The following is a 69,738-nucleotide window of genomic DNA, read 5'->3' on the forward strand; positions in this document are numbered from 1 at the left end:
CAACTCACTGTAGACAATAGCTACCAGGGTTGGCTGAAAAGATTCTTGTGCTAGTCATAGATCACAAGGAATCTTTCTGACTCTGTGTGCTCATGGAGGATCATGAATTTTCTCTGTTCCTACTGTATCATGTACATATTTATGTCCTGTCCTTTGCCTCACAACCCTCTTCTTCAACTCAAGGCAGCTACTCCTCACCCCCCTCATCCTCACACCCAATTTTAAGCCCAGACTCCCCATCCCCTCTCACAAGCTCCTCTAATTGGGACACAGATCCCAATTGCATGTTGGCTGATGTCTCACCTAAAGCTCGAGTGAGGCGTTCCTCTCCTGTGAAGGAGATGGCCACGTCCTGGTCACTGTCCTCAGCCTGGTCCTGGTCCTCAGCCCAAAGTTCGCCTTGGTCCTTGGCTACAAGCTGGTCTTGCTCTGGAAGCTGGTCAGCTGTCTCTTGGAGTGTCTGAGCCTGGGCCTGGAGGGTCAAGAGGAGAAGGGCAGCGAAGAGAGTGAGGGTCCTCATGGCTGAGGGTCTCCCGGAGCTCAGGGTCAAGTGAGAGGACAGGAGAGAGTGGTGTTCAGGGCTCAGTCAGCCTGTACTTATAGGTCAGAGGGGAGGAGAATCAGAGACACACGGCTCAGGAGAGGAGCTGTTCCTTTAACTGGCTTGGGGCCAAGGCCACCGTCACCCTCAAAGCCCCTTTGATGCTCCTGTTCCTGCCCCTCCATCATAGCACGTGTCCATGTGCTGAGTGTCTACAATTGTTTCAAGTAGATAACGATGATAAGGACCTGGCATGTTTTCTGTTTCCCATCTGCTTGTATACTTACCTTCTGCTGTTCAAAAAACAAGGAACTGTGCTCTCATCGAAAGTCAGGGACCAGAGGCCTCTGCTTTCTGATGTGGACCCTGCTCACCTCTGAGTCCCTGGCCCTGGGACCTGCCCTTCCCCGATGGAGTAGAGGGTCCGTCTTGCAGGTTCAGGGCTTCATTCCCTATGGGGGAGCTTGTCAGGTCCTGGGGTGTAGGCTCTTGTGGTGGAGAGGACAGTGACTAAGGCTCAGGTGGAGTGAGAACTTGAGGACTCCAGGGAAGGAGTTGGTCAGAGTGAAGCTGAAGGAGAGATTTATTTCGGGATGTCAGTGTGATCTACACGCATGGCACATACCGCTCACCACTTACTTGTGCCTTTTTGGAGAAATAGCAAACATAACAAGTTCCCAAAGTCAACTTGTAAAATTTCTGATCTTTAAAAAGAAAATATCTATATCTTTATCTATATACATACATATATATTTATATATATATATATATATATATATATATATATATATGCACAAAGAACAAAATTCATAAGTTATAAGATAAATGAGTGAAAAGTAACTGTCTCCCGTCCCAGAGTCAGCCCTGCGTCCCTTCTGCAGGAACCCTAACTGAACAAAAAATCGAGGTTTGCCTGCCTTGGCGATGAAAGCCAAACTCGTGAGGCAGGTGCTGGTGCAAAAGAAAAGAGGTTATTCATGTGCTGTACGACATGGGAGGATGTTGGACTCTCATCTCCAAGACCATCACCCCTTCCTGCTCATGCCCAAGGTTCTTCTAGAGATAGGGATAACTGGATAGAAATGCTACTTTCTATCCAATTATCTTGCTAGCTTTTGGTGTGCTGGGGTCCTGTCCGTTCATCTGTCCAGATTTCCATGCAATCATGTTCTGTCCATTCATACTTCTAGCTTTTGTTGTTCCCAGTGTAAGAACCTCCCCCGCACCATCTTGGACAATGGAGGAGACTCCCTGGTGTTCTGATTCTCAATGTATGGTTACAGAACCACCACAGTCCAAATAGTCAGTGTTTGCATTTCTCTGTCCAGGCTGAACTTGAACACTGTTATATCAACAGGTACAGAACTGCATCCTTACTTTTATAGCATATACTATCCCAGTGTTTTCATATGTCATCACTTAACTATTTCTTATTGATCATTAAATTCTTACAATTTAGTTATTTCTAAACGTTAGCACTTGTAAGCATACCTGCAACAGATATCATTTTACACACATCATCTTGCTTATTTGTGATTGTCTTTTCCTTAAATTTCTCAAAGTAGGTTGTGGGGTCAAAGTACACATGTTATGTATTTAACAGACATTAGCTTACTGTCCTCTGCACAGGTTGTTCCAACATCACTCACTGAAATATATGAGCACAACTGCTCCCCACACAGGTGAAGGACCCTGTGATTCCCCAATTTCATCATTGTTTCTCCTGCCTGGGACCTGGGCAGTGATGTGCTGTGTTACAAACACACATAATATCTCAGACTGTTTTGCGGCTCTGAGTGGCCAATGAAATTTTAGTTCTGACCACTAATATGTACACCCTGGGAAAGTACCATGTTTTAATTAATAAAATCAATTACTGTTACTGCTCCACATTTGTACTATGCTATTGTTTTATGTATTTCTCCACTTCTGCTTGGAGGAATTGTGGCTGCTGTGTTTTGTCCGTGAAGAGGACGGTTATTCCATGTGGAAAGTAGAACAGGAGGATTGGAGAAGCTCGTCCTTGAGGCGTAGGTTGAGCCATGTCACCCAGCTCCCAGGCTGCCCATGACAGACTGTTGTGCCTTGAGAAAAACACACTCTTTACTTTCTACAGCTGCCAGTGGCTGGAACACTAGGGGCCTGGAGTTGACTGAAAGCAATGTGACACCAGGACTATGAGGGTTGGTACCCTTCCATCTGACAGATAAGAACTGCAATCCTGGGAAGTCCTGGTTTTGCTTCTCTCAAGATTCAGGGGTCACGTATGTCCAAGTCTAACAAGGACCTGTACTTGTTTTCTCTGAGATATTTTTTGGCATCTTTTGGAAAATGAAATAATGGGCCTGTTTATTTTTATTGAATAGTATAGTATATTTAAAAATTCAGGAAATTAGTTCTTTGTTCCAAGAACTGCAAGTCATTTCCAGAGTTTGTCCTTTTTTAAAGCTTTTTCTCCTGTGTGCAAGATATATTGGATTTTCATGTAGTTTTAAAAAGTTTTTTTTTGGTAATTGCTGAATTTTGTGTTTTTGTCACTGATGTTTGTAGAGCAAAGTCTTCCATGTGTTAGTGCTTCTGTGTCCTGGTGTTGGAAGCTGAGAGGGGTCCATGGAGATTGATAATAAAGATTGAAAATAAAATTGTTTCTCATTTTCAGTCTTTTCTGGAAAAAAAAAACACACCTCTAAATGGAAGTGGCCATGGGCCAAACATGAAATCAAGCATACTATCAGTACAACACATGTTCAGAATAGAATACAGGTTATGGCTGTAAGGATGTCCTTGGCAACTCAAAACGGGAAAGGGAGGGCAGAGAGATTTGTTTTTCTTCTAGAAAAAAGTCTTCTATGAATCTCAATGGCTTGACAGCAGCCTGCCTTTGGGAGTGAAACACCTGTCAATTGTATTATGAAAAACATATTGTTTCTTGGTAGAATTTTATTTAAATTACTAGAGGCCCGGTGCACAAAAATGTGTGCACTCGGTTGGGTCCCTCAGCCCGTCCTGTGCCTCTAGCAATCTGGGGCTCCTTGGGGGCCCCTTTCCCTGGCTGCTGGAACCAGTTTTCCTCAGGCGCCTGGAACCCAGGCCTTCGCTCTTCGCCGGGAGGGGCGCACACAGTGGGCGAGGGGCTTAGCTCTTTTAAAAATACTTCTGAATGTTTGTGGTAAATAACCCTGTAGGAATCTACTTTCTGAAACATGTTGGTTGTTAAGGGCTGATTTGGGTAATCAACAAAATGTATGTTAAAATCCTAATCCCCAGAACCTCAGAATGTACCCTTATATAGAGATAAGATCTTTAAAGAGGGGATTACATTAAATTGAGGCAGTTCCAGTGGGACCCTTAGCCCATCTCACTGAAGTCCTTATAAGAAGAGGAATGTTGGGGTCCTGCCTCATCAGGTCCAGGGGTTCCCAAAGGTGTGGACAGAGTCGGTGAAGAAGGAATGACACAGAGGCAGCATTCAGGTGATCATCATAGCCAGGTTCTCTTTTTATTGTCCTGTTACATCTATATTTCTACTATTTGATCCTATAAGCATACCTCTGTAAGCTATTTTTTGCCGAGGAGAGCATGGGGTCAGTTTATTGGGGGGTCAGTCAAAGGGGGAGCTGGCTAGGGTGGGGTAGGGCAGCTACTTGTCTGGCCCCCGAGAAACCCAACTTGAGTCCAGAGCCTCGACCGCTTTGAAGCCAAAGTCTTCCTCCACCTTTATCTGCATGGGGGCCAGCTCAGGAGTCAGCGGGACTCCTGCCCAGCCCCCTTCCGGTGGCACTTGCCGCCTCTTCCAACCGCTGGGCCCCTCACCAGGGGCCGGGCTGCTGGCTTCTGTGGGTGCTGGCGTCCTCCTGGGTGGGGACAGCCCCTCTTTCTCTGGAGGCTCGTTCTCAGCGTTGCCTGGGGTGGGGGTGTCTGTGCCCTGGCTGCCCTCGTCCTCCAGTAAGATGGTGAACTGGCTGGCCTGGTAGTCGTCACCGTAGGAGTCCAGCACCCTCATGAGGAACCTCCGCTTCTGCTGGAGTCTCCGTGTTATCCTCTATATCTGATGGAGCCTGTTGAGGACCTGCGCCTTCCCGACCTCCCTGCAGCGCCCAATCCAGCGCCTGGTACTTCCTGGGATTGAGTTCCCCTTGGCGCCGCTGTTGCTGGCCTCAGGCTGCCTCCTCCTCTTCGTCTGGCTCCTGGAGGCTGGAGCTGCCCAGACCCCCAGACAGGAGCTCCACTTAGGTCTCAAGCTCGCTCTCCAGGATGTGACCACCTTCAGCGGAGGCAGCGCCAGTTCCCAGCCGGGAGGTGCTGAGAACTCCTCAAAGCCCACGGCTGCCATGGACCCCTCTCTCTGCTCCAGCTCCATTTCTCCCTGGCTCCTGGCGCAGAACTTCCAACCTTGCAAGCCTCTAGTTTAAAGTGGTTGCAAAACTACAGCCCATCCGATTTCACAGCCAGGCACCCAGGCCCGGCTGCTAAGCCTCCTGGGAGTTGTAGTTCTCTATTTCCGGCTTGCCTCCCTTGCCCCATCCCCACCTCAGCCCCAACTGAAAGGCCCTGCTGGCTGGTCTAACCCTGTGGCCAGGCATCTGAGTCACCTCGGGTCTTTATTCCTGTCCCGACACCAGGCCATCTGACCATGGAGACTCTCCTCTTGGGAGGCCCCTGGGTCTCCTTCTCGGTCTCCTCGGCCGAAGCACCGGATTGTGTGCCCCAGCAGCGATGCAGCCCTGGCACCTGGGTCTCCTTCTGGGGCCTGGCTGCATCGCCCCCGGACCGGATCGCGTGCCCCAGGGGCAACGCAGCCCCTGCGCCTGGATCTCCTTCTAGGTCTCCTGCTGGGGCCTGGCTGCATCGCCCCCGGACCGGATCGCGTGCCCCAGGGGCAACGCAGCCCCTGCGCCTGGATCTCCTTCTAGGTCTCCTGCTGGGGCCTGGCTGCGTAGGCTGGATCCCTTGCCTCAGAGGCGACGCAGCCCCGGCGCTTGGATCTCCTTCTGGGGCCTGGCTGCATCGCCCCCGGGACCAATCGCGTGCCCCAGCTGCGATGCAACCCTGGGCCCTGGGTCTCCTCAGTCTGGGCACCGGATCGCGTGCCCCAGCGGCGACGCAGCCCTGGTGCCTGGGTCTCCTGCTTGGTCTCCTGCTGGGGCCTGGCTTCGTTGCCCCCGGGATGGATCTCGTGCCCCAGCTGCGACGCAGCCCGCAGCCCGCAGCCCCATTGCCTGGGTCTCCTGCTGGGGCCTGGCTGCGTCGCCCAGATCTCGTGCCCCAGCGGCAACGCAGCCCCAGGCCCTGGGTCTCCTCAGCCTGGGCACTGGATCGTGTGCCCCAGCAGTGACGCAGCCCCTGCGCTTGGGTCTACTTCTAGGTCTCCTGCTGGGGCCTGACTATGTTGTCCCTGGGGTCCAAATGGTGTCCCTTGGCAGCTATGCAGCCCGGCCTCTGGCCCCGCCTCTGGGTGTTCTCCCATCCCTGGTGATCAGTGATCTGAGAAGCCAGGCCGAGCAGGGAAGAGGCAGATCTTCCTTGCCCCACCCAGCTTCTCCGATTACTGTCTCAAGGCCCGCAAAGGTGGCTAGGTTCTCCTAGCACAGAAGCCTGCAAAGGCGGCCTGGCTTCTCCGAGCAAAGGCAGCTGGGTTCTCTGGCTCTTGGCTGCCACCTGGGTTTCCGATTGCAGTCAGCGGCAGGCGCCTTCTTCCCTCCTTTCCCTTTCTCCTCCCAGCATTGCGCCTACTTATGCAAATTAACTTCCATCTTGGCTGGCAGTTAATTTGCATATTGCCCTGATTAGCCAATGGGAAGGGTAGCGGTTGTACGCCAATTACCATGTTTCTCTTTTATTAGATAAGGATTACTGGTTTAATGTAACTAGTAGGTGCGATCTCTTTAAAGAGAGAGAGAGTTGAGACCAACTCTTTCTTTGGACATTGGGATAATCTACCTTTAGGATTTAAATGGGGACCCTCTACTGACCGGTTTCTGCACTCCCTTTTTCTGGTCATTATTTGAGACCACTGATGCTTGTCAGTACCCTCGGTTTTTGGTGCTGCTGGCACACTGAACCAATAGTTCACCCTATCTGGCAGATACAGCTAGGAACAATGTGTATGCTTGTCATCAGAAAATATCCACACACATCAATGCCCTTCCACTTCTTAAAATTAAAGAACAGGTGACATAGCCCAGTGGAACCACCTAACCTGGAGTCAACAACACTTTCTGGACACTCCATAGAAACCTTTCACTTTTGAGTTCTATCACAAATGGATTGAATCTTGTAGGTTAAAAATGTCTTAATTCAGAATTACGGAGCTGGCCAGGTAGCTCAGTTGGTTAGAGCATAGTTCTGATACATCAAGTTTGTGGGGGGTATTTCCCCCTCTTGGGGAACATGTAAGAAGCAACCAACAAATGGATAATAAGTGGAACAACAAATCCTTGTTTCTCTCTCTCAAAAATCAATGAAATAAGAATTATGCTCATTTTCTTGGTTTGTTGTTGCCATGTGATGCTGTAGCTGTGCACCACTGAGATTCAAAGGCCGATCAACTTATTGTAAACTATTCAGGGCAGAATTCTCTACACAAGTGAACCACTCACATGAGTCTCTTGGAAAAAAAAGAAAAGCCGACGATTGAGTTTAATGCTTGAAGTTTATTATGGAGAGAGAAAGAAGAAAAGGCACAGGTACAAAGACTGAAAGCTGCTTCAGGTCTTCAGTGGCATCTCGCAGTGCTTCGGGTCTCTGTGCAAAAGCTTAGGGACAGCAAAGCGTGCGTCAACGGCCATACAACCTGCAGGACCCAGCTTTTTTTACTGGGAAGTTGCAGAAATTTTTGAGTGTGCAAAAGCAATAGGTTCCTGTCCCACGTCCTGTGGAGAGAAGAGGAGGGTCAGGCACAGTGGGGAAGAGACAGGGAGGAGAAGCACAGCCGGCTTCATGGAGATCTTCTGAGAGATGAACTCTACTCACTGTAGACAATAGCTACCAGGTTAGGGTGAAAGGATTTACGTGCTGGTCATAAATCACAAGGAATCTTACTGACTCTGTGTGGTCATGGAGGATCATGAATTTTCTCTGATCCTACGGTATTATGTACATGTTTATGTACTGTCCCTCGCCTCACGACCCTCCTCTTCAACTCGAGGTACCTACTCCTCATCCCTCTCATCCTCAAACCCAATTTTAAGCCCAGACTCCCCATCCCCTCTCACAAGCCCCTCTAATGGGACACAGACCCCAATTGCATGTTGGCTGATGTCTCACCTGAAGCTTGAGTGAGGTGTTCCTCTCCTGTGAGGGATTATGGCCACGTCCTGGTCACTGTCCCCTGCCTGGTCCTGGTCCTTGGCCCAAAGGTGGTCCTGGGGAGGTACCTGGTCAGCTGTCTCTTGGAGGGGTTCAGCCTGGGCCTGGAGAGTCAATAGGAGAAGAGTAGCCAAGAGAGTGAATGTCCTTATGTCTGGGGTCACTTGGAGATCAGGATCAGGTGAGAGGGCAAGAGTGAGTGGTCTGGAGGGCACAGTCAACCTGTTCTTATATGTCTAACGGTAGGAGATTCAGAGACATGGACCAGTAGAGAAGCTGTGCCTTTGGCTGGTCCTGGGGCCAAATCCACCGTCACCCTCAATGCCTCTTTGATGCCTCTGTTCCTGCCCTTTCATCACAGCACGTGTCTCTGTGCTGAGTGTCCACACTTGTTTCAAGTTGATCATGATGATAAGGACATTGAGGTGTTTTCTGTTTCCCAGCTGCTTGGATATTTACTTTCTGATGTTCAGAGAATACAGGGAGCGGAGCTATCATTGAGTAAGTCAGGAATGAGAGGCCTCTGGTGTTGGGCCCTGCTCTCTCATCTACACAGATACTTTGCATTTTTATATAGTTTACAAATAAATCTGTCCTTGGGCTTGGCTCTGACCAACTCCTTCCCTCATGTCCCACTGTCCTCCCTCCACCTGAGCTGAGTCACTGTCCCCTCTTTTCCTGCAGGAGCCTACCCACCAGATCCTGACAAGCTCTCCCAAAGGGAGTGATGCCCCCAACCTGCAGGATGGACCCTCATTCTCAAAGAGCTGTACCTTGCACCCCAATGGCGTGTGTCTACAGCCCCGTTGTGTATGGTGGGCTGCACCCCCCTCTTCATTCAAAAGCACACAGCACATGGCTTGCAAAACTGTGTCCGGGTGTAGCCCCAAGAAAGAGGGACTCTAAGACCCTAATGTCTTGTCAGAGTGAGGAAGCTGGGATTAATATGAAGTTCCTTGTCAGATGTCTTTGATGTGGACATGAATCAAGAGCATGGTGGCACAGAGAGCACTGCAGGGCACAGCATTTGCATAAAACATCCTAGAACTGGCCTCCATTCCCATGCATGTTCCAGCCTCCCAGCCCAGCCTCCATGCCCACTGCCATCAGGAGAATTAATGTTTTTAAGCACCTGCTTTTCCCAGCATGTATCAATGGCATTAACCCCCTACTTGTTCCATTGACCTGGTGAACTAGGTTCTGTCATGTATTTTACAAGTGAAGGCGGTGAAGCACGGGGTGGTTGAAGAACTTGTGTGCGGCCACATGGCCAGTTATAGGCAGCCTGGGGGTTCAGAACCCACAGTGCTAACCCCCGGGCTTTGAGCTTGTGTGAGTTCACCTGCTGCCCCCATGTGACGTGTGTTTTCATTGTGTGGGGAAGTACTTAAGGGGGACTCGCCTAATAATGACACTCTTTCCTGGAGTTTTGATGAAGAATGAGAAGAAAAATTAGAAAATAAGAGACAAAAATGTGTAGTGAGGGAGTTTTGTGAACGTTCCTTTTGTGAGCACTTTTTAATCATACTTCCAAATGTTATTTATTTGCTGTTTCCAACCAAGCCACATTCAACCCATTTGTTTCAAACTTGTTCACCATCATAGCCGTAACGAAGCCTCCCAGTTTAATAGAAACACCTTTTCCCTGTCTTCCCCTCTTTTCCATGTATTCCAGCTCTCATGGTCTCAGTCTCTCCTGTTGACACAAAGAGTCCCCGGCCTGGGTGCTCACTAAGGCAGCACCAGATTCCCTGAGACACCTGTGCACCCGCCGAGCTTTTGGTGGGAGAGTCACTTCCCGGTCACCTTCCTGAGGAGCTGGATGGTGCTGACCTCCAGCATCTCTGGGCTTCTGTCCCTGAAGACGTTTGCTGCTAGCCAAACCCACTGCACCAGCGCCGATGGGGTGGCTGTTCTTATCCCTGGGTGGCTGCCAGGACCGTGCAGCTCAGCTGGGAATCGCCCACTCAGTGGCTTCTCTGGTTTGCTTGTTGCAGCGTGAGCAGAACACCAGCAGGCCACTGGCCTCACCTTCAGGAACAACGACCCGAGAATGAAGAATCAGCTGAGAGAACAGCCTGCTGCCTACAGGAGGGAGAGGAGGTGAGTGCAGACTGGGCAGGGTTTGGGACTAGCTGGAGGTCAAGCCTGGCTGTGTTGAGTCCCTACAGTGTTAGGCAAAACATCCCATTACACTGAGGCCAGCACCTCATTCTCACCCTCTTTCACTCGTCTGCCCTCTGGCACCTGCACCCTCTCAGCAGCACCTGGAGTCAGAGGGCTAGGAACTGAGTAGGGGACTTGGGATGTTGCTGAGGAGGGATCTGAGGCCCAGACAGGTGGTGTGACTTGTAAGTCAGGGGAAGAGCCAGAACCTAGGAATCCAAAATCTTAGTGCACGTTTTCTTTTTTCTTTTCTGTGTCATGTTCTCAAGCTCCTTGAGATATTTCCATGGCTGGGTCCAGGCTGCATGCAGCGAAGAGGCAGGTGCTGTGCGCATAGGTGGGACTCACATGAGTTTGGGTCCCACGCACGTGTCCACCATCGGTTTATGGCCTCGTCCATAGAGCAGTGTCCTACGACGGTTTTGAGGATGAAATGACCACGCAGGGCACCTGGCACGATTCTGTGCCGGTGGTGAGGGCTCAATGGCACTTAACTTTGGGCACTTTTTTAAAAATACATTTTTATTGATTTCAGAGAGAGGAAGGGAGAGGGAGAGAGAGATAGAAGCATCAATGATGAGAACGAATCATTGAGCAGCTGCCTGCTGCACTCCTCTTACTGGGGATCAAGCTCCCCACCCCACCCCCACCCCCGGCATGTGCCCTTGACTGGGAACAGAACCGTGACCTCCCGGTTCATAGGTTGATGCTCACCCACTGAGCCATGCCGGTCGGGGAGGTTGATCCTGGGATTCATGGCTGGGCCACCAGCCTCCATATGCAGACAACGTGTTTCACTTAAACTGACCTAAAGTAAACTACTGGGAGCTTCGATGGCGTTTGTCGGGTTCTCACACAAAGCAGGATGTTGGCAGGTTGGCACATGCTCAGCAGTGGACAACCACCTCTGAGGGACCCAGGTTCCCAGTAAGGAGCAGCGCCGGGGCTCTTGAGGCAGAGAAGGGAGGCCTCAGCCAGTTCGGTCGGGGCTTCTGGACTCCTGGGCTCCATGGTTTTGTGAACAGTGTTTTCTGGTTTTAGGCTAAAGTTGTTCCATCTGGTTCATGCCATAAGGGCTCAGCGCCGAGGAGACAAAGCCTAAACACACCCAGGCTGGGGCTTTCAAAACCTTGTCATCTCATGGTGACCAGGGGGTCAGCAGGGACAGAGCGCCAGCTGGTTCTGATGGCGAGATGGCTCTGTCTTTGCGTCAGAGAAGCAGTTCCTCCTGTACACATGCCCTGTCTAGTTAGGGTAAGGCCTCCTGGGTCAGAGAGTGGGGAGCACGAAGCAGCCTGTGCTGTTTTCTCAACAGGAAGAAGAGTAGTGACACTAAGGCAGGGCCACCTCGCCACCTGCTTGGGGGTGGCTGCCCTTCTGGTTGGGCTCTCACAGGGGAGCAGGTATGGGGGCCTTTATTGTCCCCAAAAGCGAGGAGAATTTTTGTAAGAGTTTCACATTCTCTCCCCCACTTCTCTCTCTCTCTCTCTCTCTCTCTCTCTCTCTCTCTCTCTCTCTCTCCCCCCCCCACCTCTGCTTTCTTTCCTCCCTTCATTACCATTTTCTTTCTTTAAAAATATTGGCCATCCTTACATTTGACAATTTCTCTCACCATCCCTACATGTTCCAGAGCTTTCTCTCAGGGCTTATGAACAGTAGTGGCCCAAATTCCTGGACCCAAAATGGATTTTCTCTGGCTCTATCTTGTCAATAGAAAATCTCGACTTGAACTCAGTTGGTTTGATTTTGGGCCCTAAAAGAGTGGCAGTCTGAGGGCCACAGATGCAGGGTTCTGTGTTGTCATTAAAATTCTCCTGGGTCCTTCACTGGACGCTGCCCCATTTCTGAGCCTCCAAGACATGGGCTGACACTGCAGCCTGTACTTAATGCATGAGTTGAAAGTCTTCATCATGTCCTGGAAGAACAATCAAAGGTTTTTTCGGAAGAAAACACATTAACAAAAAATGACTGAAGCATTTGTTTTTTTAAAAAAACTTTCTTTTTAAAAAACTATGTTTGATAAAATCTTGTTTGGTTCTTTTGGATATTAAGGAAGTCAATCTTTGACATGGGAAGGGAGGAGTAAGAGAAACAAGAGAGCAGAAACTCGGGGATGGGGACAGACAGGGAATTTTTTATTGTGGTTCCAGAGTTCTGCAAAGTCAGGGGCCTCGGCCACAGGCTGACCGCGTGCCAGGACCGTGACCTCTGTGGTTTGGCTGTGGCCTCTTCCTCCGTGAAGTGAAAGGTGGGTTATGTGGTCTCCAAAGGCCAGAGATTGTTAGTCACTGTGATTCGATAAAAGAAGAAAACTGTAGGCCTCTACTCCATGGTCAGGAGGTTGACTGTTATTACAAAGTCGTGACTTGGTGATCGAAAAACCATTGAGAAGTAACCACACAAAAATAAAAAAATAAGAGTTTAACCCATGGGCAAGTGACAAAATTATTACACAAAATCTTTCTCTATGCAAATAGTAGCCTATTATAAAGTACAATGAGAGAAGAATGTGACTCAAAAAGAAAGAAAAGCATAAACTACTGAGGAAAGTTGTTACAGAACACATCCCGGGCTCCCATGAAGACCTTCCTAAAGGGCACAGCAACGTGACATGAAAAGAGAACAAAAACATGGAAGGTGAGATTTTATTTTTACAAAGACTGCATCATCCATGGCATTTTTCTTAAATAAAACCTGGACCATCTATGCAGTGTTAGTAAAGCAATAGAATTGGTTTTGATGTGATGAAGGAATGAGAAGTTACTTTGTAAGAGTGAAGCATTGAGAGTGGCCATGGTGAATGCGAAGAATGGCTGAGAGGGAGCTTCCACCACCAGGATTGCCAGGAGCTGGGGCAGAGAGGTCGTGCCATGCTGGCTGGGAGCGTGGGTGAAACCAGAATCCACGCTGTGACCTGGGACAACCTGGGCATTGCGACCTGACAGGTTGGGTCACAGGTGCTCTGAGTGCAAAATGTCCCATCTTTCTCTCCAGATGTCCCACTGTTCTCAAAACATCAGGGTAGCCCGGCTGGCGTGGCTCAGTGTTTGAGGGTTAACCTATGAACTACAAGGTCATGGTTCGATTCCCGGTCAAGACACATGCCTGGGTTGTGGGCTTGATCCCCACTAGGGGCCGTGCAGGAGGCAGCCGATCCATGATTCTATCTCATCATTGATGTTTTTCTCTCTCACTTCCTCTCTGAAATCAAAAAAATAATATTTTTTTAAAAACACAAAACAAAACATCAGGGTGACCCTGCTCATCTTCCAATTCCATCCAATCACATATGATTTTATCTCTCTTCTATGTAAGACTCAGTTTTTTTAAGGGAACAGGGCCATGAACTCAGCTGTTGCCTGTTATGAGAGACTGGGCTAGGAGAGCGCCGCATTCCTGTGGGCCTATCAGGCCACTAATTCTGGGTGGGGTGAGAAAATGTTGTTCTGTCACTGCCGGGAACTAAAGTCTGTCACAGCTTTTCAGAACAGGCTCTATCTCAGGAGAGAAAGGGCGAAGGACAAAACTGATCTGGAATAGAGACAGATAAGTAAGTACAGACAAAACAAGTACTTATAGCGAAAACCAAACATGAGCAGAGTTAAAAGTATCATTTAGGGTCACCGTAAATTTGGGCTATTAGATGAGCAAGCATGAAGTAAAAAGAAACCAGAAACAAGCCTTATAATGACCTGGCATGTGCGTGGAGTCCTTAGAAATCAGTAGGAAAAGATGAATAGGAAAATAGAAAAATGGGTAAAGTGCATGGATAGGTAAGAGATAAAAGTAACTAATGAACATTTTAAAAATGCTCAACCTCATTAATAATGTTTAAAAGAGATATTAAAGCAAGCAGAAAGTATGTTATTCACTTACATGATTTTCAAAGATTAAAATAATTGACAATAACCAGAATTGATGGAATATCAACAGTCAAAAGATGCTTTTGTGCATTGTCACTGAGATGATAAAGTGGCCAAGCAGTTTCTGGACTGGGCAATTGGGCAAATGCCCATTGCAACTTGAAATATGCATATATGTGCCCATTCCATTCCTAGGAATTTATGCATAAGTAATTGCTACATAAATTTCTAAAGATATATGTATAGTCATGCAAATATATGAGACAAGTATATCTGAAGGGATAGATATTCAAGAATTCTCAAGTTAATATTTAAGTGGGGAAAATGCAATAGAACTGGCCATAAAGTATGATTCTATATTTAAAATAAATATTTACATAATTTTATTTGTAAAGTAATAGAACTGAAATACTTTGAATTGTAAATTGTGGCTATAACTAGAGAGGGGGGTTAAATCTATCTTTTACATTTCTTCATTATTTGGAATTTTTCAATGTGGAAATATTATCAGAAGAATAATAGATTTAAATGAAAGTAAATTCTACAGATGATTAGGTACATTTTTCCACTTACCTTTAACCACTGTGGACTCTCTCCCTTTAACATGGGTTCTCTAGGGAGGTTAGAACTGACCCCCTGCCATTCTGGATCTTTCTTGTAAGGAGCCCTGGCCTCAGAATCTTCTCTGAGGAGCTGCCTCGCCTGCAAGGGACCGTCCTTTTCTCCCTTTGCCACAGCCTGGCTCTCAGCTCCCACTCACCTTCAGAAGCCTCTGGTGCACCTGTCACCATCCCTGTGCTGGGGCCTCTCAGGAGCCTTGGGGCAAGGCAGGCACCCGGGGCACAGGGAGCGAGAGCACCGTGCTGTTGGAAGGAGCAGGGCCTCAGGCAGGGAGACGCTGATCTTCATGTTCATCCCTGGCAGCTGCGAGTTCCTGGGACAGAGAACCCGGGCGCTGACCTTGTCCTCCGACCCTTCCCCAGGTCTCGGGAACCGTGGCGAGTGACAATGAGACTCCTGCACATCCTCCTCACTGCTCTCCTTACCATCCTCCAGGTACTGCCCGGTAAATACCAACCCTGCTGTCCTTTCTACCCCCTCAGTCAGAGCTGGGAGCACAGGCTCAAGGAGCTGCCAGCGGGCACCTCCCCCCACCCCCCTCACTGCAGGTGAGTTGGAATAGCTCTGAGAGCTGGTGGTGTGTCTTTATGCCACTGCAAGTCCTGTGGGTAGTGGTCGACTTGCCTCCCCTTCCCACAAATGACCTGGATGGTTGAGAACCAAATCAGTTGAACCCTTTGGTTAGTGTAACCTGGAGTGGAGACAAAGATTAGATGGACCCTGAACAGAGACTTCGTGCGGCTCAGATCACAGGAGTGACCAAGAGTGTAGCTGGGCAAGGATTCTCCTAGGAGGGATTTGTGTGGTGGGACAGGTGAGATAACTGGTGAACCGGTGGGCAGTCATTACAGACTCAGCACACCTCCCTGCCCAGTTCATGCCCAGCGGTTCCTGTGGCAGGAAGGACAATTTGGCCAGAGGTGGTATCAGTATCAGTGGTATCTTGTGGAAGGATGCGAGGTGATGAGAAGAGTGGATACGGTTGGTGGCTTGCTGGGAGGGATGGGCCCGTCTGATGGGGAGGCAGGTCTCAGCTCTCCCCGGATGCCAGCCTCACACAGACTTCATGTCCTTCTTGCAGACAGCACCGGGGCTCTCAATTTTGAAAGGCCCTGCTACCTTCGGGGCGGGATCTGCCTGAAGTGGGGCACCCCAAACTGTGAGCCCTTCCAGGGGCCCTGCCGAGCTTTCACCATCTGCTGCCGCATAAAGAGGAACCAATGAGAGTGCTGGGGGAGAGAGCCCGGCCCTAAGACCTGGCGCGTGGCTCCTTGGGTCAAAATAAAAGCTCTCAACACTCACATCTGTACATGGATCATTTTGTCTTCAGGGTTGATTAGAACATCGTCTTCCCAGAACAGGTGGTCGGGAGGGAATCAATGATAAGAATTAAGTGTATGTTCCGCTTTCAGTTTTGCAGGGCATTTTCATGAGAACCGCTCTGGGTTACCAGCCCCAAGCCACAGATGTAGAAACTGAAACCCAGCCAGGTGCAACAGCTCACCCACATTGAAGAGTCAGCACAAGAAGGAACATTATTTAAGGCTGTGGTCAGTTCCAGAACTCTCTGCCTGCATGGAAGGGAAGTTGTGGTTTCCTTTGAAACCTCAGGGAGTGTGCACAGGAGAGAATTCACTATAGTGGGCGAGTGATGTGAGGACGGGGCTTGGTCCTGGGCCTGCCGCTGCCATGGGGAAGGAGCTGTGGGGGTAGCACAGGGCTTGAGGTGGTGTTGGGAACACGCAGGAAGAAAGCACAGTACAGAGACTACCCAGAAAGGAATCTCAATGGCAGGTCAGAAGGCGCATGCTCAGAGGTAGAGCCTGGGATAAAGTGACTGTTTCCTGTCTTCCTGCTCACTGTTCCTGTCCAGGCCATGAACCCTCTGTGGCATCGTAAGTGATCTCTCCACTACGCCACATCCTGACTCTGGTGAGGAGCCAGTCTGTGGATCAGCATCACCGCCTGCAATTTACAGCACAAGTTGGAGGAGGCTAGGGAGGAGGCAGCAGGTGCCCAAGGTGCCCAGGAAGTTGGGAGACAGAGAAAAGATAAGTTATACTTGCCTTCTTCCAAAATCTAAACAGTCCATGGAAAAGAATGGAGCTTGGCTGGCACTGTGACAAGTAACAGTCTGGGCCAACTGTATGGCTGGGTCCCATCAATGAGTAACCACTAGGACTCAGCTCAGTGTGCGGACCCACATGGGCTGTCACGGTTGTCAGTCAGTGTAGGCGAAGATGCTGGACACAGACAGAGTGTGATTCCCCGCATTCCTGATCAGCACTATCCCCTTCACAGTCTGTGTCCAAGGATCATCGCAGGTTTGCTATGCCCAGTGTCTGTGGGGAGAGTCAACGGTGAGTCCTGTCCTTGAGTGGAACAGTCTACCATCCCCAGGAGAACTTAGGAACCTATGAGTGATTTAAAAATAATTCATTTCCTAATTTGTGTTTCTTCACTATGAAGTCAAAACCTTCTTTGCTTTGTCACATAATTCTCCCAGCATTCACAGAGTCACTGACATCTCTCCGTTTCAAAGTCTCTGGTCAGCCCCATGTAGCCCATGCCTCTATGCCTCTCTCTTCTTTCTGTTTCTTCTTCCTTTTTTAAAAAAATATGTTTTTATTGATTTTTAGAGAGAGAGGAAGGAGGGAAAGAGAGAGAGGAAGAGAGAGGAAGAGAGAGAGAGAGAGAGAGAGAGAGAGAGAGAGAGAGAGAGAGAAATCAATGATGAGAGAGAACCATTGATCAACTGCCTCCTGCATGCCCCACACAGGGGATTGAGCCCACAACCCAGGCATGTGTCCTGACTGGGAATCAAACCATGGCCGCCTGGTTCATAGGATGATGCTCAATCACTGAGCCACACCTGCTGGGCCACCCATTTCTTCCTGATTCAAGCACAGAGGCCTGGCTTGGGAAAGCAGAGAAGAACTCCAGGGGCGAAATGGAGGGCAGGGACCCTGGTGGGAATGCTGGGAATCATGGTCACGGGTGGAGAAAGAGCAGAGATGGGAGCTCCAGGAATAAACACTGTTGGTGCTTATGGTCCCAGCTCTGACAACCTGTCACAGCCCATCAGTAGAGTGACGTGTGACCGGGTTTGGCTGCCCCTGTTGCTTGACTCCAGGAAAATTCACCGATTGTGTCAACTTTCATGCATTCCTTTTTCTCAACAATTTATTTATTTATTTATTTTTAATCTAAATTTTTTTAAAATATATTTTTATTGATTTCAGAGAGGAAAGGAGAGGGAGAGAAATAGAAACATCCATGATGAGACAGAATTATTGGTCGGCTGCCTCCTACATGCCCCCCACTGGGGACCGAGCCCGCAACTGGGGCCTGCGCCTTGACTGGAATAGAACTGTGACCTCCTGGTTCATAGGTCAGCACTCAACCGCTGAGCCACACCAGGCAACAATTTATTTATTGAGCAGTGAACAAAACAGAAAAAACATATTTTTACCTTCATGGTGCATATATCCTAATGGAGGAAAAGACAATGGAAATAAATAACATTTAATACACTAAATATTGATAAGTGAAAAATGCAAACTACAGATGATGTATGATAGAACTGTAGAGTTGAAACTTACCTTGTTAACCAGTGTCACCCCAGTAAATTTAATAAAAATTCAAAAATGGGAAGCAAAGGTACTGGGCAGAGGCTCTGCAGCACCGAGTGGTGTGGGCAGGGGTCCGGCGGAGGCCTCACTGGCCACATGTGAGTGACAAAGTCCTTTCAGACTCTGGCCAACCATGTGGGTTAGTGTTCGGGCCTCAGGCTGTGCTCTCTTGAGCATCCTGGGAACTGTTAGAACAAATAGCTGACTGAGGGTGTGGACTCCAGGTCTTGCCCAGTTCCTCTTGGCCCAATTTGGACAACACTCCTGCTGCCCCCATCTTTAACTTTTTTTTGTTAATCTTCTCCAGAGGATATTTCTTCCATTGCTTTTCAGAGAGTGGAAGGGAGGCAGGGAGGGAGGGGGGAGAGAGACATGGACTGGTTGCCTCCCAAACGTGCCTGGGAGGTGGGGGGAAAGGGGGAATGGGAAGCAAACTCCAACCCAGGCATGTGCCCTTGACTGGGAATCGAAACTTCGACCCCTTGGTGGGCAGGCTGATGCTCAAACCACTGAGTCACACCGGCCAGGGCTGCTCCTACCTTTTAGCTCTACTTACTTATTAACTGGAAACGTGTACAGTATTTCTACAGCATGATTTCCTACTGTAATAGTTGTATACATTTTTAGTCTCAGAGGACATTGCTTAAAAGAATTCACTAAAGCCCTGCTCCCTGAGTTCCAGTTTCTAGAACCTGCTGGAACCCACCGACACCCAAGCCACTCAGAAGGATCCACGATGAACCCTTGCAGCAGCAGAGGTGACAGGGGCCACCTCAGCTGCCACACTGCTCTGGGGCAGGCGTCCAGTGAAAGTACTAACCTGCCTTGCCCTGGGACAGTCCCTGCAGTCCCTCCTGTGGCTCCTGAGCTCCAGTAAGAGACACTTCAGGGCAACCAAGCCACCCATGAGTCTGGTTCAGGTCATGCACCACCTTCAGTTATGCTAAAGCAACCCCTCAGGAGAACCAGAAGCAAGGGTACAAGCACAGACATCCCTTACCTCACGAGGACCGAGGTCACTAGAACCCAGGGGGCAGGGCAGGCAGGGCCCAGGGGACAGTTATGGAATGTGCCCCTCCCCCCTTCACCCCCCCCCCACCCCAAACGTTCCAGTTCTGCCCCAGGGACACCCATGGGAACATGGACACAGAAGAAACAGGGCTCAGAGCAGGGCTTTCAGACCTGCCAGGTGTTAACGAGCTCTACAAGCACCTATTAAGGAACCCAATACTTTCCTGTTGTTAATCCTCACCTGAGGATATTTTTCATTGATTTTTAGAGAGAGTGGAAGGGAGAGGGAGAGGCACAGAGAGGGAAACATTGATGTGAGAGAGACACATTGACTGGTTGCCTCCCGCACACTCCCTGACCAGTGCTGGGGATGGAGCCTACAGTGGAGGTATGTGCCCTTGACGGGAATCAAACCCAGGACCCTTCAGTCCATGGGCCGATGTTCTATCTACTGAGCCAATCCGGCTAGGGCAGGAACCTGGTACTTTTTTCTGTTCCTGGGCCAGTGCCACATGTTTCAAGCCTCAGCATCATTGTACATTATTATACCTGATAGTGGAAGTCATGATTTGTTTGTCTTTACAAAAATAATCTTTTTTATTCTTGCACCTTTCCCCCATTACAGTGAATTTTTAAATCTGCTCATTAATATCACAAAAACCTTTATTTTGAACCTCAAATTTCCAAATTCTCATGAGTCAATGGAACATTATCAGCCAATTTATTCTTAGATGTGAACTGATAGCCACCGTGATCTGAAGCTAATCCCCGTGTGAAGGGACTAGGAGGTCCTTCCGCAGGAGACCAGACTAGAACTCAGGTCTGGGGCCTGGTTCCTGATTCTAACGTGGGCTTTGCTACGTACAAATTTCACCACCATTCAGGTCTCTTCTTCTCTTCCTCGTGTGTGCACTGGGGATGGCATTGGTGTCTGCGTGAAGCAGACGGTAGGCCTCTGGCTGCAGGAAGGCAGATGCCTTCCATGTGCTCTTCTCGGTCGGCCTCTTATTACAGAAACACACGTCAGACGTCAACCATGACCTGGAAACAGGAGGGAATGGCACAGAGTGCCTACGCTGGCCACTTCTGAAGATGCTTGCTGTGGACGAGTTCGAGGTTCCTTCAGAAAGAGGGGCATCACCTCTCATGAGGAGCCCAGGATTTTCCGGTTAAAAACAAGAGAAATCTCAACCCCAGCTCCCTGGGTCTCGAAGGTAGGGTCAGCGGGCCACACCTGGGACAGAGAACAGACATAGCAGGTGAAGTCAGATGAGGGGCCTGCAGACTAGGATCTGGCGTGGGCGGAGGCCTGACTTTCACTCTGGCTTTGGGTCAGGAGGAAAACCCCTCTTCCGGCACCTCCCCAAAGCTAAGCCAGGCATCCGTGCAAGGACCATGGCCACGAGGTTGATGGGTCATGAGATCTCACTGTGGCCTGGACAATGACCTGAGTCAGCAGAGTCACCCTGGGACAAAAGGCCGATGTCACTGGTCAGATCGGGCAGGACCAGGCCCCAGTCAGAGCATGTGACCCAGTGACACGGCCTCTCTGCGCATACAAGAGGCTGCGGGGGTCTGAGGAGGGAGCGGAGCTGGGAGGTGAGTCTGAGAGGTGAGTGACGGCTTCGTTCTGCTGAGTGCCAGCGCCCTTAGTGGTAATATGGGAGGTGGCATTGGCACTGTGTGTGCCCAAGTTCACGCAGCAGATCATCCAAGTTCCAGGAGAGTAAATGGGGAGAAAGCCATATACTCTCCAGCGCATTCATAGAGTAACATCAACTTGCTGCAGCCATTCTTTTACCTCCATGACCACTGCTGCATTTGCCAGGGTCCTTGGCGGGAACAAAGGGCATCGCCCAGCTCTGCATGGAGCTTGCTCACCATTGTGCCCGTTCATTTCATGGGCTTCACTGCTCACTGTACATTCAGCGAGTGCTCTGGCCAAAACTGGGCACTCTCTCCTGCAGTGAGTCGCCCTGGTTGGATCTGTATGGGGAAGCTTTAAGCTACTTTTTATCCAATAACATGGTCATGCACCTGTTTTCTCCTCCCAGGAGTTCCAAAAGCGGTCCCCACAGAACCGGCCCCATGAAGCTGGTTTATGTCCTCATCTTCGCTGTCTTCTTCCTGTCTCAGGTGACACCAGGTAAGCCCTCACTGGCACTGCCTTCTCATATCTGAACCCCATGTCCTTCCTCCCACCACTCCACTTGCAGAAGGACCCCCGGGCCCCGGAGCCAGTGTAGGGATGCTCACCAGGAACAGCGAGGAAAGGGCAGCCTCTCAAGGGAGTGGCAGGGTTAGCACCTTCAGGTCTGCACCTGGGCACCTGTCAGTGAAGTCCGTACCTGGGCACCTGCTTTCCCATCCCATCTGATGACACCCTCACACACATGCTCTCCTCTCTTTAAGCTTCTGCCTCAGCTATGGGTATCGTGTTGGATGGCTGGCTGCAGGAGCAGAAAGAGAAGCTGAGAGGTTTTGCAAAAGCAGGCAGTTCACATACTTAGAACTGTGGCACCTGGGAGAAACAGGGGTATGTGCTGCTCTGTATCTTGCTCCAGGGCTGGAGGGATGAGCAGAGAGGGAGGCTGGGGTCTGCCCCCTGCCTGTCCGTCCCCTGCAGCACAGAAGTGCCCAGTGTCACAGCCGGCCCAGGGGTGGAGTGTGAGCACACCTGGATCCGGAGAGAAAGGTGGCTTGTGAGGGCTCAGCCCAGGGGTCAGGCAGGGCACTGAGGCCGCTGTGCACTGTGCTCACCCCCTAGTCCTTGTCCCCCCAACTCTGTTCCTCCCTTGTGTTCTGCACTAATAGAAACCTATTCATCTAATCACATGTTTCACTCTTCATCTCAGGGCTCACGGCTCCATGTGCTAATTCACACTTCTATAGACAGGAGCTGACAGGAGCTGGAGGGAGGGGCCTGTCCCCAGCCACGGTCCTCTGGGTTAACAGCCTGTTCACTGTGACCCCCTGGGAGTTGTGATGGGTTTTGTTGTGACACTCAGAATAGTGGCCCCAACAATGTCCTCAGCTTGAGCTGCTTTTCAATCAGAGAGGGAAGGTGAATTGTGGGTGGCAGGAAGGGGCCCTTTAGGGAAGCACAGGGAAAGAACTGTCAGGACACCTCCCGTGACATTCCCCTGGGTGCTGCCCCGGGGCACAGGATTGGGGGTGCTTCCCAGAGATGGTCGAAGTGTCTGAGGCCTCGGGCATAGTCCTCTGAGGAAGCACAGGGTAGGTGTGAGTGGTCCTTTCCTGGCAGCCTCTGGCCGGAGGATGGGCTACAAAGACTGCTGACAAGCACGTCCTGAAGTTCTGCTAAAGCCTGGCCCTCACACTCCCTGGCAGCGTGTGGGTGGCTCAGGGCAGGTGCCATCAAGGACAAAGGGCTGAGGTCTGTGAGTGGGTGAAGTCAGGGAGCAAGAGCCTTTGGCCCTATGGCCAGTCTGAGGCCAATGAGAGCCACCCCGGGACCTCTGCCTCCTGGGTCCCAAGGGTGGTGACTTTCTGCTGATGCCCGTAGTGGACAGGCTGGACGGGGGACTGCTGAGACCCTTGCTCTGTGGGGCCGAGTGCAGCCCTCTCACCTTCTAGCAGGAAGGAAAAGGAGTCTTTTCCAGGAGGCTTTGAGTCAAGTGCTGTAGGTATTTTTCTCTCTTCTAGAAACCTCTCACCTCGGCTCCTGCCCCCAATTCCTCTGGGTCTTTTTCTTTAGAGACGTGAATTTTAGGTCTTTAATTTCATTTTTTAAGGCATATCTGTTACGTCCTGAAGGCAGGTGAGGGAGGGGTTGTTTTACGCCTGGGAACATGGGTGAACTTCAGAGGGTGGCTGACATGCCTCACATGCTCTGAGGTGTGTCGTGCATGTTTACATGTTGGAATGAACACGCCTGTAGCTCCTCCTTTCCCAGAGGAGGGGCTGTAGTGTCATCCTATTCTCAGTGGGATTCTCTCCAGGTGGTTGAAGACATCGATGTTCATGTTTGCTTCTAAAGGACATGGCTGACTACTCCACAGTGACAGCCGCCAGAGCACATCAGGGTCAGGGACTATCACCCCAAAAAGAGTGGGCACAGTGCCTCCTCCCAGATCCCATGGCAGCACAGACATTTCTGTCATGGCCACCGTGAAGGCTGGCCTCGTCCTCCTGCCCAACGAAAATGCAGAAAGGGCAGATGGGAAGAGGGGGTGCCTCAGACAGAATGGGTTTGTGAGCAGTCAAGTTTGGGGGTTCCTGGTTGGACTGAATGTTTCCTTCTCCTGCATGAGAGCTCTGCCTCCCCACATTTTGGTTCTTTCTTCAGGCTGTGGGTACAGAGACATGCACGGGTTCTGCGACTCCATGATAAGCGTGTGCCTGAGGAGGAAGAAAAATTGCATTTTGCGCATGCCAGGGTTCTGCCCTGGGAGGAGTTTCTGCTGCATCCGAGTGAAGTGAGCTGAAGGGTCTGCCTGTGATGTGTGAGCCCTGCATTAAATAAATGGAGACTTCACCGTAACCTTCTGCGCTGAGTAATTCGAAAGGCTGAGACCTCCTGATAGCCTTTTCTTCACTCGTTGGTTCATTTACTTTGTTGCTACCCAATGACCGGCTGCCCCCATAGATCGCTGGGGACGTGGGTTTGAGGTCTCCTCTGCTGAGACACACAGCATGGAAGTCTTATCCAAGTTGGATGGGTCAGGAATGATCCCACAAGGTGACTAGGAGCTGGATCTTAAAACATGGGTGAGAATTAGGCAGGGAAAGTTGAAGGAGAAGTAACATAAGTTCCAAGATGAAGAGAACAAAATGCGCAAGGGCACAGTACTGAAGATGTGACTGCCCCCAGTTAGGGGTGGGTCTCGAACCAGAATATGGTAAGAGATGAAGCTAGAGAAAGTGTGGCCAATGGATGGAGGACTCTAAAGAAAATTTTTACCTTTTAAGCCGCAGGGAAACATGAGAGAATTTTAAATGAGGGTGTGGAGAGGAGATGGAGAAATGAGAAATCCATAGGCCACATGAGATATTATGCAACAGTTGAAGTGGAAATGTTGGAGATGAAGGGTAGGAAGTAAGACATTGCCAATGACAGGCAGGGGAGGTCAGTTATGGACAATACATTTGAGAGTAGAAGCATGAGGAGTTGGTCCTTGGAGGTGGAGAGGGAGGGAGAAGAGGTTGCTGTTATCTTTGACTCATTGGATGTTGGGGGTTTCCAGGAGTGGGTCCCTGTCTAGAGTCTGCAGGAGATCGAGAATGGAGATTGTGGTTTAGGAGACATCAGGAGGGATGGGGTGGTGGTTGAGGCCCCAGAGGCCAGGCTTCCAGCAGAGACTGAGGGGAATCAGAAATGAGAGAGACAAGAAGGTGGAGTTGCCAAGGAAGCCCAGGGATTGGGATGCAACCTATGGGCACTTCCTCTGCAGCCATGTGGTAAACTGCCCTCCTAGTTCCATGCCAGCAACAACCTCATCTGCTTAAAATTGCTGAAGGTCTCTGGGGTTCAAGCCATTCTGATTACCATTCCAACACCAAAGTCTATTACAAGGATCATGTCTAAGTTAATAATTAGATTAGACTTTTTATTTTAACTCCTCAGTTAATTAGACTTAGAGTGCACATTATCTAGGCCAGTGGTCGGCAAACTCATTAACAGAGCCAAATATCAACAGTATAACGATTAAAATTTCTTTTGAGAACCAAATTTTTTAAACTTAAACTATATAGGTAGGTACATTGTTATTAACTTAATTAGGGTACTTGCCGGGAGCCGGTCCATCCTTGCTGTTTCAAAGGACCTGGCATATATGGCATACTGTTCTTAAAATGTTTGCTCACCTTCTTGGCACTATGTGTTTTAACCAAGGTCTCCTCTCTGAGAAAGGTTGTTTCCCCTGGTAGGGATTTTCCCCTGAAGTTAGGGAGGGAATAAAACCCCTCAACTAAGTGCCAGGCGGGTAATTAATCACTTTAACTACGAACAATCATGCTTAAGCTACATAATCTTTACTCCCTGGAATGGAGATAAGAAACGCCCTAACCTTTGTAATAGAGATTGATAGGATTGAATCAACTGGTATAAATACAGATGTAACAAGACCGAAAGAGACAGAACTTAGAACACAGAACCTACACAGAACCTAGAGACAGAAGAACTTCACTGGAGAGAACATGGCAAAAGATCCTGGACAGAAACTGGATACAGAAACCTAGAGACAGAACCTGGCTACAGAACCTGGCAATAGAACCAGGCAAGAGAACCCAACCATGCTGATCAACTGAACGCTGTCTCCGTGTCATTCCTTCTTCGCCGACTCCGTCCACACCTTTGGGGACCCCTGGACCTACTGGGGTCCCAGCAGGTACTCCTAAGGCTTAGGAAGAGCCACACTCAAGGGGCCAAAGAGCTGCATGTGACTCGCAAGCCACAGTTTGCCGACCACGGACTAGGCCATCACATATTGCCTTTGGCCTCTGATAGTCTAACCTCCTCAGTGGCACTAGTGGTGGGATTGCCCCATGTCCCACTATTCTGGAGGACAAGCACCATAGACTTTTTCTCATGAACAAGTTGCTGATGCCTTTGTTTGTGAAGGGAACGTCCTCGGGGCCCTCTCAGGACCAGCCAGAGTGTGCTCTGTGGTCACACATAACAGATCAATTCCCATGTTCCTCCCTCGGTCCTGGGTTCCTTTCTCTAAGGGGTATTTCAGATGTCCTGATACCCCAACTTTCTTTAATGTGTCACTAAGTTAGGGTTTCAGTCAACTAAGCGTCTCTTCCAGCCACTCCTAGCAGCCTGAGCCAGATTATTTAAGCCAGAATCACTGATCACCCTGTATATGCACATTAGTGTCTCCTTGCTGGCAATTATGAAAAGGCTGCCATGAACATTTCTCACAGGTTTTGAGTCAGAGCACACATTTCACGTCTCCAGGGTAATATCCAGGAGGGTGACTGAGCCGTGCGGTCAGCATGTTTCACACTTGCCATCTATCTTCCAAAGCAGTCTTTCCATTTCGCATTCCCTAGAGCAGTGATGGCGAACCTATGACACGCGTGTCAGAGGTGACATGCGAACTCATTTTTTTGGTTGATTTTTCTTTGTTAAATGGCATTTAAATATATAAAATAAGTATCAAAAATATAAGTCTTTGTTTTACTATGGTTGCAAATATCAAAAAAATTCTATATGTGACATGGCACCAGAGTTAAGTTAGGGTTTTTCAAAATGCTGACACGCTGAGCTCAAGAGGTTCGCCATCACTGCCCTAGAGCGTGAAATGTGTGAGTGGTTGATTCGTTACAAAAACGAAGTCACCAAGAATAACTGTTGCTAAGAAACTTTGTCCCCACCATTTCAAAACGGGGGACACTCCATTCCCATGGGCGGAAGATTGCGTTTCCCAGTCTGAGCAGCAGGCTCTCCATTACAATTCAGATCTCAGCCGGCCTGGAGACGATCTCTTGGGTTCTAACATTGTGGTTTTAAAGGAATCTCGCTATTTGGACAGCACCTTTGGGGAGAAGAAAATAACCACTACATCTGGCCTGGCTGGTATTGCTCAGTGGTTGAGCTTTGACCTATGACCCAGGGAACTGCAATTCAATTCCTGGTCAGGGCACATGCCTGGGTGCAGGCTCCATCCCCAGTGTGGGGCATGCAGGAGGCAATCGATGATTCTCTTTCATCATTGATGTTTCTATCTCTCTCCCTCTCCCTTCCTTGTTGAAATCAATAAAAATATATTTTTAAAAACCACTAGGTCTCTGAGTCTCAGTTCTCCTTGGAACGAGAGGCTGGTTTTTTCAATCTCTGGTCCTATGGGTTATGCCTATGTGCCAACTGAAAGCTTTCTGCTCCTCAGGGCCCTGACCTAGCTTGCTTCCCTGGCTCCCAGTCATCAACTGGGAGCCATGGCTTGATACCCAAGAGCCACTGAGGGGTGTGAAAATGAGAACACAATCTAAGGGACTTCTCCACACATCACACACACACACACACACACACACACACACACACACACACACACCCTCGGAGCTCTTACCCTCAGCCCACAGGTATGCAGACTCACATGAACAGATTGCAGGCGGCTTGGAGAACAACAGTTTCAATAGTTGCAGGTACAGAGACTGAGAACTAGAGAAGGAACGGCCTTGTTCGAAGTCAACCAGCTGGTTAGTGGTGTAAGCAACCATAGAACTTAAATGCTCCCCCCTCCCCATTCAACGGCCTGCCATTTGAGCATGCCCATCCAGGAAAGACCCAGTCCAGGACCCGCGTGAGTGGTAGGCCTTTATTGAGCAGTCAGCAGGGCGAGCAGCGGGGCTGGGGGGTGGGGCGCCGTGGTGTGGGAGCTAGACTCTGCAGCAGTGCTTGTTCCGACTCCTGCACTCTGCAGGCAGGATGGAGCACCCGTGGGTCTTCTGGTGCTTGCAGGCGCCCCCCATGTCTTCACATTCCTTGTTTTTCTTTCTTTTTTCATAGCCTGTAAAGCAGGGGAGGTGAAGAAAAAAGCATAAAGTGAAATAAAGGCATAGTGCCCCAAAACTGCCGGAATTCACCTTGCACAGTGAGACTGCAAGTCATGTCCACAGGGCAAAAGCCCTCCACCTCCTTCCCGTGACCTGCGAGCTTAGCATGGTTTTCACGTTTTAAGTGAAAATGACATGAAATTCAAATATGAGTGTCCATGACAGATTCAATTTTATAGGAAGACGAGTGGCTCCTTGTTTCCATATTGTCCGTGGCGCCTTGAGTCTACAACAGCAGAGGTGGGCTGTCTTGATGGGGACCTTATGGCCCTGAAGCCTGAAATATTTACCTCCTGGCTCTTTTCAGGATAAGCTGCACCAGGAAAGCTTCCTAAAGCATCTCCTTTGTCTAAAGGGCAACCCCCCGCATGTGCCCTGATCAGGAATCAAACCGTGACCTCCTGCTTCATGGGTCAATGCTCAACCACTGAGCCATGCTGGGCGGGTCTGGCCATTTTCTTGACACAAAGTAGGATCTACCCTTTGTGTAATTGGGTGGGGCCATGGGACTAGTTTGTTTAATAAATTTTGAGCAGAAATGACACGTCCTCCCGGAGCGTGGGACCCCTGGGAGTGCTTTCCTCGGACACAGAGAGCAGCAGCTTCGCGGGGGTGGAGGCTGCCTTTTCAACTTTATTAGTTTTTGGATATTTTTATGCATCTGATGAAAAGGCAGCCATAGCTCACCTTACATCATCTGTGAGAGACACACGAGGAGGAGAAGGGGAGGAACAGGAGCCTCATAGTGAGTGGATTACTGGGGCTATGGGATGACCTGGTGGTGACTGGTGGTGGCTGGCTCTGAGCAGTTCCAGTGAGCAGACCTCCTCTGTGACCAAGATGAGAGCTTTGCTCCTTTGAGATGCCAAGATTCGGGTGTCCTTGTCACCATAGCGTGACCTGGCACGAGCTGACAAATGTATCAGGTCACCAGGGGAGACACGGGATACCCCATTAAGTTTGAATTCCAGATAAACAACAACAAATATTTTAGTACAAGGATGTTCCAAGTATTGCTTGGGCCATAGTTATACTAAAACATATTCATCATTTCCATGTAATTTAATACATACATTTACTTTCTGGGCTTGTTGACTATTTAATGAAAACATGGCCTTTGGAACCAGAGCCACTTGGGCTTGAGTTAAGGGCTTCACTTCATACAATCTGTGTGACCGGGAACACTTACTTCATTTCTTATTCTCGTCTGTGAGACAGGCCTAAAGTACCTGCCCCATCAACGTAAATGCTGCCATGAGGTGGGATAAGAGGGGGAAAGGTTTTGTTGTGGTGTTTGGTCAAGAGGAAGCTGTCAATAGTGTTTGCTATTAGGACGTGTTGTTGTTTGTAAACTGTAAAGCCCCCTGTACATGTTATCTATCTCTGTGGTTAGTTATGGGTTTATTACTAATTAGTAATGATGGGCAACCTTGGGAAAATCTTTTTAATAAGTGGCACATCAAGGATTTTGTACTGCGCTTCTTTCAGCTACCATCCTCATTGGTTGTTACACATGTCAGTGCATCCTTGGATCAGGAACCGCTCAGTCCTCTCTGCTTCCGGCTCCAAGATCAGCCACCATGTCACCCTACCAGCCAGATCCACAGCTCACCTGACACCGTCTGTGAGAAACAAACGAGGAGGAGGAGGAGGAGGAATAGGAGCCTCATCGTGAGTAAATTTCTGAGATTATGGGATGAACGGGTAGTGTCTGGCGGTGGCTGGTTCTTCAGTGCACATCCACGGAGGCAGGTGACCTGGAAAAGAGTTTGAAACATTCAGCAGGAGGGGAAATGCTTGCATTCCCAATGAAGTTGCTCAGCGAGGGGTTGGGTGTCATTGGAGAATGTTTTCTCTATAGACAGATCCAAGTTTGTGGCTGATGAAAAGGAAAAAGACCTCTATCGTTAGTCAGCATTTTCTAACCGATTCTCATTCTGCTTATGACTTTGAGGTTTGGTGCTTTTTCTGTTTGAGAAAAAAATAATGAAAAAAATCCACTTGCTTTGCAAATCATCCAGTTATTCATTTATCTTTATTGCATGTCAGCTTCCCTTTTAGGAATAGGAAGAAAAGCTCCCTTTTTAGAAGGTGAATAAGGAGGAGAAATTTTGTAAATGAAAATAATTTCTCCTTTTTACAGTCAGTAACTTTTTGTGCTTCCTATTTAAGAGAAGGTTGATCCATTCTGGACAAGCTCGCACCCATGCCGCCTCTTGCATAGATCTCAACCAGGTGAGACTTTGGGGACCAGAGTAATTTTGTCTTTTTATGTTAAATTTTTAAAAATGAAATGTATTGGGCTAATGTTGGTTAAATAAGATCACATGAGTTTCAGGTGGACATTTCTATAACATCGTTTACATGGCATGTGTCCCACCACCCAGAGGTGAGTCTCCTTTTGTCACCATATAGTTGACCCCTTTACCCTATTCAACCAACCCCAATCTGCTTCCTTCTGGTAACCACCATACTGCTGTCTGTGTCCATGAGTTAGTTTGTTTTGTTTGTTCATTGGCACTTTCTGTTTTATAGCCCACACGTGAGTGAAATCATATGTTTTTGTGCTTTCCCTTCTCCTTATTCATTTAGCATGATACTCTCAAGATCCATCCATATTGTCCCAAATTGCAGTATTTCTTCCCAGAGTATTTCTTTAAAAAAATATTTTTATTGATTTCAGAGAGGAAGGGAGAGGAAGTGAGGGCTAGAAACATCAATGATGAGAGAGATCATTGATGCGCTGCCTCCTGCATGTCCCCCTACTGGGCATCAAGCTCACAACCGGGGCATGTGCCCTGACTAGGAATGAATGGACCCATGACCTCCTGGTTCATAGTTCAAAACGCAACTACTGAGCCATGCCAGTCGGGCCCAGAGTATTTCTTAATACAGGTTTTACATCAATGCATTATTGTGGTAAAGCCAGAAGAATACAAAGGGACATATTGAAATTCTTCTCCAGCTCTTTCCTCTCTCCATCTCAGTTTAACTTCATATTGCTCATGACTCTAGGTTTCACCATGCCATGAATTACTAAAGTAACATGTCCTATTATTATCTCATATTCTCAGCACTTTGAACAGTGGGCTGGCATAGAGAAGGTAGTCAAATATGTTTAAATGACTGAGAGCTAGTATAGAGGAACCAAATAATGGGTGAATGAAAAATGGATGCATGGAGGAACTAAATGAGGGAGGGTAAAAAGAGAAGGAAGGAAGACCCTAACTGGTTTGGCTCACTGGAAAGACCTGTATGTAGACTGAAGGGTTCCAGGTTCGATTCCAGTCAAGGGCACATGCCCTGGTTGTGGCTTGATCCCCAGTAAAGGGGCTACAGGAGGTAGCCAATCAATGATTCTCTCATCATTGGTGTTTATATCTCTATGTCCTTCTCCCTTTCCCTCTGAAATCAATAAAAGTATATTTTTTAAAAGAGTGATAAAGAAGGAAAGAAGGAAAAGAGGGGACACAGGGAACTCGAGTTCCTTACTTATCGAACAATTGCCACTAATATTGGGGAGTAGAAAGGTATATTATGATCAAGATGCAGACATCAAAGAAATCATCTGAGCCATAAAGTCAGCAGTGATCTTTTCAGGAATAAAAACAAAAGGAATTTCACTTAATAGTTAAAGAGCTTCGGGATCAGATAGACCTCGGATCAAAGTCCTTGATCTGCCACATATGAGCTGAGTGATCTTGAAATAACCTTTTAAAGCTCTGGTTCTCCCTGTACATTTGATGACGATACAGTACCATTCTCCTGAGTCGTGTCTCAGAATCAGGGACGTCAGGGGAGTCAGTGGCTGGCCAGTCCCTCTGCAGGCAGGGTTGTGGTCTAGCTAACATTTCTCCCAGGGGATCAACCCAATGTAAGAAGGGCTTCTTAGGCGACTTCCGGGTCCCAGAGATCACACAGCTGTTAGCTTCTCCCATCAAGAGCTGGAATACTGCAGAAAAACACTGCAATTTAAAACTAAAATTTGACCAAATTGTGCCTTATTTGAGCCCATGAAATTAGAAGCTGGTAGTACAACTTTGGTCATTTCTGGGATGGAAGGAAAAGATGGTCTAAAGAAGAACTTAGAATTGTAGTAAGTACACCCAATTCCCACTAAACTTCACTTATTATATGGGACCATGGATGCATAAGTTTATATAATTTCTCCCATTCTCTCTTACTGGAGCAAAGGTTAAAGGAAGCTTCTGAAACTTTGCATCAGCATCTGAATTTTTCACTAAATAGAGACCTAGTGTAGTTTAGTGATGTTCATCTAAAAATGGACTAAATGTAGTAATCTATTTACTTCTACATTGTAGCTGTGAGGCTTTTACTTTCTTGACCACAACAATAATACTTTAATAATAATAATAATTAATAATAATAATAATAAAATTATAGACTGAAAGCTTTTGTCCACATTCTCATCCCCTATGCTGGTACACTGAAAGCAGTTTTATTGACTCCCTAGTCAGGCGTCCTCAAACTATAGCCCACGGGCCAAATGTGGCCTGCCGAAAACATTTATCCGGCCGGCCGGATGTTTTTGCCACCGCTGCTTGTCCTGCTTAGCAGCCGACTCATCCCGGGCCCGCGGTGCGCATGTGTTGAATGTATGAGGGACAGTGAACTGGCTCACTTTTTAAAAAGTTTGAGGACCTCTGCTAGATGTTAGGCATATAGTCCCACCCCTTTTTCTACCATGTATGGTTCTCCTAAAAACCTACCTTGCAATGGGTTCCTTCACTCTTCTCAGGTGGACTGCTGCCTGTCCATCTGGCAGGGACCCCTAAGGCAGCTGCCCAAGGCCTCACAATTAGGGGCCAGGTCAGATCAACAATGGGCAGATGAAGGGCTGAGTGAGGTCATGCAGGTGCATTATGATCTCATATGGACAGGGGTCCTGTTGGTGGAGAGGTGGGAACCAGTCAGACTTGAGTGGCATCAAACCCCTAGGAGCTGGATGAGGGGAGGTGGGAATGGTGCAGACACTCCTTCCAAAAGGTTTTGCTAAAAAACTAGGCAAAGATAAGAAGCAATATCTGGTGAATGATAGTCAAGGAAGAGGTGTGTTTAGTTTTTACAGAGAGCAAGTGAGTCTCGTCCATCAGTCAGCAAAAGAAGGGATCCAGGACTCAATGAAAGGTTGGCGTTGGGCCCAAGCATGAGACCATTTGTTCATGATTCACATAGAAAAGACACCCTCTTCTGGTGACTGGTGGAGAGAGCATCTCTCCATGACCTTCTCAGAGATTCCCACCCATTTCCTGCTGGCACCCACCCTCCTTTCCATAGTTTTGCATCAAGCACGACAGAGGCTCCCCCAGTTCCCAAGGCTGATCACCACAGAGCCTTTGAGTGAAATGAGAATTTGTGAGAACCTGATTATTAAGGATGGACGGATGCTGTGCAGAAGTGCCAAGAAATAAAATTAGAAATCAGAGTGCACTTCCTTGGACTTTCTTTCTTCTTCTTTTTTTTTTTTTTTAAATATATTTTATTGATTTTTTACAGAGAGGAAGGGAGAGAGATAGAGAGCCAGAAACATCTATGAGAGAGAAACATCGATCAGCTGCCTCCTGCACATCTCCCACTGGGGATGTGCCCGCAACCCAGGTACATGCCCTTGACCGGAATCGAACCTGGGACCCTTCAGTCCGCAGGCCGACGCTCTATCCACTGAGCCAAACCGGTTTCGGCGAACGAGGACTGTTTTCTTGACTCCCATCCTGTCCACCTGGAGAGCAACACTTGGTCCAACTCCGTGTTGCCACTCAACTGATAACAATGCATGAGGCAGTGCTTCCCCTCAAAGACTGTTTGTAAGTGACTTAGACAAAGTCCTCTCCCTGTGGAGGTTTTGTAGCCACGTGGAGAATTAGAACGTGACCCACATGAGTGAGTGAGAGGCATGGACCAAAAGGAAGTGAGCACTGGGACAGCGTGGAGGAGGGAGGGGCCAATTCCTGTGGGGATCAGGAGTGGTGTCCCGAGGAGGAGGTGCTCTGGTGGGCACTGAGGGAGGGAGGCTGGTGTTGGGAGTGCCGTGGGGCAGGTGAGGGCATGCAGGATGGGAGAAGCAACAGCAGAGTGCACCTTTTAGGAAAGCACAGGGAGGGCTGTGGACTTCAGGTGACTCTAAGGGCACCAAAAACCTGAAAAGCACAATGGGTCCCCCAACGGGGTCCCTGAAGTTCACAGAGGAGCCTGAACAGGCCCTCCAGGATTTCAGAGATGGGCCTGTGTGACCAAGCACCTTGCAGTAACCAGCAGGACAAGAGGTCGAGATTCTGAGTCTAATGTGATTTAATTTTATTTAAATGTCACATTTTTGTGAAGGACACACTTAAATGCATCATCAGTGACAGCAGCCTCTTCATCTCCAATTGCTATTTTTTGCAGCATTTGAGGCTTGGCATGTTACAGTAGCCTATTGGTCTACTACCTTTAGGGCATTTCTTGTGCAAGCAGATTCCACCTTTCTCGTTGCAACGAGGATCACTATGTTGAGCAAAACCTAAAATGAAAATAAAAAAGGTAAGAGAGTCAGACATCAAAGCCCCATATCAGAGGGGTCCTTGGAGTCGGTGTTCCCTTGAGTGAAACCTCAGGCGGGTTTACGCCATCGAGGTGAGAAGAGGTGAGGCTGTGATCCTAGGGTCCAGTTTTCTGACAGAGACCAGAACTGCTGAGGTTGGAGAGGATTCTTGTGTTTCCAGAACCAGGGCAGGACAGACTCTGAGCGGTGGCTGTGGGACAGGACAGGTGGACAAGAGTCTGTACCATTTCAGTTCCTCCAAAGGAGAGAGAGTCACCAAGAAGTCAAGGTGACATACAACCAGTGCTCTTAGGATGGGACACAGCCAGCAAGGGTCAGTGTTTACGTCTTTGTTTCCTCCATCATTTCCTCAGTGAAGTATTTGAGCTGAGATGCCTTTTCCGGTGCAAGGATTGGTTAAGGAGAACTTAATATCTAAGTAACTCACAATGGAAAATAAGGATAGTTTTAAAACCTCTTTCGTGCCCTAGCCAGTTTGGCTCAGTGGATAGCGTGTGGGCATGTGGACTGAAGGGTCCCAGGTTTGAATCTGTCAAGGGCACATGCCCAGGGGGCGTTGCAAGAGGCACCTGATTCGTGATTCTCTCTCATCATTGACGTCTCTCTCTTCTCCCTTCCTCTCTGAAATCAATAAAACATGTGTAAAGAAACCTCTTTCATGCCCTAGCCAGTTTGGCTCAGTGGATAGAGCGCCGGCCTGCGGACTGAAGGGTCCCAGGTTTGATTCCGGTCAAGGGCATGTACCTTGGTTGCAGGCACATCCCCAGTAGGGGGTGTGCAGGAGGCAGCTAATTAATGTTTCTCTCTCATTGATGTTTCTAACTCTCTATCCCTCTCCCTTCCTCTCTGTAAAAAATCAATAAAATAATTTTTTAAAAAAAGAAACCTCTTTCGTGATGGTGTCTATGATCTCTGAGAACTCTCTACTGGTCCGGTTCTCACAGGTCCTGACCCTCCCGGGAGGCTCCCTTCAGTCCTTCTCACCTTCCCTCTCATCTTCCTGCTCCTCCCGCCTCCTAGGCCATGTCCCCTCCACCTCCCTTCCTGGTAAGGCTTGTCTTGGAATACAGCCAAGAAGAAGACAGATAAAACAAGAGCTTTCCAACATAATTTAAGGTCTACTCCTTGCCTCCCGCTTCTCCCTCCCTCCTCTCCTTTTGGTCTGTTTCCCTAACACAAAAGAGCAAGGACAATGCTGGCATCCAGGTTTCAGAGCCACTGTGCATGGGCTGCCTGGCCCTGAGCCAAGAGCAGCCATGGCAGGAGTGTGTTGAAGGATCTTTGAGCTGGGTAGACGGGGCCCAGAGGTGCCCAAACAGTGGCTCTCCAGTCGAGGCTGGGCCTTGCTATTCTCTGGGTTACCAAGGACTCCTCACTTTAGTATAAAGATTTGTACAGTGATAATCTGCACTTCTGGGCTGGAACCAAATAAATTTTTTTTTTTTAAAGAAAGAGTGGAAGGGAGGGGGGAGTTGGAGGAGAGCGCGCGCGCGCGCGCGCGAGAGAGAGAGAGAGAGAGAGAGAGAGAGAGAGAGAGAGAGATTGGTTGCCTCCTGCACGCTCCCTGTCCCGGGCCAGCGATCGAGCCTGCAACCAAGGTACATGGCCCTGCCTGGGAATTGAACCCACAACCCTTCAGTTAAAGGACCAACGCTCTAACCACTGAGTAACTGGCTAGGCCCCCAAAATACCGACTTCTGTGCATGGGCCATGAAGTTTCAATCGCACTATACGTGCGCACCTGCACATGGTATTTTGTGGAAGAGCCACACTCAAGGGGCCAAAGAGCCGCATGTAGCTCTCGAGCCACAGTTTGCCGACCACGGGGCTAGGGCATAATTTCTTGCTTTTCTCACATGAGAAAAGCCAGCTGACCTAGGTGTCCCTGTTAGCAGCACCTGGTCCTGGAGCCCAGAGACGAGCTGGCAGGTACACCCTTGGGGCGCCTTCGGAAATGCAGAGTGGCTGTGCCCTGCAGGGTCAGGCTCTGGACCTGCGTCCTTGGTGATGGGTGGGGTGCTTGCATCTATCTCATCAGCCATTCAGTCCCTTTGATCCAAAGAGTGTATAGAAGAAAAAGAGAGAGGAGACGGAGATAGGGAGGGAGGGGGACACAGAGAGAGAAGTCCTGTGATGTCCTTCTGTCCTGCTCTCTTACCTGGGACTGACAACAGGAACACGAAGAGGAACACAAGTAGAAGGTGGAGCCTCATGGTGAGCCAGGAACTGAGCCACTGACTGAGGGAGACACACTTCACTCCTTATAAAGGGCCTGGATTGGCTGCAGCCTTGGGAACCCAGAGCAATTTAATTGTTCCCCTGGCCTCCCTCCAGACGGGAAAACCCCAGGGGACCTGTCTTTCTGGTGGAGGCCAGGCTTTTCCGTGTGGGAAGCGACTTCCTGGAGCTCAACTGTCCTCCTGGGGCCTTGGAATTTGCCTGCCTGGCATTTGATGAGCGTCCGGGGACAGTCCCAGGCCACACCAGGAACCAGGCCGGTGTCGCTAGGAGGGACAGGAGACGCGGGGGCCCGAGCCTCCCTGGGTGCCCATGGAGGGTGACATTCAGGGGCAAGCTCCTAAAGCTTAGCATTGCCCCTGTGACAGGTGAGGGGGCAGGTAGGTCCTGTGTCTGTTCCTCAGCTAAAGGAAGGGGGATGCAATGGGGACAGACCCAGCTCCTCAGTCTCCATGTCACAAAGCAAGGACGGCCTTGGGGTCACTGGGACACTCAGCCACATCCAGCTCTCCTGTATCAGTGCCCGAGAGCCCATGGTTTGTGCTCTTCTCAGACCCGTCCAAGCTGAGCTCTCATGGCCCTGAGACTGGGGATCCTGGGGGATGCCCTGTGGGAACAGCAGCTGCCCCAGGCCCTCCCCGTCGTTGGTGGGAACCCCATTCTGAAGGCACCCAGGATCCCGGGCTCTGTGAGATCTGCCGCTGTCTCCCACAACCTCACCCTTGCTCTGAGATGCAGCGAAGGCAATGGTGGCCCAGAGACTAGACCGAACCCAGTACCCCACTATCAGGGGGTAGGGAGCAAAAGAAAGATGCATTTGTGATGAGTCCTTCCTCTCTAGTCCAATGATGTTTGAGGGCAAAAGACATGTTTACCTACATTATAATCACCAGCAGAGAATACACTCAAGTATTGCTTATGGATTTGGCTGGCAACACTCCCTAATCTAGGGTCTTTTTTTTCATTTATGAATTCTTTCTTTCTTTCTTTCTTTCTTTCTTTCTTTCTTTCTTTCTTTCTTTCTTTCTTTCTTTCTTTCTTCTTTCTTTCTTTCTTTCTTTCTTTCTTTCTTTCTTTCTTTCTTTCTTTCTTTCTTTCTTTCTTCCTTCCTTCCTTCCTTCCTTTCTTCCTTCCTTCCCCCTTTCTTTTTCTTTCTTTCTTTCTTTCTTTCTTTCTTTCTTCTTTCTTTCTTTCTTTCTTTCTTTCTCTTTCTTCTTTCTTTCTTTCTTTCTTTCTTTCTTTCTTTCTTTCTTTCTTTCTTTCTTTCTTTCTTCTTCTTCTTTTTCTTTCTTTATTTTATCCTCTCCTGAGGATATTTTTTCATTGATTATTAGAGAGTGGAAGAGATGGGAAGAGACAGAGAGAAACATCAATGTGATAGAAACACATCGATTGGTTGTCCCTGCACATGCCTCAACCAGGGTCCAGGCTGGGGAGGAACTTGCAACTGAGGTACGTGCCCTTCACCAGAATCGAACCAGGGACCCTTGAATCCGCAGGCTGACTCTCTATCCACTGAGCCAAACCGGTTAGGGCTGGCAGGCCGTCCTTTAATCAACTATGTCCTCCCTCACCATCCTCTTTCTGACTCCAAACACATATCTAAGACTGCTTGATATTTTCCCACAGGTCACTATGAACTGTTTCTCTCTCCTCTCTCTCTTTACCTTATTTCTTCACTAGAGACCTGGTACACAAAAATTTGTGCACTCGGAGGGGGAGGGCCCCGCCTGTGCACTCTCGCAGCCTGGGATCCCTTGGGGGATGTCCACCTGCTGGCTTAGGCCTGCTCCCCAGGGGATTGGGCCTAAGCTGGCAGTCAGACATCCCTCTGGCAGCCCGGGAGCCCTTGAGGGATGTCCACTTGCCAGCAGGAAGCAGGCTTAAGCTGAAGTCAGATATCCTTAGCGCTGCTGAGGAGATGGGAGAGGCTCCTGCCACCACCACTGTGCTGGCAGCCATCAGCCTGGCTTGTGGCTAAGCAGAGCTCCCCCTGTGGAGCATACTGACCACCAGAGGGCATCTCCTGCATTGAGCATCTGCTCCCTGGTGGTCAGTGTGTGTCATAGTGACCAGTCATTCCCAGTTGTTCTGCTGTTAGGGTCAATTTGCATATTACCCTTATATTATATAGGATAGAGGCTGGTGCATGGGTGGGGGCCAGCTGGTTTGCCCTGAAGAGTGTCCAGGATCAGGGTGGGGGTCCCGCTGAGGTGCCTGGCCAGCCTGGGTGAGGGGCTGATGGCCATTTTCAGGCTGGCCATGCCCCCCAGCAACCCAAGCTCCCAGATTCCCCTTTTTTTCCTGGGATTTATTTATCTTCTAAAATGGAAACTTTGTGCCTTGAGTGGAGCCAAGGGCCTGCCAGAGCAGGTGGGAAGCTTGGCTTCCTCCATCTCTGGGGACAACCCAAGCCTCCTTCTCGCTCCAGCTCCATGGCCAAGGCCATCTTAGTTGGGTTAATTTGCATACTCACTCCTGATTGGCTGGTGGGCATGGCTGGTGGGCGTGGCTTGAGCATAACAGAGAGATGGTTAATTGCATGTTTCTCTTTTTATTATACAGGACTAGAAGCCCATTGCAGGAAGATTCCTGCAAGAATAGGGCTTCCTGCGGTGGGAGCAAAGCAAAGAAGGGAGCGAAACCCGCCAAGGCAGGCTTTGCTCCTGCCTCTGCCATCCTGCTTGCTTCCCTCCCGTCTCTGCCACCCCTCTTGCTTCCTTCTCATCTTCACCACCCTGCTTGCTACTCCACAGCTTCACTTCCTTCTGCAGCGCTTGTCTTCCTTCTAGTTGTCTTCAGTCTTCGCTCTGCGCCTGCGAATGCAAATTAGCTGCCATATTTGTTGGGTTAATTTGAATACTCATCTGATTGGCTGGTGGGTGTGGCAGAGTGACACCAATTTGCACGTTTCTCTTTTATTAGTGTAGATTTGTTTGTATTAACATAGGCTCAGTCTTACTTATCTTTTCCTCCATAATGTCATATGCCATTAATCCAATTCAGTATATTTTTACTCAGGTATTTAGTTTTGGTTCTATATGGCTTTCCTTTCTCTCCTCATCATGATGAGGTGTTTTGTTTTGTTTACCTAAACTTTTCAGACATTTATAAGATTTGTAACCATGCATATAAGCCCCTATTGCTAATCCTATCATCTTTGTCAAGGGGGCAGGTGGGTCTGTTTGTACTGACTGACTTTTCTCTTGATTATAGACTATATTGTACTGTTTTGTTGCAAACCTGGTATTTCTGATTGGATTCAGTCTATTATAAGCTTATCTTGTTGAATGATGGTCTTTGTTGTTTTCCCTCAAAGAATGTTAGATTTATTCTGGCTCACATTTAAGTTGTTTGCAGATCAGCTCAATCCTTTCAGGAATGGTTTTACAAAAAGTAAAAAAAAAAAAACTGTCAGAGCAGTCCCAGAACAGTTTAATTTAGAGCTCAACAGCCTGCTATGAATGTAAGTCCTTTCTGAGGACTTTCTTGTAAGGTCTCCACTTTGCTGGTGGGGATTCACTCTCGCCAGCCTTGTGTGTGGTCTTGGATTTGTTTGTCTAACTCCTGCTGGGTGTTTTCCTCTGGTATCTGAAGTTTTACCTAAGCGTACTCAGATCAGTGCCCAGGCCAACATTCAAAGGCCCTCGGGTGTTGGGCCCTGCTCTCTCATCTACACAGATACTTTGCATTTTTATATAGTTTACAAATAAATCTGTCCTTGGGCTTGGCTCTGACCAACTCCTTCCCTCATGTCCCATTGCCCTCACTCCAGCTGAGCTGAGTCACTGTCCCCGCAGGAGCCTACCCACCAGATCCTGACAAGCTCTCCCAAAGGGAGTGATGCCCCCAACCTGCAGGATGGACCCTCATTCTCAACAGCTGTACCTTGCACCCCAATGGCGTGTGTCTACAGCCCCGTTGTGCATAGTGGGCTGCATCCTCCTCTTCATTCAAAAGCACACAGCACATGGCTTGCAAAACTGTGTCCGGGTGTAGCCCCAAGAAAGAGGGACTCTAAGACCCTAATGTCTTGTCAGAGTGAGGAAGCTGGGATTAATATGAAGTTCCTTGTCAGATGTCTTTGATGTGGACATGAATCAAGAGCATGGTGGCACAGAGGGCACAGCATTTGCATAAAACATCCTAGAACTGGCCTCCATTCCCATGCACGTTCCAGCCTCCCAGCCCAGCCTCCATGCCCACTGCCATCAGGAGAATTAATGTTTTTAAGCACCTGCTTTTCCCAGCATGTATCAATGGCCTTAACCCCCCTACTTGTTCCATCGACCTGGTGAAGTAGGTTCTGTCATGTATTTTACAAGTGAAGGTGGTGAAGCACGGGGTGGTTGAAGAACTTGTGTGCGGCCACATGGCCAGTTATAGGCAGCCTGGGGGTTCAGAACCCACAGTGCTAACCCCCGGGCTTTGAGCCTGTGTGAGTTCACCTGCTGCCCCCATGTGACGTGTGTTTTCATTGTGTGGGGAAGTACTTAAGGGGGACTCGCCTAATAATGACACTCTTTCCTGGAGTTTTGATGAAGAATGAGAAGAAAAATTAGAAAATAAGAGACAAAAATGTGTAGCGAGGGAGTTTTGTGAACGTTCCTTTTGTGAGCACTTTTTAATCATACTTCCAAATGTCTTCCCCTCTTTTCCATGTATTCCAGCTCTCATGGTCTCAGTCTCTCCTGCTGACACAAAGAGTCCCCGGCCTGGGTGCTCACTAAGGCAGCACCAGATTCCCTGAGACACCTGTGCACCCGCCGAGCTTTTGGTGGGAGAGTCACTTCCCGGTCACCTTCCTGAGGAGCCGGATGGTGCTGACCTCCAGCATCTCTGGGCTTCTGTCCCTGAAGACGTTTGCTGCTAGCCAAACCCACTGCACCAGCGCCGATGGGGTGGCTGTTCTTATCCCTGGGTGGCTGCCAGGACCGTGCAGCTCAGCTGGGAATCGCCCACTCAGTGGCTTCTCTGGTTTGCTTGCTGCAGCGTGAGCAGAACACCAGCAGGCCACTGGCCTCACCTTCAGGAACAACGACCCGAGAATGAAGAATCAGCTGAGAGAACAGCCTGCTGCCTACAGGAGGGAGAGGAGGTGAGTGCAGACTGGGCAGGGTTTGGGACTAGCTGGAGGTCAAGCCTGGCTGTGTTGAGTCCCTACAGTGTTAGGCAAAACATCCCATTACACTGAGGCCAGCACCTCATTCTCACCCTCTTTCACTCGTCTGCCCTCTGGCACCTGCACCCTCTCAGCAGCACCTGGAGTCAGAGGGCTAGGAACTGAGTAGGGGACTTGGGATGTTGCTGAGGAGGGATCTGAGGCCCAGACAGGTGGTGTGACTTGTAAGTCAGGGGAAGAGCCAGAACCTAGGAATCCAAAATCTTAGTGCACATTTTCTTTTTTATTTTCTGTGTCATGTTCTCAAGCTCCTTGAGATATTTCCGTTGCTGGATCCAGGCTGCATGAAGCGAAGGGGCAGGTGCTGTGCGCATAGGTGGGACTCACATGAGTTTGAATCCCACGTGTGGGACCACCCTCGGTCCTATGGCTTCGACCATAGAGCAGTCTCCTTATACGATGGTTTTGAGGATGAAGTGATCAACCAGGCCACCTGGCATGATGCCATACCGGTGGCGAGGGCTCAATGGCACTTAACTTTAGGCGATTTTAAAAAATACATTTTTATTGATTTCAGAGAGATGGAGGGAGAGGGAGAGAGAGAAAGAAGCATCAATGATGAGAAAGAATCATTGACCTGCTGCCTCCTGCACACCCCATTACTGGTCATCAAGCTCACAACGGGGGCATGTGCCCTGACTAGGAATGGACCCATGACCTCCTGGTTCATAGTTCAACACGCAACCACTGAGCCATGCCAGTTGGGCCAGAGTATTTCTTAATAAAGGTTTTACATCAATGCATTATTGTGGTAAAGCCAGAAGAATACAAAGGGACATATTGAAATTCTTCTCCAGCTCTTTCCTCTCTCCATCTCAGTTTAACTTCATATTGCTCATGACTCTAGGTTTTACCATGCCATGAATTACTAAAGTAACATGTCCTATTATTATCTCATATTCTCAGCACTTTGAACAGTGGGCTGGCATAGAGAAGGTAGTCAAATATGTTTAAATGACTGAGAGCTAGTATAGAGGAACCAAATAATGGGTGAATGAAAAATGGATGCATGGAGGAACTAAATGAGGGAGGGTAAAAAGAGAAGGAAGGAAGACCCTAACTGGTTTGGCTCACTGGATAGACCTGTAGACTGAAGGGTCCCAGGTTCGATTCCAGTCAAGGGCACATGCCCTGGTTGTGGGCTTGATCCCCAGTAGAGGGGCTACAGGAGGCAGCCAATCAATGATTCTTTCTCATCGTTGCTGTTTATATCTCTATGTCTTTCTCCCTTTCCCTCTGAAATCAATAAAAGTATATTTTTAAAAAGAGTGATAAAGAAGGAAAGAAGGAAAAGAGGGGACACAGGGAACTCGAGTTCCTTACTTATCGAACAATTGCCACTAATATTGGGGAGTAGAAAGGTATATTATGATTAAGATGCAGACATCAAAGAAATCATCTGAGCCATAAAGTCAGCAGTGATCTTTTCAGGAATAAAAACAAAAGGAATTTCACTTAATAGTTAAAGAGCTTTGGGATCAGATAGACCTCGGATCAAAGTCCTTGATCTGCCACATATGAGCTGAGTGATCTTGAAATAACCTTTTAAAGCTCTGGTTCTCCCTGTACATTTGATGACGATACAGTACCATTCTCCTGAGTCGTGTCTCAGAATCAGGGACGTCAGGGGAGTCAGTGGCTGGCCAGTCCCTCTGCAGGCAGGGTTGTGGTCTAGCTGACATTTCTCCCAGGGGATCAACCCAATGTAAGAAGGGCTTCTTAGGCGACTTCCGGGTCCCAGAGATCACACAGCTGTTAGCTTCTCCCATCAAGAGCTGGAATACTGCAGAAAAACACTGCAATTTAAAACTAAAATTTGACCAAATTGTGCCTTATTTGAGCCCATGAAATTAGAAGCTGGTAGTACAACTTTGGTCGTTTCTGGGATGGAAGGAATAAATGGTCTAAAGAAGAACCTAGAATTGTAGTAAGTACACCCAATTCCCACTAAACTTCACTTATTATATGGGACTATGGATGCATAAGTTTATATAATTTCTCCCATTCTCTTTTGCTGGAGCAAAGGTTAAAGGAAGCTTCTTAAACTTTGCATCAGCATCTGAATTTTTCACTAAATAGAGACCTAGTGTAGTTTAGTGATGTTCACCTAAAAATGGACTAAGTGTAGTAATCTATTTACTTCTACATTGTAGCTGTGAGGCTTTTACTTTCTTGACCACAACAACAATGCTTAAATAATAGTAATAGTAATAGTAATAATAATAATAATAATAATAATAATAATAGTAAAGTATAGAGTGAAAGCTTTTGTCCACATTCTCATCCCCTATGCTGGTATACTGAAAGCACTTTTATTGACTCCCTAGATGTTAGGCATATAGTCCCACCCCTTTTTCTACCATGTTTGGTTCTCCTAAAAACCTACCTTGCAATGGGTTCCTTCACTCTTCTCAGGTGGACTGCTGCCTGTCCATCTGGCAGGGACCCCTAAGGCAGCTGCCCAAGGCCTCACAATTAGGGGCCAGGTCAGATCAACAATGGGCAGATGAAGGGCTGAGTGAGGTCATGCAGGTGCATTATGATCTCATATGGACAGGGGTCCTGTTGGTGGAGAGGTGGGAACCAGTCAGACTTGAGTGGCATCAAACCCCTAGGAGCTGGATGAGGGGAGGTGGGAATGGTGCAGACACTCCTTCCAAAAGGTATTTTTTTAAAAAAAATAATTAAATCTTTATTGTTCATATTATCACAGTTGTTTTTCTTTTTTCCCCCTATAGGTCCTCTCCACCCGGTTCCCACCACCGGCTCTGCCCTCATCCCTCCCCCCCCCACCCCCCCCCGCCCCCCGCCGCCCACTGTCCTCATCCATAGGTGCACGATTTTTGTCCAGTCTCTTCCCACATTCCCCCCACCCCTTTCCCCCCAACAATAGTTAGTCCACTCCCTTTCTATGCCCCTGATTCTATTATAATCACCAGTTTATTCTGTTCATCAGATTATTTATTCACTGATTCTTAGATTCACTGGTTGATAGATGTGAATTTGTTGTTCATAATTTGTATCTTTACCTTTTTCTTATTCTTCCTCTTCTTAAAGGATACCTTTCAGCATTTCATATAGTACTGGTTTGGTGGTGATGAACTCCTTTAGCTTTTCCGTATCTGTGAAGCTCTTTATCTGACCTTCAATTTCGAATGATAGCTTTGCTGGATAAAGTAATCTTGGTTGTAGGTTCTTGACATTCATCACTTTGAATATTTCTTGCCACTCCCTTCTGGCCTGCAAAGTTTCTGTTGAGAAATCAGCTGACATTCGTATAGGTACTCTCTTGTAGGTAACTGACTTTCTTTCTCTTGCTGCTTTTAAGATTCTCTCTTTGTCTTCTGCTCTTGGCATTTTAATTATGATGTGTCTTGGTGTGGTCCTCTTTGGATTCCTTTTGTTTGGGGTTCTCTGTGCTTCCTGGACTTATAAGTCTATTTCTGTCACCAGGTGGGGGAAGTTTTCTGTCATTATTTCTTCAAATAGGTTTTCAATATCTTGCTCTCTCTCTTCTTCTGGCACCCCTATAATTAGGATGTTGGTACGGTTGAAGCTGTCCCAGAGGCTCCTTACACTATCTTCATATTTTTGGATTCTTTTTTCGTTATGCTTTTCCATTTGGGTGTTTTTTGCTTCTTCGTATTTCAAATCTTTGACTTGATTCTTGCGATCCTCTAGTCTGCTGTTGGTACTCTGCATAATATCCTTTATTTCAGTCAGTGTATGCTTAATTTCTAGTTGGTCCTTTTTCATGCCCTCGATGGTCTCACTAGATTTCTTGAGGCTCTCACTACATTTATCGGTGGTCTCACCCGTCTTTTTGAGGGTCTTACTAAATTTGTCGGAAGTTTCTGGAAAGTTCTTGAAAAACCTTAAAAGTGTGGTTTTGAACTCTATATCCAATAGTTTGCTGTCCTCCATTTCTGTCATTTGTGTCCTGTTTCTTTGTCTCCACATATTTTATGCTTCCCTGTGTTGATAGAGTGGCTTTCTGTGCTAGATGTCCTATAGGGCCCAGTGGCTCACCCTCCCCAATTACCTGAGGAGGACACTCTTGGTGCACCCCCTTGTGGGCTTTGTGCACAGTCTTGTTGTAGTTAAGCCTTGATTGTTGTAGGTAACACTGGGAGGGAATGACCTCCAGACCAATTGGCTGTGAGAATCAGCTGTGCCTGCAGTGGGAGAACTTCTGTGCTGAAGACACCCCTCCGGGGCAAGACTTGCTCCAGTGGGGCTTTGGTGCTCACTGAGTCTGCCCCCTGAATGTGTCCTTTATGGATTGGAGGAGCTGCAGTCTGGATGGTCCCACTCTGACCACCGGGCACACTGGCTCCTGGATGTCTAAGGAGGCGCTAATCTAGCCTCTGCCTGAGGTGACCCAGCAGAAGCCAGTTGTGAAGCAATGCAAGTTGCCCTGGGGCCTTGGGCCCACTGCAGTTTGTTAGATAATTTTCAGATTGCAAATGGGCCAGGCCTTTCATATGCAAAAGCCTCCGTGCATGCTTGGGTGGGGCGGGGTCCCATGGGTTCAACAGGGGTGGAGCTAGAAGTTATGGCTGCCCTCAGAAGCCCTGCTTCTCAGTGTCCCAGCAAACGCTGCAAGCACCTCTGAGAGAAAGCTGCCCTCAGGTTCCGACCGATGCCAGACAGTCCCATTTCTCCCGTATGAGTCTGGGTCTCCAGAGACTCACACGGAACTGGAGTGGAGAGCAGTTGGGAGCTTGAGATACCCTCCCTATTGAAAAAGACAACCGTGTCCTCAGCTGCCAGCCCTGTTCGCGTCCACCTCCGTACCTTTGTATTTTACTTTCGCACTGTACCTCCTCTGAGTCTCGGTATGCTTTTCTCTTTCCTTCTAGTTGTAGAATTTCCACTCAGCCAGCCTTCCTGTGGTTCTGGATGATGTCTATTCCGTCTTTTAGTTGTATTTTGGAAGTGGTTGTGTGAGGCAGCAATCTCTGGTGTTTACCTATGCTGCCATCTTTGTTTCTCCCAAAAGGTTGGCTAAAAAACTAGGCAAAGATAAGAAGCAATATCTGGTGAATGATAGTCAAGGAAGAGGTGTGTTTAGTTTTTACAGAGAGCAGGTGAGTCTCATCCATCCATCAGCAAAAGAAGGGATCCAGGACTCAATGAAAGGTTGGCCTTGGGCCCAAGCATGAGCCCATTTGTTCATGATTCACATAGAAAAGACACCCTCTTCTGGTGACTGGTGGGGAGAGCATCTCTCCATGACCTTCTCAGAGATTCCCACCCATTTCCTGCTGGCACCCACCCTCCTTTCCATAGTTTTGCATCAAGCACGACAGAGGCTCCCCCAGTTCCCAAGGCTGATCACCACAGAGCCTTTGAGTGAAATGAGAATTTGTGAGAACCTGATTATTAAGGGCGGATGGATGCTGTGCAGGAGTGCCCAAAAATAAAATTAGAAATCAGAGTGCACTTCCTTGGACTTTCAACGAGGACTGTTTTCTTGACTCCCATCCTGTCCACCTGGAGAGCAACACTTGGTCCAACTCCGTGTTGCCACTCAACTGATAACAATGCATGAGGCAGTGCTTCCCCTCAAAGACTGTTTGTAAGTGACTTAGACAAAGTCCTCTCCCTGTGGAGGTTTTGTAGCCACGTGGAGAATTAGAACGTGACCCACACGAGTGAGTGAGAGGCATGGACCAAAAGGAAGTGAGCACTGGGACAGCGTGGAGGAGGGAGGGGCCAATTCCTGTGGGGATCAGGAGTGGTGTCCCGAGGAGGAGGTGCTCTGGTGGGCACTGGGGGAGGGAGGCTGGTGTTGGGAGTGCCGTGGGGCAGGTGAGGGCATGCAGGATGGGAGAAGCAACAGCAGAGTGCACCTCTTAGCAAAGCACAGGGAGGACTGAGGAGCTCAGGTGACTCTAAGGGCACCAAAAACCTGAAAAGCACAATGGGTCCCCCAACAGGGTCCCTGAAGGTCTGAAGAAGAGCCTGAATGGGCCCTCCAGGATTTCAGAGATGGGCCTGTGTGACCAAGCACCTTGCAGTAACCAGCAGGACAAGAGGTCGAGATTCTGAGTCTAATGTGATTTAATTTTATTTAAATGTCACATCTTTGTGAAGGACACACTTCGATGCATCATCAGTGACAGCATCCTCTTTATCTCCAATTGCTATATTCTGCAGCATTTGATTCCTGGCAAGTGACAGTAGTTGCCTATTGGTTTTCTACCTCCAGAGCAACGAAATGCCCTGCAGATTCCACCTTTATCATTGCAAGTAGTAACTCTAAACCGAGCAAAACCTAAAATGAAAATAAAAAAAGTAAGAGAGTCAGACATCAAAGCCCCATTCCAGAGAGGCCATCTGTGTCAGAGTTTCCTGGAGTGAAACCTCTGGCGGGGGTTACGCCATCAAGGTGAAAAGAGGTGAGGCTGTGATGCTAGGGTCCAGTTTTCCGACAGAGACCAGAACTGCTGAGGTTGGAGAGGATTCTTGTGTTTCCAGAACCAGTGCGGGACAGGCTCTGAGCGGTGGCTGTGGGACAGGACAGGTGGACAAGAGTCTGTACCATTTCCATTCCTCCAAAAGAGATAGTCACCAGGAAGTCAAGGTGACACCGGGCCAGTGCTTTAAGGATTGGACACAGCCAGCAGGGGTCAGTGTTTATGTCTTCGTATTCTCCATCATTTCCTCAGTGAAATATTTGAGCTGAGATGCCTCTTCTGGTGCAAGGATTGGTTAAGGAGAACTTAATATCTAAGTAACTCACAATGGAAAATAAGGATAGTTTTAAAAACCTCTTTCGTGCTCTAGCCAGTTTGGCTCAGTGGATAGAGTGTGGGCATGTGGACTGAAGGGTTCCAGGTTTGAATCTGTCAAGTGCACATGCCCAGTGGGGGGCATGCAGGAGGCACCTGATCCATGATTCTCTCTCATCATTGATGTCTCTCTCTCTCCTCCCTTCCTCTCTGAAATCAATAAAACATGTGGAAAGAAAACTTTCGTGATGGTGTCTCTAATCTCTGAGAACTCTCTGCTGGTCCGGTTCTCACAGGCCCTGGCCCTCCCGGGAGGCTTCTTTCAGTCCTTCCCACCTTCCCTCTCATCTTCCTGCTCCTCCCACATCCTAGGCCATGTCCCCTCCACCTCCCTCCCTGGTAAGGCTTGTCTTGGAATACAGCCAAGAAGAAGACAGATAAAACAAGAGCTTTCCAACATAATTTAAGGTCTACTCCTTGCCTCCCGCTTCTCCCTCCCTCCTCTCCTTTTGGTCTGTTTCCCTAACACAAAAGAGCAAGGACAATGCTGGCATCCAGGTTTCAGAGCCACTGTGCATGGGCTGCCTGGCCCTGAGCCAAGAGCAGCCATGGCAGGAGTGTGTTGAAGGACCTTTGAGCTGGGAAGGCGGGGCGCAGAGGTGCCCCAAACAGTGGCTCCCCAGTCGAGGCTGGGCCTTGCTATTCTCTGGGTTACCAAGGACTCCTCACTTTAGTATAAAGATCTGTACTGTGATACTCTGCACTTCTGGGCTGGAACCAAATCAAATTTTTTTTTTAAAGAAAGAGTGGAAGGGAGGGAGGAGTGGGGAGGAGAGAGAGGGAGAAAGAGAGAGGGGGAGATCAATGTGAGAGAGATACATCGATTGGTTACCTCTTGCACGCGCCCTGTCCCGGGCCAGCGATCAAGCCTGCAATCAAGGTATGTGGCCCTGACTGGGAATTGAACCTGCAACCCTTCAGTTAAAGGCCCAATTCTCTAACCACTGGGTAACTGGCTAGGGAAGTGGTTGGAAACCTGCGGCTCGGCAAACGGCGGCTTGCGAGCCACATGCTGCTCTTTGGCCCCTTGAGTGTGTCTCTTCCACAAAATACCGACCATTCAGTCTCTTTGATCGAAAGTGTCTGTAGAAGGAGTAGAGAGAGGGAGACGGAGATGGAGAGGGAGAGAGGGAGGGGACACAGAGAGAGAAGTCCCGTGATGTCCTTCTGTCCGCCCCTCTTACCTGGGACAGGCAACAGGAACACGAAGAGGAACGCAAGCAGGAGAAGTTGGAGCCTCATGGTGAGCCAGGAGCTGAGCCGCTGACTGAGGGAGCCGTGCTTCGCTCCTTATAAAGTGACCGGGTTGGCCGCAGCCTTGGGAACCCAGAGCAATTAAATTGTTCCTCTCACCTGTCCTGTGTGTCACAAGAAGGGCCTTGGAGCCCAGGGCACACCCATCATTTCATGCGAGTCCAGACGGGAAAACCCCAGGGGACCTGTCTTTCTATCTTGCTGGATGAGGCCAAGCGGCTTCCTGGAGCTCAACTGCCCTCCTGGGGCCTTGGAATCTGCCTTTCTGGCATTTGCTGAGTGTCTGCGGACAGTCTCAGGCCACACCAGGAACCAGGCCGGTGTCGCTAGGAGGGACAGGAGACGCGGGGACCAGAGCCTCCCTGGGTGCCCATGGAGGGTGACATTCAGGGGCAAGCTCCTAAAGCTTAGCATTGCCCCTGTGACAGGTGAGGGGGCAGGTAGGTCCTGTGTCTCTTCCTCAGGGAAAGGAAGGGGGATGCAATGGGGACAGACCCAGCTCCTCAGTCTCCATGTCACAAAGCAAGGACGGCCTTGGGGTCACTGGGACACTCAGCCACATCCAGCCCTCCTGTATCAGTGCCCGAGAGCCCATGGTTTGTGCTCTTCTCAGACCCGTCCAAGCTGAGCTCTCATGGCTCTGAGACTGGGGATCCTGGGGGATGCCCTGTGGGAACAGCAGCTGCCCCAGGCCCTCCCCGTCGTTGGTGGGACCCCATTCTGAAGACACCCAGGATCCCGGGCTCTGTGAGATCTGCCGCTGTCTCCCACAACCTCACCCTTGCTCTGAGACCCAGCGAAGGCAATGGTGGCCCTGAGACTGGACCGAGCCCAGCGCCCCACGCTCAGAGGGTAGCTTTTTCGGAGGCAAAAGAAAGTGCATTCATGATGAGTCCTTCCTCTTTAGTCCAATGATATTCAAGAGCAATAGACATGTTTACCTACATTATAATCTCCTGCAGAGAATACGCTCAAGTGTTGCTTATCGATTTGGTTGGCAACACTCCCTAATCCAGGGTGTTTTTTTTCCATTTATGAATTTATTCTTTTCTTTCTTCCTTTCTTTCTTTCTTTCTTTCTTTCTTTCTTTCTTTCTTTCTTTCTTTCTTTCTTTCTTTCTTTCTTTCTTTCTTCTTTCTTTCTTTCTTTCTTTCTTTCTTTCTTTCTTTCTTTCTTTCTTTCTTTCTTTCTTTCTTTCTTTTTCTTTCTTTCCTTCTTCTTCTCTTTCTTTATTTTTATCCTCTCCTGAGGATATTTTTTCATTGATTATTAGAGAGTGGAAGAGATGGGAAGAGACAGAGAGAAACATCAATGTGAAAGAAACACATGGATTGGTTGCCCCTGCACATGCCTTAACCAGGGCCCAGGCTGGGGAGGAACCTGCAACCAAGGTACATGCCCTTGACCAGAATCAAACCCGGGACCCTTCTGTCCACAGGCCGATGCTCTATCCACTGAGCAACATCGGCCAGGGCCAGGGTCATTTCTGATGAGTGCGCTAAGGGGACTTGGGAGGAAGGAGTAGAATCTGGCCATGCCCCTCTGTCATTTAAATGCCTGGTCGACAGATCCTGGTGACACCTGGCAGGGAAGTGCTTTCAGAAAGCAAGGTGCCTCTGGGTGTGGGGATGGCGGTGGTCATCTCAGGGGGAGTTCTTTATGTTTGATATCTCAAATGGTGTTTTATTTTTAAATAAACAATGTGCATCTGAGTCTCATTGTTCTCTGAATTGAAAGGTTCTCTCTTTAAGGTAATGTCTAGAATCTTAGTAGCCACATTCGTTCCATCACGTAGAGCCAAATTCCCATCAGGCATCATTTTTCTTCTGCCTGAAGAGTGTGTTTTGGTTTTTTTTCAAATAGTGCAGGTTTTGCTGATGAGGAATTTTCTTAGCTTTCTTTTTGTTGTTTAAAAAGTTTTACCTTGCCGAAACCGGTTTGGCTCAGTGGATAGAGCGTCGGCCTGCGGACTGAGGGGTCCCGGGTTCGATTCCGGTCGAGGGCATGTGCCTGGGTTGCGGGCACATCCCCAGTGGGGGATGTGCGGGAGGCGGCTGATCGATGTTTCTCTCTCATCGATGTTTCTAACTCTCTGTTTCTTTCCCTTCCTCTCTGTGAAAAATCAATAAAATATATTTTAAAAAAAAAGTTTTACCTTACTGCCAGCTGGCGTGGCTCAGTGGTTGAGCATCGACCTATGAACCACGAGGTCACAGTTCCAGTCCCAATCAGGGCACATGCCCAGGTTGCTGGCTTGATCCCCAGTGTGGGGCACGCAAGATACAGCCAATCAGTGATTCTCTCTCATCCTTGATGTGTCTATCTCTCTCTCTCTACCTTCCTCTCCGAAATTAATAAAAAATATATTTTAAAAAATTTTTACCTTACTTCAAGAATAGACTTTGTTTTTTAGAGTAGTTTTAGGTTAACACAAAATTGAGGAGAAGATACAGAGATTTCCCGTGTGTACCTTCTGCCCCATAATCAACATTTCCACCAAATGTTATACTTGCTGCAACCAATAAACCTACACTGACACTTCATCATCACCCAGAGTTCATTTTACCTTTATGTTTGAAATACATTTTTCTAGTATTGAATTCTAGGTTGACAATATTTTTCTTTCTTTTAAAAAAAAAATTTTTTTTAAATTCTCACCTGAGGGTATGTTTGATTTGAGAGAGAGAAAAACATCAATGTGGGAGAGAAACTGGTTTGCCTCTCACATGCACCCAAACCAGGATTGGAACCTGCAACCTAGGTATGAGCTCTGATGGGGATTTGAACCCCTGACCTTCTGGTGTACAGGGACAACACTCCAATCAACTAAGCCACACTGGCCAGAGCAACGATCTTTTTCTTTTGGTACGTGTAGGTATTGCCACATTTTATTCTGGCTCTTTTAGAATCTGGTGAAAAGTTGGCTGTAATTCCTTCTCTTGTTCCTCTAAATTTAATGTGTCTTTCTCTCAGGCTACTTTTTGAGATTTTTCTCTTGACCCACTAGTTACTTTGATTATGATGTGCTTAGTGTCGTTTTCTTTATGTATATTCTGCATGATTTCCTTGAGCAGCAATGTTTTCGTTCATAGTCTCATCAGATTTGGAACATAGCAGACCATTCTTTACTCAACTATATCCTCCCTCACCATCCTTTTTCTGACTCCAAACACATACAGGCTGCTTGATATTTTCCCACAGGTCACTATGAACTGTTCTCTCTCTCTCTCTCTCTCTCTCTCTCTCTCTCTCTCTCTCTCTCTCTGCCTTATTTATGCACTAGAGGCCCAGTGCACAAAAATTTGTGCACTCGGGGGGGGGGGGGAGAGGATTCCCCAGCCCAGCCTGTGCCCTCTCACAGCCTGGAACCCCTCAGGAGATGTCCACCTGCTGGCTTAGGCTCACTTCCCGGGGGATTGGGCCTAAGATGGCAGTCAGACATCCCTCTGGCAGCCTGGGAGCCCTCAGGGGATGTCCACTTGCCAGCAGGGAGCAGGCCTAAGCTGCAGTTGGACATCCTTAGTGTTGCTGAGGAGGCAGGAGAGGCTCCCACCACCACCGCTATGCTGGCAGCCATCAGCCTGGCTTGTGGCTGAGCAGAGCACCACCTATGGGAGCGCACTGACCACCAGGGGGCAGCTACTGCATTGAGCGTTTGCCCCCTGGTGGTCAGTATGTGTCATAGTGACCAGTCATTCCCAGTTATTCTGCTTTTAGGGTCAATTTGAATATTACCCTTTTATTATATAGGATAGAGGCTTGGTGCATGGGTGGAGGCCAGCTAGTTTGCCCTGTGGGTGTTTTGGATCAGGGTGGGGGTCTCCCCTGGGGTGCCTGGCCAGCCTGTGTGAGGGGCTGAGGGTCGTTTTCAGACTGGCTACACTACCTTCAGGGTGGGAGTCCCCGCTGGGGTGCCTGGCCAGCCTGGGTGAGGGGCTGATGGCCGTTTTCAGGCTGGCCATGACCCCCGGCGACCCAAGCTCCCAGCTTCTTCTTTTTACTTTTTCTGGGATTTATTTATCTTCAATAAATAAATTGAAACTTTGTATCTTTGAGTGGAGCCAAGGGCTGGCCAGGGCAGGGGGGAAGCTTGGCTTCCTCCATCACTGGGGGCAACCCAAGCCTCCTGCTCATTCCAGCTCTGTGGCCAAGGCCATCTTAGTTGGGTTAATTTTCATAATCACTCCTGATTGGCTGGTGGGTGTGCCTGGTGGGCGTGGCTTGAGCATAGCAGAGGGATGGTTAATTGCATGTTTCTCTTTTTATTATATAGGACTAGAGGCCCATTGCAGGAAGATTCCTGCAAGAATAGGGCTTCCTGGGGCCAGAGCAAAGCAAAGAAGGGAGTGAAACCCACCAAGGTGGGTTTTGCTCCCGCCTCCACCATCCCGCTTGCTTCACTCCCTTCTGCAGTGCCTGGCTTCCTTCTAGTTGTCTTCAGTCTTCGCTCTGGGCCTGCGAATGCAAATTAGCCGCCGTCTTTGTTGGGTTAATTTGAATACTCATCTGATTGGCTGGTGGGTGTGGCAGAGTGACACCAATTTGCACGTTTCTCTTTTATTAGTGTAGATTTGTTTGTATTAACATAGGCTCAGTCTTATCTTTTCTTCCATAATGTCATATGCCATTAATCCAATTTAGTATATTTTTACTCAGGTATTTAGTTTTGGTTCTATATGGCTTTCCTTTCTCTCCTCATCATGATGAGGTGTTTTGTTTTGTTTACCTAAACTTTTCAGACATTTATAAGATTTGTAACCATGCATATAAGCCCCTATTGCTAATCCTATCATCTTTGTCAAGGGGGCAGGTGGGTCTGTTTGTACTGACTGACTTTTCTCTTGATTATAGACCATATTGTCCTGTTTTGTTGTAAACCTGGTATTTCTGATTGGATTCAGTCTATTATAAGCTTATCTTGTTGAGTGATGGACTTTGTTGTTTTCCTTCAAAGAATGTTAGATTTATTCTGGCTCACATTTAAGTTGTTTGCAGATCAGCTCGATTCTTTCAGGAATGGTTTTACAAAAGTAGAAGTTCCAGAACAGTTTAATTTAGAGCTCAACAGCCTGCTACGAATGCAAGTTCTTTCTGAGGACTTTCTCATGGTGTCTCCACTTTGCTGGTGGGGATTCACTCTTGCCAGCCTTGTGTGTGGTCTTGGATTTGTTTGTCTAACTCCTGCTGGGTGTTTTCCTCTGGTTTCTGAAGTTTTACCTAAGCGTGCTCAGATCAGTGCTCAGGCCAAGATTCACAGGCCCCTGCTGCTCCACCCCCGCCAAGAGGGCCCTTTCTGGTTTCCTGCCCTGGAAACGGGGATGTCTCTTGCTGTTGGAGGATTGCTGGTCTGTGGGCCTGGCACCCAGCAGACTAGAGACATTTGTCGGTCTCTCCTCAATCACAGCCCTGCACTGCTTGTTGTCTACTGCCTGAAACACCTGTGTCACACCTGTGCCTGGTTCTCCAGTTGCGAACTGTGGAAGGAAGTTCCCATTGCAGGTAATCCTTCTGTGGTGCAAGGCCCTTTACTAGGCAGGCTGAGCTGATGAAGACAAGGTTTTGGCCCTGGTCAGTGTGGCTCAATGGGTTGGTATTGTCTCATGCACCATGGCCAGTTTGATTCCCTTCAGGGCATAAACCTAGGTTGTGGGTTCGAGTGCATTCTGGAGGCAACTGGTCGATGTTTCTCTCTCACATTGATGTTTCTCTCTCTCTCTCTACTTCTCCCTTCCTCTCTCTCTAAAATCATAAAAACATATAAAAATTTTTAAAGACAAGGTTCTTTCCTTTAACAATTGTGTCGAACTTAAAGATTGAAAACATGCAAACATATATGATGCAAAAAAATCTGTCAAGATTCATAGATAGAGCCCTGCAGTGAGAACCCTGTGGTGAAATCACAGGAAGGATCCCATTTGTGTGGGAAATGAGCTGCATTGTAAAGAAGGAGGTAGAATTTGAGGTGGCTCCCGAGGGAAAGGCTGAAACTTAGAGGAAAAGCTAGGAGAGAGCTTATACGTCAGGTGTGAGGTCAGCTGGAGCAGAGGCATGGCTGAGAGGAAAACAGGAGCATCTGAGGGAGAGCCAGGTCCCTGTTTCTCTAAGGTGTCAGGTGTTCACAAGGACTCAGATGGCCCCCAAGGATGCACTGACATCCTAGAGATGGATTACATGGGGAGGAGCTGTGTCGAGTAGAGAAACAGAGTCCCATTTCCTGGGGCATAAAATCGTCAAAAGAGGACTAACCCTTGGAAACTCAGCTCAGGTCCCCTGTGGTTCCCCTGAGGTTAGATGTGACTTGCATGAAAGGAGAATCAGTAACACTTTCTAAGGAGCCACAGCCACAAAGACTGGGATTTTATAAACACAATCAAACTTCTGATTTTTTTGGAAAAAATATTTACTGTAATTTTGCTTTCATAAACTCCATGCAGGCATCTTCACACGTGACAACATTCTCCACATTTCAGGACCGTCACTTCCTCCTCCGGCAGCACTTCCGGCCAGTGAGTGAGCAGCTGCCTATGTGCTCCTCCTTAGGGAGGCAGCTCACCAAGGCGCAGCGGCCACTCCTCACTTTGCAAAAGTACCTCTGCACTGTGCTTATGATCCCTCCATTGCCTGCAAGGAGAGAGCAGAATACATGGGAAGGTTCTATGAAGGCTGGGTATAAACGCAAGGTTGTAGGGATTCCTCAAGTAGACTGATTTGTTTTTATATCTTTATTTCTTGTTCTATGAAATCAGGAGTGAAGTAGAAGGCGGCACCAGCCATCCAGTCAACCAAGTATCTAAGAGCTGCAGCTCAGCTGTGGACCACGTGGCGCTGGCAAATGTGACCACAGGGAGCACCCGTGGGGGACACATGGAAGGTGAGCAATGGCCCAAAGACCCTCCCTCCCACCACCAAGCTAATACAATGCAAGTCTGTGCTTCTGTTCTCAGATTAAATCAACTTTTTCTGTTGGTTCTAAAATGTCTGTGTCAATTCCTTCATGTCTCATTAACAAGGATAACAGTCTTAAAAGGATGCCTGTTGGGAGCTACTTAGTCTGTTAAGAGGGGCGGGTTTGGGGGCTGGTATAAGTGGAGAAGAGACTGAGAAGCACAAATTGGTGACACAAAGCAGTCACGAGGAAGCAAGCAAAGCCTAGGAAATAACATCAATAATAATTGAGACGAGTATGTATAGTGCCAGCTGGGGAACTGGAAATGTCAAGGAGATTACTGTGTTCAGAATATGATTGTCTTGTGCACCTAAAACCAATACAAAATAACATTGGAGAAAAAAACAACAACCCCAAAACACAGAAATAAAAAGAGTGGATCAAAAAAGGTTGGGGAACCTGCTTTCAGGTTCTTGATGCTTATCAGGAACAAAAATTGGTGCAACACATCTCCCCAATCTACAGCGTCCTGAGGAATGAGGAGGGACCGGCTCTGATGAGCATGCCCTCCACCCTCGCCTCCCTCGTGCCCCAGCCCAGCTTACCTGGAGCAGGCACCAGGCACAGGAGCAGCAACCCAAAGACCAGGTAATAGATCCTCATGCTGACGGCCTCACAGCGCGGGAGACTGGCCGGGAAGCTGTGCCTGTGGACTTTATAAGGTCCTGGTCCACAGCATGGGGAGCGTGAGCCATGGCTGCAATTCCTGTAATATCACAGTGATGACAACATGACTAGTTCCCAGTCCTTCATGCCAAAGCCTCTTACCACACAGGCCACACCCACTAAGCCGGAGGCTCATTACAAACTTAGAGGGGGAAACGGAGTCGGATAGGAGTCTCCTGCTGTCCTGAGGCCGTCTGGCTCCTGAAACTGGTCCAGGGTTGGCTCCCATCGAGTTGCAGGCACAGGTGGGAAGGACCCACCTCCTCTGTGAAGCCATCCTAGGGCACGTCGAGGGCACTGACTGGTCCCCACCATGGTCTTCCACGCATCTGCCTTTCTCCTAAAGTCCTGGGGTGTCTGAGGCCCCCCTGGGAACCACATCAGCCCAGCCTTGGTAAGGCATATTCAGACCTCGGGCTGGGTCACCCCCGAGGCTGCACAGGTACCCCTGAAACTGAGATAAGACAGGGCCAGCTTTCAGGTGATGAAGAAAGGGAGGAAAAATGGCTGCCTTCCCGGGTTACTGACCTTATGTCTCTCGGCCATCACGGGGCCCTGTAACTTGGGCGAAACGCGGTTTAGACATTGTCATTGTCTGAAAACTGCCCGTTTCATGACTCAATATGGTGTCTCATCTTCCTCCATCAGAGAAAGAGAATGCAGGTGATGTATTGGATGGGCTGGCATCTGATCCTCCTTGGTGACACTCCCATGCAAATGCAAGGCGTCAGACGGTGCCCTCAGACCTGTGACTCATGGCTGATGGGACTCCAGGACGTCCAGGAAGCAGGTGACATCCACCGGACACAGAGTCAATGTGGAGTGGGCCGGCTGCTTTTTACAGTTTTATCAGTGATTAGACTTGAATGTTAAGGAGCCTAGTCAATGGGTTATTGGTCAGTAGGTGCAGTGGGAGCTGAAGAGATCCTGGTTGTGCCTGGCTGTGCCTGGTGAGTGCAGTTATAGGGCTTGGCCCACCTTCTGTGCTGTGTTGGTTCAGGAGTGTGGGCTCAGGAGCCTGGTGCACCTGTCAGATTCTGTAAGCAAACTCCGAACACCTGCAATAGGTAGAAGAGGTTCCACATGCTTGGAAGGGGGCACTTTCAAGAATTTGACATTATCATAGCAATAATAATGATCATGATCAGATGATGATGATGATGATGATGATGATCATGATCATGATCATGAGAGCTGACACTAGTTGAGCATATACTATGTGCCAGGCACTGTTCTAAGCAATTAGTATACATTAACTTCATTTGATTCATGTGTAATTCAATAAGGTTGCTGTAAGAGTCTCGGTTTCACAGATGAGAAAACTAAGACTTAGAGAGGCTTGGTCACCCCCTGGCCTTAATTACATACCACATTGGTGCTCCTGGCCCTCTTTTTGCAATGCATAACACTTAGGATGTGGGTTATCCATGCCTCTATGCAGATGACTTCTATTACTATCACTAGTCTGGGACACTTGTCCAATTATCCTGACTGATAGTTACATCCATGTGAAGATCATTACCGTCTTGATAATATCTAGCACCTTACCTCACCTTAGTGTAATCAAAGTCTTCCCCCTTTCTGTAAACATCACCATCACTCTCTAATTGTTTGATAACAGAGGCTGGAAACTGACTTTTCTCTTGTCCTAATTGCTCAGATACAACCACTCACAACATTTGGCCAACTTCCTACACATTGGTTTGCATAATCAACAGAGCCCAGCCCAACACCAGCTCCTCAGGATCCTGATCACCCGGGTTGAACGTGATCGCTACCTATGCTGCATTTATGCAGAATATATTCGTTCCACCCTCAGAGCTATTGCCAAACTCTGTGGTGAATGCCATACACTCTCACTGTTGGTGAGCATTTCTTACCACCTTTCACAGATGCCTTCTTTCCATTTGTGTCTGTGTTATGAGAAAGTAGATACTCAACCCTATATGGCATTCATCCTTTGAATAGCTGAAGATATTTTCAAACTAGGAAACAATATCACAAAGGAGAACTAACCCCAGACTTAAGGCAGAGAAAGGACAGCAGCAGGTAATGCATGGTCAACAAAGGATTTATAGCAAGAGAACAAGTTTACATTTTAGCAAACCCTCATAGCAAAGGTGATATGGGGATGAATTAGAAGATGGATTAGAGGGCTGTGAGGCTCAAGGCCAGGGGACTGAGAGCTGAAGGAAAGGCTGTGTTTCCGGTGACAACAGGATGAAGAGGCAGACTTGGGGGCTGGAGCCTGGGAGAAAGAATTAAAGGTCAACATGATTGAAAAAAGAATGAAGTCTCGCCATTTTCAATCAGATGGATGGATCTAGAGGATGCTATGCTCAGTGGAATAAGTCAGACAGAGAAAGACAAATGCCATATGCTTCCACTTACATGTAGAATCTAAAGAAAAATATAATGAACAAACAAAACAGAAACAGACTCATAGACACAGAGAACAACTGAGGGTTGCCAGAGGGGAGAAGGGTCAGGAGATGGGAGCAAAGGGTGAAGGGATTGGGAAGTGCACATTGGCAGTTATAGAACAGTCATGGGATGTAAAACACAGCACAGAGAACAGAGTCGATGTTGTAACAACTATGTATGCTCTCAGGTGGGTACGAGACTTACTGAGGGGATCACCTTGTAAGTTATATAAATTACAGTGTTGTACACCTGAAACTAATATAAAATAATCCTATCTAATAAAAGAGAAACATGCAAATTGACCATAACCCCGACACCCTTCCCATTGGCTAATCAGCAGGATATATGCAAATTAACTGCCAACCAAGATGGCAGCCGGCAGCCAGGCAGCTGAAGTGAACAGGAGGCTTGCTTGTTCCAGTGACAGAGGAAGCCAAGGTTCCCCGCCTGCCACTGCCAGCCTCTTAGCTTGCACTCTAAGAAACAATGTTGCAATTATAGAAGCTAAACCATCCCCAGAAACCTGCTTTCAGCCAGCCGGGCTTCAGCCAGCAGGATTGCAACAGTGTTTCAATTATAGAACCCAAACAAACCCAGATCCCAGCTTTCAGCAGCAGAGGTCTCAGAGCTGGAGCCAAGCCTCAGAGCTAAAGCCGGCTCTCAGCTCCAGTGACAGCCATAGAAGGTAAATAAATCCCAGAATTAACAAAAAAGAAAAAAAGGAGAGGTTCGGAGCCTCAGTTGCCCGCCAGCCAGAAAACAAGCATCATCCCCTCACCCAGACTGGCCAGGCACCCCAGTGGGGACCCACACTGAAGCAACAAGATGGTGGCTAATTTGTATACTGAAGGAGGCGGCAACGGGCAAGGCTGTCTGTGGTCTGGGACCGGATCTGTGACCCTGCCGGGTGGGGGGCCAGTGCTTGAGGCTGTCGGTGGTCTGGGACCCAGATCCATGTCCTGGTGGGTGGGGGGCAGCACTTGAGGCTGTCCGTGGTCCCGGGACCCGGATCTGTGACCCTGCCAGGTGGGGGGCAGTGCTTGAGGCTGTCCACGGGACCAAGACATGGATCTGTGACCCTGCCGGGCAGAGGGCAGCACTTGAGGTTGTCCATGGTCCCGGGACCCGGATCTGTGACCCTGCCAGGTGGGAGGCAGTGCTTAAGGCTGTCCATGGGACCAAGACACTGGTCTGTGACCCTGCCGGGTGGGGGGCAGTACTTGAGGCTGTCTGCGGTCCTGGGCCCCGGATCCATGACCCTGCCAGGCGGGGGGCAGTGCTTGAGACTGTCCGCAGTCCCGGGATCTGGATCCGTGACCCTTCCCGGTGGGGTGGCAGCTCGCACAGGGGCGGACCAGCTGGGGTTGGGCAGGGCAGGACGCCTGGCTTCTGCCCAGCCCCAGTGACTCTGGGCAGGTAGCAGCGCAGAGAGCGTCTGGACAGGGGAGGCAGGCCGGCGGAGGGTGGCCTGTACTCCCCGTATGGTGGTGGTGACAGCTCTGAGTGCACCAAGCGGAGCCTGAAGGCTGAGCTGAAGTAGTGCCTGCAGGCCATCAGCACCCAGGAGTGGCTGTGCAAGATCTTCCTCCTGGCCCAGAAGGTGCAGGATCGCAGGGACAGCCACCATGGTGGGCCAGACTGACGTCCTCCTGGCCGCACCATGGGGGTTTGCGGATCTGCAAATCCAGAGGCCTCCGGTGTGCACATCCCCCCTGGCATGCGAACATCCCCCAGCACACTGTCACCCTCCCGCGCCTGCAACAGTTGCAAACCAAGGCGTGCACAAGTTCCCCCCTCCTCTCCACCGCACTTCCATCAACCCGGCATGCCTAACACCCCCACAGGATGTGCACACATCCCCTCTGATGCTCTCACGTCCTTTGGAGAGTGTCTGGGTGTTCTGGGTGCTGAGGGTGGGTGCCTGTGAGATGACAGTGAGAAGGCGGAGTGGTGATGCCCTGTTCCCACAGAGGCCAGTGCAGGTACAAGATCACCTCTGGGGGGTTAATGCAGGTGCTGAGGCAGGAGCAGGCACAGACAGACACACCTGGTGGGCGGGCGGCCCTCATTGAGGTGCCTTTGGTCAGCGTTCAAGATCAAGAACCCAGAGGCGGAGAGGAATTCGTCCTCTCAGTGAAACAGTGGGATAGTCGGGGCGACTGTAGAGAAGGAATGTGCACTTTGGGTGCCAGCACCCATGAGTGAAGGCTGCCCTGACTGAGCCTCGCTTGCTTGGGGCCTAGCGCACTCCTGCCTGGCAGCGAGTGGCAGGACGTGCTTTTCCAAATTAATGAGAGAAAACGTTGATTCTCCTGCTGCCCACGAAGGTGGAAAGTGAAGTGGGGAGACATGTGGGGACTGAGCGAGGTTCCCTGTCTGGGGGTTCCAAATCTGCTGTTGGTTTCTTTCACCACTGACTAGAGATATACAGGGTGTCTCCTCCAAATGTATACACACTTTGAATACCTACTAATTCCAATGATTTTAAGCATAAGAAAGAAACAACAATGGAGCTGTTATCTGTTAAAAGTGTGGGCACAAATAGGTAGTTGGACATTCCCTGAGGGGTCTCAGATTGGAGAGGGTGAAGGCCAGACTGAGGGGCCCCTTTCCCCCCAACCACACCAGTGCATGAATTTTGTGCCCCAGGCTACTAGTATAATATAAAACATAAATAATATATGAATGTCAAGTATAATTGAAAAAAATTTAAAGTTGATATGATTGAACATGAGAAGAGTGGAGGAGTGTGCAAAGCAACAGGTTTGAAAGACTGCAGTGCCTGTGGGAGAGCCAATAGCTAACACTGGACCGAGACCCTCATTCCAACGGCCAGCGAGGGACTGACTTCTGCACCAACCACGTGAGTGACTAGAGACGTGGGTCCCAGGCCTGGCCAACAGCATGACTGCAACTTCATGAGCGCCTTTATCCAGAAGCAACCTGAGTCAGGCATGGCATCCACAGTCACAGAAACGGTCAGGTCTTCAGTGTTGTTTTCAGCCAATAGGTGTTGGGGTCATCTGTTATGCCGCAATGGGTAACTGCTGTAATAAGGTGTAGTACAAACAACATTCTTCAAGGGATTTGCAACTTGTGCACTTGTCACCAGTGGGTGACAAATGGACCATGTGAATATAGGTTAGCAACGGACCCTCTGTGCCTGCAAAGGGACAGGAATCATGGTGTCTGAGGTTAGGACAGCCTAATCCCCATAGTTCATTACATGAGTCAAACTGGTTCTTGCATCTAACCACAGACATGGATTGGAAACTTATGAGTGGAATGTAGCCCCAACTTTTGATATTAATTGCCAACATTTAAAAGATTTTGCATAAAAATCCATATCTGTGGCTGCTTCAGAAAAAATGGAAGGTTTAGCCAAGAGGGCCCGTGTTCCTACATGGGAACACCGGGTCACTCACGCTTTTCCACAGATCTCAAGGCCCGTCCACCTTTCCCTGACCTCTCTCACTTGCATGATGGATGCCTGGCTAACATGGACTTTAGGGAGCTGCTTAAATTATACTTCATCTTGTTTTCAGATCTTCCTGAAAACAGAGCCAAGGTACTCTCCTACCTTCTGGTCACATCTTGAGTGCAGGACTTGGGCTCTTTGAGAAAGACTCTCTGTGTCCTAACTTCCCCATGGACCTCGGAGGACCCAGCGCAGAGCTGGGCACGAGGCACATCTGTTTCCCTTGGGGCCTATGTTCTCCTCTCTCTCTGCCACTCACCCAGAGGCCCCTGGTTGCTCCCCTATGCACTCACAGCCCCCCCCCCCGCCCCCCTCAACGCACTCGCACACACACACACTGACACACACACACACACACACACACACACACACACACACACACACAGGATTCACTTCAGCACATACAGAGACCATCTGATCCCTCTGTTCCTGATTTGAGAGCCTGGAAACACTTCCCCTTTTCCACCACCTGCAGGACCTCACTGCCCTCACGCATGATGGAACTTACCCTCAGACACAGCCCCGGTTAATCCTTGATTCTCTGTCCTTTGCTCTTTCCTGTTCATTTTTTTTCCTTCCATTTCCTTCTTTCCGACCCCCTCCCTTACAATCACGGTACACACACTTTTTTCTGCTGACCTCTTTTGTTTGCATCTTTATTCTCATTCTTTTGCTTGCTAGGCACTAGCCCTCGTGAACAACACAGCCTATGTAATATAGATACGTACATACATATTTAAGTGACAATGACAGAACATTTATTTTGTGCCGTGGGACTCTTTGTGCTTTGTTATAAGCATGTCGCAGAGTCAGGCTTCAGGAAACTTCTCTCAGCTTGATCGACGTATAATTGACCAAATGGTGAGATACTAAAATTTCATGGCCTGATGGAAGTCCCCATATAGTTAGTGACACACCCTTCATCTCACACCTTTATCTGTTTATTTCTTTGGTGCAAACCTTCTTCCTTTTTTTGTTTTCTAACCTTGAACACAAATTTCAAACTTGCCTCAACTGGCCCTGCTTCACTGAGGTAGCTCTACAAACTACCCAGATCCATCCCAAGTCTGTCAGACCCCTCCCCGCAGGGGGAGCCTCGGGCATTATACATGATCCTAAGAGCTGCCAGGGTGGCACTGAGAACCACTGGATTGGAGGAAGGCAATTTCCCAGGAGGGAGGCCGCTCACCTGGCGAGACATAAGCCTGGCCTGGTGGCTGGCCACCAGCTGTGCTCCTCTGGGCTCCCCCTGTGGCTGCGCCAGGACAGCAGTCGAGTGAAACTGTGGCTTTTTCAGTTCCTTTGGCCGTGTTTGTTGGGGACCGCACCACGCCCAGCACCACGCCTGAGCATTCAGTTTCCTGAGTCACCGTGATTCTTGGCTGTCATCTGCTCAGGTGGAGCAATGCCAGGGCCCTGCCAAGTGCCACCCACTGGGCGTGCTCTCAACTTCCTTCATTTCATTTCTTCCTCCCTTTCTTCCTTCTTTTCTCCATCTCTATCTCCCTCCCTCCCTCCTTCTCTCTCCTCCCTTTTTCCCTCCACAGCCATGCAGTAGACACAGAGCTAAATATTCAAGAAAAAGCGTTGCACATGAGACAGGCTCTGGGCTGTGAAGGAAGCAGGTGAGGGTTCTGAGTGGAGGGGCGTCCGAGCCCCTTGAGGTGTAAGGAGGGAATGCCTGTCATTCATTCCTGGTTACTCCCTGAGTCAGCTCAGAAGAGGAAGTTCCTGGAGGCACAGTGGGGATAATTATACTTGCCTCTGGATGAGTCACTGTGGGAAGGATGCAGACCTGCCCGGCATTCACCACTGGACCCTGTTGGACACAGTCTGGTCCCTGCCCCTGCCCCTACTGGCTGCCTGGGTCCCGGACCACTCCCAGAATGGCCAGCCCCTCCTGGGTCAGAGAGGGTGCATGACCCCGGGCCACTTCCACTAGGATCAGAGGCAAAGTCCCCTGTCTGCCTGCACCTTCTCCCACCACAAGCTGGAGGGGATATAACGTACACAGTGATACCCTCACAGGTCTAGCACCCACCTGAAACCCCACACAGGGTAGTGTCTCAGAGGGATGACAGGCAGGTAGGTCCCCATGGGGAACAGGCTCAGGGTCCCAGGTCGGGATGCAGGGAACACAGCTCTTGCTTTCTACTTGCTTGCCTGCTGGTGATCCTGTCCCAGTCCCTGTAGAATCCCCGGGGGAGGTGGCCGTGGGGCACAATGAGTGGCAGATCTGGGCGGCACCTGTGGGTCCTCCTCTGAGCCAGTTATTTCTACTGCCTTGAGCTTCCTCCCCACACTTGAGAGTGCTCAGCACTGGGCCCTGGGGCATCTGAACTCCACAAGGGGCAGGGGTGGGCTTGGACCTCACTGTCCATTATGCTTCGCTGGCCTGGCCTGGCCCCTCTCCCAGATAAGAAGAGGTGCACAGAGATGCTTTAATGGCAGCCTGACCCCTGCAGTCCACATACCTGCAATGGAACTCGGAGCTGGGAAGAGACCAATGAGGCATTCCAGTCTAACTCGTGCCAAGAAAGGCAAGCTAGGCATGCTGGGAAGTCAGGCTTAACCTGACTTATATTTCCAGCTGCTGCTCTCCTCATTTTTAATGTTTTTGTTTTATATATTTAATTGATTTCAGAGAGGAAGGGAGAGGGGGAGAGAGATAGAAACATCAATGATGAGAGAGAATAATCAATCAGCTGCCTCCTGCACGCCCCACACTGGGGATGGAGCCTGCAACCTGAGCCTGTGCCCTGACTGGGAATCAAAGCCTGACATCCTGGATCATAGGTCAACCAGTGAGCCACATGGGCTGCCTAATTTTTTTTTTTTAACTACACTTGACATACAATATTATATTAATTTCAGGTGTACAGAATAGTGGTTAGACATTTATATAACTTCCAAAGTGACACCCCCATAAGTGTAGTACCCACCTAGTTATTGCAATAGTACTGACTATATTCCCTGTGCTGTACTTTGCGTCCCTGTGACTATTCTGTAACTGCCAATCTGTACTTCTCAACCCTTTCCCCTTTTTCTTTCTTTAGCAACAAGCCATTATCAAAACCGGCCAGAGGCAGCGCGCCCTCTGTTGGCCATTGTAGGGATCGACAAACTGCTTGTGGCCAAGATAGTTTCTCGCTTTGAAAAATGGTCATCATTTGGGGCTTCCTGCTCTTTTAGAGCCACACCAGGGCATCTTAGGACCACATTCAACTCAATGCTTTAAAAAGGGGGAAGGATGCTGTGGAGATGAAGGGACTTATTTCGTATTTCAGAGAGGCAGTGCAAACACTGGCATCCAGGTATTTGGGACACATTTTCACAGGATGAAGTAAAGGGTCGGATTGACTCTAGTGCAGCTGCTGAGGACACCTGGCACCCCTCCCGCACCTGGCCTTAATTCCCTGCCCAGCACCTTTGCCTCCCGAAGCCCCAGCCAGTGCTGGGGCACCTCTTCCCTGCCACCTCTGACAAGGGTATACCGGCACTCCTGCCAGAGGGCCCGACACTGTCACCAGGAAGGCCCCATCAGGCCCCATTTTCACGAGAAAATGTTTCTGTTTCTATCAGGAAAGGTAAACAGTGCAGAGGAGGCCGAGTGCAAATCCCCTGCTGGCGGGTCCTGGGCTCTGCCTAGGGCCCAGCAGGCTGTCTGTCACCCGACCCTCCAGGGACAGAAGATCCACTGGTTTCTTCTCCTCACCTCCCTGATGGAGCCCCCCACCCCTAGGACCGCTGCTGTAGTGTTGAGCCTGCTCTACAGCCTGAAGAATTGTGAGGGTCCCAGTGCCTGGACCAGCTGACTCGTTTTGTTTTGGAGGAAAATTAGGCCAAGAGAAGAAACTGGTTGCCAATGGCACCTTCTCAGCGTAAGACAGGGACTGCAACCCACTTTCCAGCATCTGGGCCTGGCCTGTCCCCCCAGGCTTTGTTGAGTTTTACTTGGGGGTAGAGGTGGAGTGGCGGTGCTCTAAGCAGAGCCTGTGTGTGCCCACCTGATAGGGCAGGAATAGAATATTGGGGACCAGCTAATTGTAAGAAATAGTAATCCACCCTGACCGGTTTGGCTCAGTGGATGGAGCGTCGGCCTACAGACTGAAAACTCCCAGGTTCGATTCTGGTCAAGGGCATGTACCTTGGTTTTGGGCACATCCCTAGTGGAAGGTGTGCAGGAGGCGGCTGATCGATGTTTTTCTCTCATCAATGTTTCTAACTCTCTATCCCTCTCCCGTCCTCTCTGTAAAAAATCAATAAAATATATTTTTAAAAAAGAAATTGTAACCCTGCTCTGTTAACTGTGATTGTGTTGTTCTGACTAAAGAAGGTTCATTCTAACCTGCCTGGGATGGGACCTGGGAGCTCACCTGGAAGTGCAGCCCATCCTCCCCACCAGGGAGCTGCCTGTTAGCATGGAAAGATTAACAACCTGTTCCAGAAACCAGAGCTTCCAGCCCACTGAAGACCCTAGCTCTTTACATATCACTAGCCTTTGAAGACCCCCAGCCTTTGCACACTCACAGGCCATTGCAAATCTCCAGCCCGCATTACCTGTAAACTGCCCATTTGCCCTTCTTCCTACTTTCCCATGTAACCTTTGTCCTTCTCCCCAATGTAAGCTACTGGCTTATGGTGGGGGGCAGAACAAATTTTGTGGGTGACCTGCTGCTCTCCCATGCTTCAGGCAGGATTGGAATGAACACTCATATGTGACTCAGCTCTGTCACTGCTGAATTGGCTCAAGCAGTGACAGGCAGCCCAGACCCCTTGGATGTCCTGAAGCCTGAGATGTGTGTTTCCTGGGGACCTAACATTCACCTGGTCCACATGCAGGAATATGGCAGATCTGGAGTGGCCCCTGCCCTCTGAGAGGGGGGCAGAGGGCTCTCCGGGGCTGCCCGTGGATAGGAAGGGCTCCGCTGCAAAGCCAGTGGGTTTGTCTGAGAGATTGAGGAAATAAAGCTAGGAGTGAGTGTGATGAGTCTGGGAGAGGCCTAGGCATTACCCCAACATTCACTGGACTTGGGCTTGGAGACAGGCAACAGAAGTCTGCTTTCCAGGGACTCTGGAGGCAAGCTCAGCTGATTCATGGACAACTGGTTCGGGCAGTGGACAGAAACATTGGAACAGGTCGTCTTGTTGAGCTGTTAGTCTAGAAAAGCTGGGTACCTGATCTTGTACATCAGCACGTCTGATTTTATTATCTTTTATGTGTCTGACCTGTCATTATTCACTGCCCTGGGACCGACTGGCTCAGAGATAAGCTATGAAGGGCAGCTTGAGCGGCATCCAGAGGAAAGCAAAGGGGAGGGTGGAACGCTCAAGGCAGTATGTGTGGGGGAAGTGCCACACGATTTCACTCATGTGTGGGGTACAAAGCAAACTCGTGGACACAAACAGCAGTGTGGTGGTGGCTGCCAGAGGGAAGGGCGTGGGAGTGCATGGGGTCTAATATATGGTGATGGGAGAAGATTGGACTTTGGGTGGTAAGCACATGGTGCAATCTACAGATCCTGTAACACTGAAACTTATATGATCCTATTACCGAGGCTACCCCATCAATGTAATAAAATGATTAAAAAAACAAATAAAGCTCCAGGGATCCTATTAGCAGGCACCCCACCTTGCTTCAATTGCCAAGAAGTATGTTGCTAAGAGGCAACTAGAACAACAAGCCCTTGGCCAGCAGGTATGCTGAGAATCCCACTTAGGAATGGCTAGCCCGGGCAATACACTTAACCTCCTGACTTCCCTGCTACAATAGATTGTTGGGTTAACCAAGGGAGGTTACTAAGAGTAAACCTGTGAAAACAGTACAGTCCTAGGAACCTGAGACCTCCTGGGGTTATTGCTGGAAGGGCCAGGGGAAGGGCACAGTGTTCCCTGTGATCTGGGAGCACATAGGATGAGCTGATGTTGGGTTTGATGTGGTCACTCAAGTGGACAAGAAGCAGGTGGGTTGGCTGTAATTCTGTCCCTGTGAAGATAAGATGGTTTAGACCTTGGTTTCAAGTTCACCCCCATCTGTGGGTAGGTAGGAGACACCCTCTGAAACAGAGAAAGGGAGTAGAATATTACAAAGTTCTGAGACTTCTTTTTAATTCTCACCTGAGAATATTTTTTTCATTGATTTTTAGAGAGAGTAGAAGGGAGAGGGAGAGACAGAGAGAAACACCAATGTGAGAGAGACACATCGATTGGTTGCCTCCTGCATGCCCCCTTCCAGGGCCTGGGAGGAGCCTACAACCAAGGTGCATGCCCTTGACCAGAATCACACCCAAGATCCTTCAGGCCACAGGCGGACGCTTTATCCACTGAGCCACACTGGCCAGGGCCCAAATTCTGAGACTCTGAAAAAGCACTGACAAAGACAAAGTGAGAAAACTTTTAGGAAAATTCTTTTATCAGACCTCCACCGTGGGTGCTGGACTTATTCAGCAAAGGTTTATTGAGCACCTATGTAAGCCATGCATCTTTCTAAGCTCTTGGGGGACTTGAAGGTCCTGGCTGCCTTCCA

At 48.9% G+C, this 69,738-nt stretch overlaps 2 protein-coding genes and 5 long non-coding RNA genes across 7 annotated transcripts in view; all 7 read right to left on the reverse strand.

Moving 5' to 3' along the window:
* Nucleotides 1-19,787: 19,787 nt before the first annotated feature.
* Nucleotides 19,788-33,149, reverse strand: LOC118653237. Its single transcript, XR_004966819.1, has 5 exons — nucleotides 32,396-33,149; nucleotides 31,424-31,617; nucleotides 29,278-29,422; nucleotides 27,206-27,619; nucleotides 19,788-24,464 (listed from the first exon to the last, which is right to left on the reverse strand). It is a non-coding gene; the product is annotated as an uncharacterized LOC118653237 (long non-coding RNA).
* Nucleotides 33,150-33,956: 807 nt separating this feature from the next.
* Nucleotides 33,957-36,535, reverse strand: LOC118653235. Its single transcript, XR_004966817.1, has 2 exons — nucleotides 36,386-36,535; nucleotides 33,957-34,185 (listed from the first exon to the last, which is right to left on the reverse strand). It is a non-coding gene; the product is annotated as an uncharacterized LOC118653235 (long non-coding RNA).
* A 4,524-nt stretch (nucleotides 36,536-41,059) lies between these two features.
* On the reverse strand, nucleotides 41,060-46,506 carry LOC118653238. The gene is made up of 4 exons (XR_004966820.1): nucleotides 46,445-46,506; nucleotides 44,034-44,209; nucleotides 43,237-43,430; nucleotides 41,060-41,545 (listed from the first exon to the last, which is right to left on the reverse strand). It is a non-coding gene; the product is annotated as an uncharacterized LOC118653238 (long non-coding RNA).
* Nucleotides 46,507-47,695: 1,189 nt separating this feature from the next.
* Nucleotides 47,696-50,734, reverse strand: LOC118653236. Its single transcript, XR_004966818.1, has 2 exons — nucleotides 49,629-50,734; nucleotides 47,696-47,927 (listed from the first exon to the last, which is right to left on the reverse strand). It is a non-coding gene; the product is annotated as an uncharacterized LOC118653236 (long non-coding RNA).
* Nucleotides 50,735-56,077: 5,343 nt separating this feature from the next.
* On the reverse strand, nucleotides 56,078-57,373 carry LOC118653243 (beta-defensin 103A-like). The gene is made up of 2 exons (XM_036303916.1): nucleotides 57,190-57,373; nucleotides 56,078-56,319 (listed from the first exon to the last, which is right to left on the reverse strand). Exons 1-2 carry the CDS (start codon nucleotides 57,245-57,247, stop codon nucleotides 56,174-56,176), a joined length of 204 nt encoding a protein of 67 aa, XP_036159809.1. The 5' UTR covers nucleotides 57,248-57,373; the 3' UTR covers nucleotides 56,078-56,173.
* A 5,049-nt stretch (nucleotides 57,374-62,422) lies between these two features.
* Nucleotides 62,423-64,662, reverse strand: LOC118653244. The gene is made up of 2 exons (XR_004966824.1): nucleotides 64,402-64,662; nucleotides 62,423-62,897 (listed from the first exon to the last, which is right to left on the reverse strand). It is a non-coding gene; the product is annotated as an uncharacterized LOC118653244 (long non-coding RNA).
* Nucleotides 64,663-69,698: 5,036 nt separating this feature from the next.
* Nucleotides 69,699-69,738, reverse strand: part of SPAG11B (sperm associated antigen 11B) — a 1,787-nt gene continuing 1,747 nt past the window's right edge. The window contains exon 2 of the mRNA XM_036303901.1: nucleotides 69,699-69,738. This exon is cut by the window's right edge and continues 193 nt beyond it. Within this exon, the coding sequence (XP_036159794.1) occupies nucleotides 69,699-69,738 (40 nt within the window).

This window comes from Myotis myotis, unplaced genomic scaffold, assembly GCF_014108235.1.
Source record: "Myotis myotis isolate mMyoMyo1 unplaced genomic scaffold, mMyoMyo1.p scaffold_m19_p_39, whole genome shotgun sequence".
NCBI lineage: Eukaryota > Metazoa > Chordata > Mammalia > Chiroptera > Vespertilionidae > Myotis > Myotis myotis.

Bases quoted from the DNA above. Each gene is read 5' to 3' on its own strand.
- LOC118653243 (XM_036303916.1), bottom strand. From the start codon at position 57,247: ATGAGGATCTATTACCTGGTCTTTGGGTTGCTGCTCCTGTGCCTGGTG. The intron at 56,320-57,189 runs GTAAGCTGGGCT...CTCTCCTTGCAG, and splicing joins GTGCCTGGTGCCTGCTCCAG to GCAATGGAGGGATCATAAGC.